This window comes from Neoarius graeffei, chromosome 6 (genome assembly GCF_027579695.1).
Source record: "Neoarius graeffei isolate fNeoGra1 chromosome 6, fNeoGra1.pri, whole genome shotgun sequence".
Classification (NCBI taxonomy): Eukaryota; Metazoa; Chordata; class Actinopteri; order Siluriformes; family Ariidae; genus Neoarius; species Neoarius graeffei.
In genome coordinates, this window is record NC_083574.1 from 18,466,199 (window position 1) to 18,527,146 (window position 60,948).

The following is a 60,948-nucleotide window of genomic DNA, read 5'->3' on the forward strand; positions in this document are numbered from 1 at the left end:
CATAAAGCAAAGTCTTAACAAGCCTAGCTCAGGGGTCGATCACTAACAGTTAGCAAGAACGGTGATCAATGGATTGATAAAATGACAAAATGACTGCTGATACCGCTAAAATAAACACTCAGCTAAAGCGTACCGGCTGTGTTTTAATAACTACCACACACACGCACCACTTTCCCCCCTGTCCTCACCCAGCCCTGTGGTGCGACATAAATGACATCATCAGTGATTTCCAACACATGAATGAACTGAATAGTGAAGATTTATAAAACATCACGAGTTAGCGGGTGGACACTGACAACGATACACCAGTAACCTCCATCATTTCTATAAAAGACAAAGAAATCTTCGCCTCCATTCGTGACCCTTTAACTCAGTCAATGAGCTGTGATAGTGACTTGGAAGGAGAAATTCATGATAAGGAGAATGTACATAAAGTTTTGCATATAATGTAAATGTTTGGTGTGACAAGTGGTTCCAGGTCAGTGTTACGAACTCTTCAGTATAATGAATTATTTGGATGTCCCTCAAGGAGTTCGTTATAGTGGGGTTGAAGTGTATATCTATTGCATTTGTCTACAAAAGAATAAAAAAGTCAGATGTTAAAATGATACATGGATATTATCTTACAACAAGACAATAACTGAAAATATGGGAACTTCAATATTAGGTTTGTTTTGCTCACACACAGGGAAGGGCAGAACACACAAACTCCACACTGAAAGGCACCAATCAGCCACAAGGTTCGAACCCAGAACCTTCTTGCTGTGAGGCAACAGTGCGAACCACCGAACCACCATCCATCCATCATATGTAGCCACTTATCCTATACAGGGACACAGGCAAGCTGGAGCCTATCCCAGCTGACTATGGGCGAGAGACGGGGTACACCCTGGACAAGTCACCAGGTCATTGCAGGGCTGACACAGAGACAGACAACCATTCACACTCACACCTACAGTCAATTTAGAGCCACCAATTAGCCTAACCTGCATGTCTTTGGACTGTGGGGGAAACTGGAGCACCTGGAGGAAACCCACACAGACACAGGGAGAACATGCAAGCTCCACACAGAAAGGCACCAGTCAGCCACAAGGTTCGAACCCAGGACCTTCTAGCTGTGAGGCAATAGTGCTAACCACTACACCACCATGCCACCCTTATTTATAACATCTTATTTTAAATCAATCATCATTCCTATTTATTATTCTTGTTGTTCTTCTTCTCCTGAACACCATTATTGATATTCCTTGCAGATCCTCAAATAATTACAGTGCCATTCTTGAATTTCCCACCATCCTGCTTGTTCACACTAGTCACATATTCATTCACTTAAAAAGGCAGTATGCTATTTCACACTGGGATAATCAGGAGGACTTGGCCATCTGGAAACATGTGAACACTTTGAACATTGTGCTCGGTGGCTGACTCTAGCCCAAATGTTCATTAACCACTCTCCCATTTTTCTTTTTCACAAACAAGCATAAAGAGCTCGCCTTCACATGCTGCAGTCATAAAAAAAAAATGAACTCTGTGGTTTGTCTAATGTTGCCTGCTGTAGTTTGCAGTAATGAAGCACTCTGTAATGTTCCCACAATGCACCTGCTCAAATATTTATGGACTGCCTTGAATTTCCCAGATCTTTTTTTAATATAAAAAAGAAGCAAAAAATTTCATCATATCAAAAAGACCTGAAAGCGAAAAGGCAGAGTCATTGCAGTGAGAAAAAACACTTTGGATTGAGGTTTTCTGTATCAAAGTGTTTATTTATGTCCGTGCTATACATTTTAGATGATATTGGTTGAGCAGATGGATGATAATGTTTCAAATCAAACACATGGAATGATGAAAAGCTCAAGAAAAGCCAAGACTAAGGTAACACGTCAGCAGCTAAAATCACTTTTATCAGTCACTTTAGCACTTTATTGCTTTGTTACTCTCTAGCCAAACTGAACACAAGCTTTGTAATATAACTGTTAGAAAAATAATTATCTGCTCTAGCTTCTATTTTTTAGATACATTTTGACCTAAGGAGATTGTAGTCAAGACAAGACTTTAAACCTGTCCTGCTACATTAAATTCTTTATGTTTTCAAGTGTCTCACTATCCAGAGTCATTTGTCACAAGCAGGTATGTCCAACTGATCCAAACACCCTCTCATGCTTCCTGAACACGTGCACCGTATGGCTTATCAGCGTCTCCCATGCTAGCAGCCATGCCGTATGTTTTTCTATAACTATAAGGAGGTTCTCATTTGCAGAATGGTGCCTATGATGGATTAGAGAGCCTTTGTGTTATTAGAGCATGAGTCCAGGCTCAGCTGTCTCCCATAAATCTATCTGTGCCTGATTTCACAAACACATTTGCAGCGAAGCAATGCGAAATTAGCCGCTAGCGGAAAGGACATTTGCAAGCTTATATCATTAAATCTCATCACTGCTGCTTTTACTTAGCACGTATAGCAAAGTACAAGTTGAGCCACGGTATTATTTGTTGCCATTAAGAGGTGGCAGAAGGATTTTTTGCTAGATATCACAACTATTTGCATAATAAGCTACCTTTTTTCACAGTAGGATAAACACCCATCAGGTAACATGATGTCAAAGTATAATCACAACACGTGTCATTGGCTCACTTTTTATAGTTTGTGCTTGGATGATAATTATTTATGCATTTATATTAAATTGTACTTGTATATACAGTACTGTGCAAAAGTCTTAGGCACCCAATTTTTTTTTCAGACAAACTTTGTCTATTTCTATTTTATGGCTTCTACATTATCGAGTCAGTACAAAAACATTTTCGAGTTCCAAAAGTTCGTTTTCCAGCACAAAATTAAATGTTATAGAAAAAAAAGTTTGTATCTGAGCAGCATATTACATAAGAAACCACTTTTCAGATTAAAAAAAGAAAACATAATGAAGGCTACTGGGTTTTGGTGCAAAATTAAGAAACAAGTGTGACAGTCAAAGTGTCCAAAAGAACTGTGGCTGGTTCTGCAAGATGCTCAGTAAAACCTACAGCTCATTTCCATATAAAACTGCACTCATTATACCTGAGACTACTATATATTTTTTTAAAGCAAAGGGTCGTCTCCCACCAAATATCGACTTTGTTTCATTTATTATGGCTTACTGCTGTTTATAGTATTTTTTTTATGTTGAAATATTTCATTTCATTATTTTTTAAGCCATTTTTGGTCGACAGCATTTCTCTACACATGCCTAAGACTTTTGCACAGTGTTTTGGTATGTAATGATAGACGAAAGGTAAGTCGTAAGGAAAATTGAATGCAAAGTTAGCCCTTTTGGGAAGGAAAAATATTTATATTATTGATGATTGTGAATGATCATGATCACAAATTACATCTCAACATCATCATATGCAACTTGGTTATTAGCTCATCCGGCTGATGGGCGATGAGCTTATGCCATCGTGTTGTCTGTCATCTGTGGTCTGTCCGGTATGGTCCACATTTCATGAAAATCGCTTCTTCTCTCTCAATTCTTCACCAATTTTTATTCTTTTTGGCAGGAAGGTAGATCTGCCTGGGTTGCATATAACTTCTTCCCAAATTTGCATAATTGCAATTAATAATGAAGATATGGAGTAATTAAGCCCTAATGAGCAGTTTCTACACAAATCGCTTCTTCTCCCTCAATTCTTCACCGATTTTGATTCTTTCTGGCATGAAGGTAGGGGCAACTAGAGTGCATACAACTTCTACCCAGATTTGCTTAATTACAGTTATTAATTAAGTTATGGACTAATTAAGCTTTAATGAGCAGTTCAACAAAAATCACTTCTTCTTGGTCAATTCCTCACCGTTTTGGATTTGTTTTGGAGGCACAGGGCCTCCACTAACAAATATAAATTAACTAGACAGGGCCAGAGTGAGCTACGCCATCACTGACAGTCTCGTTTCATTTTTAATCCCTGTGAATGCATATTTTTCATATTCTGCTTGGATAAGTTCAATAAACATGAACCAAGGGCTATCTGTATTCAGGTGTCACTTTCCAACCACATAAATTATTTGGTGGTTCTGAAGTTGTGATGTGATAGGCAAAAAAAGAAAAGAAAAAGAAACAAAAAAGAAAGTCAAGTCTCAAATATCCTATTTAAGGCACATAATGAATAGAAAGCCATCTGGGATTTGCCCTTGATCGCAGATACTTGGATCACAAAGAATAAAAAACTGTCAATCGGAAAACACTGTCGATAAGGAAATAAAAATGAATCTGAAACATTAAATTGCTGTTTAAAAACCATGACATTGCCTCTGACCAAAGAAAAAAGGGCTTATGAAAAGGGGTGGGTGAAAAAAATGGACCAGCAGGGCTAAGCCTCCCACTCTTTCAAAGATGAAATGACATCAGTACAACATTTCTTTCTTGGCATTCAAATCAGATTATTTGCTCTGAAGAAAAGGCAGTTTATTTTTGGCTGTTTGTGGAACCGAGTGAGACAGCACCACCAATGCTTAGATGAAAAACACACAATGGAATGAAGAAGTGAAGCTATCTATCATCATCTATTTCTCGTCATCCCTGTTCCCAAAATGCTTTTGGAAGAGAACCCAAAAGTAGATGGATTACTATGTGTGTCATTATATGCATCTTGACTACACTGACAATCTAGCAATCGTGTTGGAGCTTGTCAACGATGCTCAATTTCTTCTTCATGCTTTTGAAACATCAGCCTCCCTAGTTGGGCTTTACTGTAATGAGGTCAAGACAGAGTACATCTCTACATCCTCGGATCCCTCATCACTATGAATCTTTAAGTCCTTAAAGGAGTCCATTAAGAAAGAGCCCAGATACTTGAAGTCATCAACTTCAAAAAGAAATGTTCCCTGTCTGGGAAGAACATCAACCAAGTTGATGACTTCAAGTATCTGGGCTCTTTCTTAATGGACTCCTTTAAGGACTTAAAGATTCATAAGGCACTGGCTTGGAAAGCCTGTAATGACCTCAATAAAATATGGCGCTCTAACCTGGCCAAACACCTGAAGGTAAAACTATTCAGGGGTGGGTTTCCCAAAAGCATCACAGCACAAAGATTATCATTAAATAGTAGAGCGAGCATCACAATGAACACTCTCTCTCTCCTAGTTAAGATGCTCTTAGCATTAAGAGGCTTTTGGGAAACCCACCCCAGATCAGTAGTGGAACCCATCCTCCTATATGGTGTCAAGACATGGACCATGACGCTCAAACAATAGCACAGACTAGATGGAACTGATACCAACCTCCTATGTCGGATTCAAAACATCCATTGGTCTACCCATGCCACCTCAGAGGAGATATACAGAAACTTGCTGCTAGTCATAATCAGACTCAAATCAAGAAGTGTCCTCTTTGCAGGGCACTTTTTTAGAGCCAAGGGGGAGGTGATATCCCGCCTTCTCCTCTGGATCCCAGAGCACCTCCCAGTGAGGTGTTAACCTACCCCTGTCTAATAACAAGGGACACTGGAATCAGGGTACAGGACCTGAAATTTGCAGTGGCTGACAGGAATGTGTAGAAGAACATTGGGCGATTTATCTCAGCCAAGGCCTAAGGATGATGATGATGATATGAGTGAGGACCCACTCACGAGTCCTGGAAGTTTAAGATATCAGTTTTGTGCTTCAAAGCAACCTGAACACATTTTTTTAATGCAATGCTTACTAACGATTTGGTATATGCACTCACCATCCACTTTATTTGGAACACCTGTACACCTGTACATTCATGAAGTCTTCAGCTGTCAAGTTAGTTGGTCCAAGTGGCTGGTGAGTGTAAATTAAACATCCTGTAAATAAGATCAGTTCTGTTGAATGGGGCAGGATGAATCTTGCAGGGCTTATAATTTTGTGCTGTTACCAAATCTAATATCCAAAAGCAAGATATATCCATTATCTATACCGCTTATCCATCAGGGTTATGGGGGATGCTGGAGCCAAATCCATCTCACTTCAGAGGTAGACGCTGGGCAGGTCGCCAATCTATCACAGGCTAACACAGAGACAAACATTCACACTGACATTCACACTGACATTCCCACCTATGGGCAATTTAGATTAGTTGGCCTGATCAGCATGTCTTTGTACTATGGGAGGAAACCCACACAAGTACAAGGAAAATATACAAACTCTACAGAGAAAGCCCCAGAACCTTCTTGCTGGGAGGCATCGGTGCTATCCAGTGCACCACCATGCCACCCCAGCATGATACAATATATTTCTTTGAATGCTGATGCTGCTTTATAGCAAATGGATCTTCTTCATTTCTGAACTATTAGCCCATCTCAACTAATCAACTAACTAGTCTTAGACCATAGAATTGAATTAGTTTAACAAATTCAAAGGGTTCCTTCATATATTATACAGCTGTATAATTTCATTTCGTTTCATATAAATTAAACTGCTGATGAAATTTAATCATTCTATGATCTCCGGACTGAGAAATAACTTGCTGATGATTTTAATTTGCATTATAAGCCACTTTAATTTACCATCTCTGTTGCTTTGAGAATGTTCAGAATCTGCAGAGGCAGGGTGGCTGTGCTCTACTGAACCCACCTAACCTAATGAATAGTGGAATATTTCAGTGCTTAGGAAGATTTGCGCTTCAATGGTCTTTAAATGATCAATTTTTAAACATCAGTTAGAATTCAATGAACAATTACCTTCATCGGTCCAGTGCCTAAGTGCTGCATTTTCATTTGGTAGAAAAGCAACTGCCTCTGTGTGCTCTATACCTTCTTTAATAACCTAATTATGCAATAATGAGTCAAGTCCACTGACTCTTTTAAACCTCTAATCTCTCTCTCTCTCTCTCTCTCTCTCTCCTCTCTCTCTCTCCCCCATCAGGCTTTTAAGTATTGTATTGATCACCATGAATTTTCCTCACTCTATCTTTGATTAGTCTTACACAACAATTTGTTTTTTCCACCAGCTCTATCGATTTTAAAATGCTGTTGCTTAAGCAATCGATTGTCTCCTTCAGGTCTTGTCAAGATATAATTAGACTAATTCAATACCACATCAAAGGAAATAGGTCATTCACAGATCTTGGAGGACAGAAATGTCCACTGTCCAAACCAAGAGAGGGTGGCCTGTAACCATTTCATTAATATAATTATTATAAGTGCATTATTGGAAACAAAGATTAGAGCCTGGAGCCTGATCTACACATTTAAGTGCATTAGTTTGATATGGTTTTAGTAAGTAAAGTAAGAAAAGTTTGGGCCAGGGTTAACAAAGGAAGAATCATTTTTCTTCTTTTTCTCAATCTTTGTGCAGGAAGCAAGGTCACTGTGGTGCACATGCACAACTGATCTGTAGTGTCTGAAATATGCCTTTTTTTCATCACTTGCTACTGCCACTGTCAACTCTGTATTCCCTTTTAACCTCGCCCTGTCTATAGAATACATCATACAACAGAAATATTTCTGTGTGTATATATTAGTGTCTTGCAAAATTATTCATCCCTCTTGGTGTTTGTCTTGTTTTGTTGCATTACAAGCTAGAATTAAAGTGGATTTTTTGGGGGGTTAGCACCATTTGATTTACACAACATGCCTGCCACTTTAAAGGTGCAAATTGATGTTTTATTGTGACACAAACAATAATTAAGAAGAAAAAACAGAAATCTGGAGTGTGCATAGGTATTTAACCCCCAAAGTCAATACTTTGTAGAGCCTTTTGCTGCAATAACAGCTGCAAGTCTCTTGGGGTATGTCTCTATTAGCTTAGCACATCTAGCCACTGGGATTTTTGCCCATTCCTCAAGGCAAAACTGTTCCAACTCCTTCAGGTTAGATGGATTGTGTTGGTGTACAGCAATTTTCAAGTTATGCCACAGATTCTCAATTGGATTGAGGTCTGGGCTTTGATTAGACTATTCCAAGACATTTAAATGTTTCCCTTTAAACCACTCCAGTGTAGCTTTAGCAGTGTGTTTAGGGTCATTGTCCTGCTGGAACATTAACCTTCATCCCAGTCTCAAACCTCTGGCTGTCTCAAACAGGTTTTCTTCCAGAATTGCCCTGTATTTAGTGCCATCCATCTTTCCTTCAGTCTTGACTAGCTTTCCTGTACCTGCAGATGAAAAACATCCCCACAGCATGATGCTGGCACCACCATGCTTCACTGTAGGAATGGTGTTCTCAGGGTGTTGGGATTGCGCCACACATGGCTTTTCCCATGATGGCCAAAAAGATAAATTTTAGTCTCATTTGACCAGAGAATCTTCTTACATGTGTTTGGGGAGTCTGCCACATGCTGTTGGGCAAACTCCAAACATGTTTTCTTCAGCAATGGCTTGTTTTCTGGCCACTCTTCCATAAAGCCGCACTCTGTGGAGTGTATGGCTTAAGGTGGTCCTATGGACAAATATCCTACAAAGTATTGGCTTTGGGGGGGGTGAATACCTATGCAATAAAACAGGACAAACACCAAGGGGGCTGAATACTTTTACAATACACTGTATTTAGGCCCTGCCTAAAAGCAGTGCTCCTGATGAGTGTATGAGCAATATATTTGCAAGGGCCCAAAATCAACCTGAATACAATAATAATAATAATATTGCATATGAACCATCGAACTGTGTAGTGTAGTGTATTTCACATCAACAAATTGCTGCATTGTCTTGTGACAGTGATACCAATAATGAGATACACATCACAGTTATGAATACATATATTTTCCTTTCTTTGACGCTGCATGCCATGCGCCAGAAAGAACAACATGGGTCATTCCATGCCAAATCAACAAATATCTGACAAATTTATGCTCAACCATCTCAGATTTCAATGACATTTGGAGGGCTCAGAGATACTATTAAAAGAAGTTAATCCCCAAAATTTGAGCTTCCTATCTCCAATGGTTTCAGAGATACAGGCATTTGAATTTTTCGATTTTTTTGCATTTTGCTCAAAACATACATATTTCAAAGTGTAATATAATCTTTATTATGCAAGATAGAAACCTAAAATTTTGCACAGAGAGACTCAATGTCTTGTACTACAAGCTTCAACTTAGAATTTCAATGGTCATTGTATATTAGATGGTGATTTTAACAAGGAAATTAAAAAGACAAATTTGCATTTTTTGCATTTTTAATTCATTCTGGAAGCTTGCCTGTGGCAGTAATGCTTAAACTAAGAATATTATTCAAATCTACACAGAAATATCTACCAATTTCAGTTTTACCAAGTCTCCACTATTCCTAGTTTGTCTGTAATAGGGTTTTGAAATTCGCCGATTTCTAAAACATGCCATTTTCAGTAGCAAGAAATCCAATGTGGGATAGCAGTTAGGAACTTGTAAATTTTTTTCAGTAATCCCCAAGACCCATATTTTATATTTCCAAATTTTTGTTCTGTGTCTCTCAAGTATTTTTAAACTACAGGGGTTTAAAAAATCCATTTTCACCAAATTCGAATTTTTGATATATTTTCATATAACTGATATTTGAGGGTTAATAAATGCTTCAATAAGGCTCGAGTAGGTTAGGAGACATGTTTCTTCCTCAATTTTAAATAAAATTTCAATTAATGCTCAGTATTAATTATTTGTAAATTGATTTTAATCTAAGACTGTATAACATTAGTAATCAATGACCAGCTATTGTGTACCAGTCAACAGCCAGCCTTATCAATATCAACACAGCACAATAGGTGACCTTTGATACCAGAACAAGTGGCTCATATCTTATAGTTTTAGAGTCTGTAAACTGCATACTTGTTCAGATAACATTATATTGCTTGGATTATATTAAGTACATTGTAATACAGAGCACTGAGAAAATTTACCAATGTTATTAACTGAATGTGTTTCTTTGCAAGGATTGGATATTTTGAATAGTTGACTAGGGAATTTAATTGTAGTTGCTTTCAATTTGAGATCAGTATAAATGAGTTTGTTCTTAGACATCTAGAAATGGCTGAACTTCCTCCCTGTTCTATAGGAATTGGACTAAAGAAAGATTCTGACTGCCATAAACTAACATACAACAGAAATTGTAAGTTAAATACACTCTCTCAGTATAGTTTGGAGCAAATTTCATTAATTAATAAAATTTCATTTTAGAACGTAAAGTTTCTTCTACTCGTTGCAGCTTTGCTTTGCCATATGCAGCTTTCTGTTTGTGGCTATACTTGGCAATTTTCAGTGGAGAGCAACCAGTTGACACAAGGCTTTTGTCAAGTGATTCAGCTACCTCACCAGTGTATGTTGGATCCACATCTACACACATGCTCTCTTGTTCTGATTCTGTAGAACCTGCTGAATCTGCTTGGCTTAAATGTTCTTTCACTCTCTGTGAACATTTAGAACACAATTTTTGTCCAGGTTTAATATTTTTATTTATCAGTTTTGAAAGTGAATCTGCTGTTTCAGGAAGAATTGAACATAATTCTGTTTTAACTTTTTTCTTATGCCTTTCATATGGATCACAACAACTTTTCTGTAGCTCTTCATATTTCATCAGAAACAGTTTCTCATGATGCAGACATACTGTGTCTGTGCTTGAAATGTTCTCAAGTTCAGTTCTCTGTTTAATTAATGAAATTTGCTCCAAACTATACTGAGAGAGTATATTTAACTTACAATTTCTGTTGTATGTTTAATATGTATGTTTTGAGCAAAAAACAAAAAAAATCGAAAAATTCAAATGCCTGTATCTCTGAAACTATTGGTGATAGGAAGCTCAAGTTTTGGGGATTAACTTATTTTAATAGTATCTCTGAGCCCTCCAAATTTCATTGAAATCTGAGATGGTCGAGCATAACCTCTTGTTGATTTGGCATGGAATGACCCACATGACATTTATTATGGTGTGACTCTGCTGGGTGCCTGGTGGACAGCAGTGAACCAGCGCTTTCACTTTATATCATTACTATATAGTTATGATCGAATATTATGGCACATAAGAACTAATCAATATCGATCTGTGGTAGGTTTCGATTATCTACAACTAAGGAAAGATGCTCATAATTGCTATTGAACCATACAATAATTATGTTTACATGAGTGTGCAGAGTAAAAAAATCATTCAGGTAAAAAAAAGCATACAATGAAAAGATATATTGCCCACTATGAAAAAAACCCAATATTTTTTAATCAATATTTTTGATAAAATGTGGTAACAAATAATCCCACTTTATTTTTTTCAAAAGCAAATTAAAAATAAGCATTGGATAAAATCCCATCTCTCTTATGTAAATTAAGATACAAATTTCGTTGTCTGGTGGTCAAGTGTTTCTGAAATACGTTGCCTTGCACTTACGATCGGGTTACCTGTGGTGGTACACGGATGTCATTCATACATACGGATGTCGTATGGTTGCAAAAGCCTTCAAAAAACAGGTTGATGCATTACCATATTCTCTGAAGCATGAAGCTCCATTCTGAGTGTAGGGAGCTTCACTATAACTGACAAAACTCAAAATCATCAAAGCACTTCTCACTTGCAGTCTAATTTGCGGTGGTGAACCGTGACTATTAGAGCTGGGATTTCAGCTCAGCCAAAACTTAGCTAGACACCAAAAAAGCAACAGGGCAAAGGATTTTGCAAGGGATTAGTGGCAGGCTGCCAGGCGGCTCTGTTGTGTGTAATTGTCGATGTTGATTTTAAAAGTAACTAAGTAAATTATATCAGGAAATTAATAGTTAAGTCTGAGTGAAAAATACTGTGGCGAGCATGCGTGGAAGAAGAGTCTGGAGACAGTAATCTTAATTTCTCAGTCATTAGCCTGTGCTATTTGCTCTCAGTAGCACTGGCTTGACCGCTTTATTAGCATTCACTAACACTACTGATGAACGACTTGCGGTTAAGCTAGCATTGGCCTTCGAGAAGGCCGAGGGCGATAAATTTTTGGTCCCTCCCACTATAAATCAAAATCTGATTGGTTAATTCATCTGTCACTTCCTACATAAACATACACTGCCATGGCCTTCTATCCCGGCAATGAAGTCCTAACCAGTGAGTGAGATAGTTCTAAGCTCTTCTCTGCCTAGAGACAACAAGCAAAAAAATCTCATTGGATAACTCGATTTAAATGTTTTCAGGACAGTAACCCTTTCATTTCTGAAGCAAATTTGATAGAAAATGAGGCCAAATTAGAAGAGAATAATTATAATGAAATTATGAAAGAATGAAAGAAATTAAATATAATATTTGAAATGCTTATATGTTTAGGCCTTCACTGAAGGCCTAGAAGCTGTCATGGTCCTACCTGTGGGCTTCTCTCTTCAGGTAACATCTCCACTCAGCATTACCGGCCACGCCCGCACTCACTTCCTCTTATTAACTTTCAGTGACTGTCATTGGCTGTTGCCGATCACCTGCTTCCCCCTGGGTGTATTTAAGCTGCAGTTCTCCCTAGCCTCAGTGTCAGATTGTCTGCAACTCTCAGCCTGATAACCTGCTCTGTGTTCCTACTACTCTGACTCCTGAAATTGTTCTGTTCCGTTTGACTCTGTCTGCTCTCCAGCCCCGGTACCCTGACCTGCCTTCTGTTCTGTTTGATTCTGTCTGCTCTCCAGCCCTGGTAACCTGATCTGTCTTCTGTCCCCTATCTTGCTACCTGATTTGTGACTCTGTGTTCCAGTTTGCTCTCTAACTCCTGCTTGCTGAGGGACTGCACGCTTGGAGACTGCCTGAAACCCAAGTTCTGTCAGCCTACAGCCACAGCTCTCTGACTATGCCAGATCCTGTCAGATTTCAGAAGCTAAGCAGGGTCGGGCCTAGTCAGTACTTGGATGGGAGACCTCAGACGTCACCACCAGCTCTCCCTGCCTCTGGACTTCACCCACGCACATGCTCCCTTTTCCCCTATTATTAATAAACTGTGGTTTGAGCGCATTTGATCTCCTCTCCTGTCTGTTCCGTGACAGAAGCCCCTGACAGTTCCCTTCTGCTAATTTGTATGCAGTTTGTAGGCTGCTGTAATGGACCAGAGTCAGCACCTTGGCTAATTATGAATTCCTAAGGTTCAAGCTGAGAACTGTCCTACACACTGAGACCAAGATCGCTAATTGATAGAACCTTCCTGGACTCCTGAAACTATGGCTTCTTTTACTCAATTATGAATTCCTTCATGAGCTGAGTCAGGTGTGTTATTTGAGGAAAGAATATGTGTAAGATTTGAGCTTTCTGAGATGGATGCCTGAGTACATCATATGGACAATAAGTGATAGTATTGCACCTCACAGCTCCAGAGTCTTGGGTTCCATCCTGCACACTGTCTGGGTGGAGGTATGCTAAAATGCCCACAGGTGTGAATGAGTGTGTGAATACTCAATCTGTGTATGAATGGTGCCTTAGTGTTCCATTTGGTGTCTTCCATCTTGTGCCCACTGTTCTTTGGATCCACCACAACCCTGCCCAGGATAAAGCAGTTACTGAAGATGAATTAATTAATAAATGATCTAGTGGATATGGTGCAGATTTGGACATGCAGTGGGACCATTTTGCAGACATTGATACTATAGTTGCTACTACTGACAAAATTTTACAGAAGCTCTGAGATTAAGGATTCCTCCCTAAGCTAAGGTAATTATGCTAATTACAGCAAAAGTATTCATCTCCCTTGGTGTTCGTCCTGTTTTGTTGCATTACAAGCTGGAATTAAAATGGATTTTTGGGGGGTTCGCACCATTTGATTTACACAACATGCCTACAACTTTAAAGGTGAAAATTGTTGTTTTATCGTGACACAAACAATAATTAATATGAAATAAAACAGAAATCTAGAGTGTGCATAGGTATTCACCCCCTTTCATATGAAACCCCTAAAAGAGCTGGTCCAACCAATTCACTTCATAAGTCACACTGATTAAGATACACCTGTGTACAATCAAAGTGTCACATGATCTGTCTCATGATGTCTGTATAAATCAACCTGTTCTGGAAAGACCCTGACTCTGCAACACTACTAAGCAAGCAACATGGAAACCAAGGAGCACTCCAAACAGGTCAGAGACGAAGTTGTGGAGAAGTATCGATCAGGGTTGGGTTATAAAAAAAAAAAAAATCCAAAACTTTGAATATCCCATGGAGCACCATTAAATCCATTATAGCAAAATGGAAAGAATATAGCCCCACTACAAACCTGACAAGAGAAGGCTGCCCACCAAAACTCACAGACCAGGCAGGGACACCAAAGATAACACTGAAGGAGCTGCAAAGATCCACAGCAGAGATGGGAGTATCTGTTCAGAGGACCACTTTAAGCTGTACACTCCACAGAACAGGACTTTATGGAAAAGTGGCCAGAGAAAAAGTAATTGCTTAAGAAAACACATTTGGAGTTTGCCCAACAGCATGTGGTAGACTCCCCAAACACATGTATGTAAGAGTGGTCAAATGAGACTAAAATCGATCTTTTTGGCTATCATGGGAAATGCCATGTGTGGCGTAAACCCACCACCCTGAGAACACCATTCTTACAGTGAAGCATGGTGATCGCAGTATCATTTTTCATCTGCAGGGACAAGAAAGCTGGTCAGGACTGAAGGAAAGATGGATGGCACTAAATACAGGGCAATTCTGGAGGAAAACCTGTTTGAGTCGGCCAGAGGTTTGAGACTGGGACAAAGGTTCACGTTCCAGCAGGACAATGACCCTAAAAATACTGCTGAATCTACACTGAAGTGGTTTAAAGGGAAACATTTAAATGTCTTGGAATGGCCTAATCCAATTCTAATCTGTGGCATAACTTGTACACCAATGCAACCCATCTAACTTGAAGGAGTTGGAGCAGTTTTGCCTTGAGGAATGGGCAAAAATCCCAGTGACTAGATGTGCTAAGCTAATAGAGACATACCCCAAGAGATTTGCAGCTGTAATTGCAGCAAATGGTGGCTCTACAAAGTATTGCTGGGTTTCAGTCATGTGACTTTTCTTAGCAGTTTTACCAGAAGTGAAATAGCTGGTGGTCTAAATGGCTGCTGTAGTGCAAACAACTCGCGATAACTTATCAGAGTATGCTTGTAATCTAGAAGCCATTGCTTGCTTTAGATATATTCAGGAGATTCCTATGTGCAATGGAATCGACCCCTACAGTCTGGGAAAGAAGGATTTGTCATACGATCTCGAAAACTACCCTTCAGTCGAGGTCCCTGACATCTCGAACTATCTGGTATTACAGACATCCTTCTACACCGCAAAACAGATGAAAGCATGGAAGTGTATGGAGGCTTACAACTTTTTTGTACATGGCTGGGTAAAGGACCTTGGTATCAAGTCACTGCCAAATGAATCCTATATTGTTTTTGCCCATGTAAGTATGTTTTTTTTAAGCTTTTTGTTCGTATCTTTACAACGAAGCGCTGCAAGTTGAAGTGTAAACAAACAACAGTTCGCTTGATTCTCGCTTGTGTTGGCTCTTATCTCTCAGCTAAATCATTTACAAATATCATCAGAAACCCCTTTAAAGACCTGGATCTTAGTTAAACAAAATGAAGAAGTGATCACAGCGTATTGTGACTGTATGGCTGGGTAAGAATTTTGTCGCGACCTTCATGCATATGGACTTTGTGAGGAATAAACAAAGAAACATCTGGGGATTTTAGCAGTCCATGACTAAAAAAAGTACCGTAAAATAACAACACATAGCAAGAAAATACTTGGAAAACACTAATGATGTAGCTGAGAGGGATATACAAACCTTTCATGAAGTGATCGTTGCAATCTCGAGCATGCTTCGACTCGGCTCCCTTCAATTTCAGTGAGAGGTTCAAAAGCCACTTTTCTCAACGTCTTTTTTTGAAATCCTGCGTTTGTTCACCCTTTTTTATTAGTTCACAGGGAATCCTGATGAAACTTTTCAGTTTCACGGTTTGATCGATTCGAACAACCTAAAACAACGCAAGCATAAGGCATTTTTCATGTGAGCAATGCATCTTCTTCGTACAAACGCTTTGTCAACTGAGCTTTGGTAGACTACGAGCTAAAGTTTTGAATAATTAATGAGGCGGATGTGACATCACGTGAAACCCAGCGATTGACTTTGGAGGGATGAATACCTATGCACACTCCAGATTTCTGTTTTTTCATCTTACTTACTGAAACCATTTTCACCTTTAAAGTTGTACGCATGTTGTGTAAATCAAATGGTTCTAACCCTCCAAAAAATCCATTTTAATTCCAGGTTACAAATTAGTTATGAATTGCTTTAATTCCTTCATGAGCTTTGTCAGCTTTGTAAGATTATTGAAACAAAAATACACAGTATATAAGAGTGAGAACCAGTGCTCCACTTTTTGCACCCACTATAGACAATATCATCCAGGATTACACACTTTCTCATAGTATCTGCTCTCAGAAAGTTCTAGAAAAAAAAAGCATCTCTAAACTCGTCAAACTCACTTGAACAAGAAAGCTGAAGTGTGAGTTAGTAATGACACTGTTCGACACTGCTCATTATGTCATGTCAATTATATCACTGTTGTCCTCAGAATACAGTAACCTCCTACAGAGTAACTCAGCCTAACACAGTGTGTCTATAAATATGCATGCGTAGGAGCATAAAGACATGATGATCCATAAACAAGCTGCTCTAATCCTGCCTTTGATAAAAAGACAGATTTTCCCGGCCATGTTGAAGACAAATCCGGTTACTCGTCCATTCTATTGAACAGAACTAAATGCTAAACCTCATCATTCATGATGTTAAGTGAGCCCAATATTCATTTGTCATGTTTCAGTGTCATGTCTTTATGGTTAATGTGGATCTTGTGCTCTTCACAGCACATTAATCTTTTGCTGAAATGGTTATTTATGTGTGAAATTGTAGTGGATGAAGCATAAATATTTAGTCAGAGATAAATAAATCTATATACCTATCTATCACATTTAGACCTTTTATCTTGTCTCTCTTTTCTGTATTTTAATTATTACTATATATGCTTTCAGTAGTTATTCCCACCAACAGCTGGCCATGATATTAGCTGGGATAGTTTGATAGTGACACTATTTGGGGGTGAATACTGCATTATATCATGAGGTCTCAATGGCATAATAAGAATGATGTGTCAAGCTATTGCATACACATATACTCACTGGCCACTTTATTAGGAACACCTATACACCTGCTGTTTTATGCAGTTACATTATCAGTGAATCCCTTGACAGCAGCACAATGCATAAAATCATGCAGATACAAATCAAGAGCTTCAATTAATGTTCACTTCAAACATCAGAATGGGAAAAATTGTGATCTCTGTGACTGTGGCATGGGTGTTGGTTTGAGCCAGATGGACTGGTTTGAGTATTTCAGAAACTGCTGATCTCCTGGGGTTTTCACACACAACAGTCTCTAGAGTTTACACAGAATGGTGCGAAAAACAAAAAAACATTGAGTGAGCGACAGTTCTGTGGGTGGAAACAAACGTCTTGTTGATAAGAGAGGTCAGAGGAAAATGGCCAGATTGGTTCAAGCTGCCAGTAAGGATATAGCAACTCATAGCGATTCTTTACAACCGTGGTGAGCAGAAAAGCATCTCAACATGCAACAGAAGAAGACCACATCGGGTTCCACTCCTGCAGCCAAGAACAGGAATCTTAGAATCAAGAACAAGTTCCCAGTAAAGTGGCCAATGAGTGTATGTAAAATTAGATAGGCAGTTGCATTTGTAATTCTTAATTTTCACAATTCTCTTTTGTAGGCATGTAACAATTCACCCAATTCACGATTCGACTGATTTGATTCACAATACTGGGTTCACAATTTGATTTTCCCATGATTATTTTTTTAAAACTTAAAGGGCTGATGACACGTTTTTGACATCTTTGGCGATGTTTTATAACATAAAAAGTAATTCCCGATGATCCATATATTAATTCACGAAGGCGCCTATTTTACAAGTTATGATAAAAAACGCGGCTATTTGGGCAAATTTGACGGGGCTGCAGCACCCAGGAGACGAAAGAGGAGGAGGGGCTATATGACGTCAGTGAAAGAACCTTCCTCCTAACTTACCAGTTTGTTGTTGATGCGAGAGGTGTTCAGTTTGTCATTATTAGTATTATTATTATTATACATTATTATAATATATATATATATATATATATATATCGTTATTATGCCTTTGCGTTGTGTTGCCGGCTTTTGCTACAAAACCCACAAGGATGGGGTAAGTTTATTCAAGTTTCCCAGAGATCCCGAGCTGCATGCGAAGTGGGTGAAGCAAGTCAGGTGCACTCGTGACAAGTGGGAGCCCTCACCAACATCCGTCCTGTGCTCTGAACACTTCGATTTCGATTGTTTTGACACCCTTCCCAGCTTAAAAGAATCTCTTGGGTGTTCAGTTCAGCACAAACGTGTGTTGCTACCATCAGCAGTGCCTACAGTATTCCGGAGGGGGTCTACTAGTAGCTATGCCAGATCCAGCAGTCGCCTGGGACAAGGCGACTCCTCCAAAGACAGTCCTCCTGTCAGAACATGTGTTGAGAAACGACATAAGATAAAGGTACGTAGAGCTATAGAGTGCTCCGACATGATGCTAAAATTAGTAACCATGCGGTCTGCACGGCCATCTTGGAAGTGACTCGCTCCAGAGTGCTCATAGAGTACACATCATAGAGTACACATTCCTGATAATCATAAATGTAATCATAAAGTCAGCGTGATATCAGTCATGTATTTGCTTTGGAAAGCTTGCACTGTCTTCGATGGTGTTGGATGGTTTGTTTACGTCTTCTTAGTACTAATACAAAAAAAACTGATCTATGGGTATGGGCATCATATCGCCTAGTCTTCCTCCTCACTTGCTGGTTTGTTGATGTGACAGATTTGTAGTAGCAGTTGTAGTATTTTGCCTTTGCATTGTGGTCTCTTATTGCCAAGTTGAAAGAATTTGTTTCTCAAAGCAAACACTGAGGGAAAGCTAACTTAGCCAGACAAGTAGGCTACAGATTGTCATTTGCTCACGCTGATGTAGGTTATCAAATATTTTGCTTCATTCAAGGATAAAACTAAGAAGCCATAAACTAGAAGACGTGCCTGCCAATATTATCCTAAATGTATCACGGATCAGGCATAGTCGTAAGCTTATTATGTTAGCCGTTTGCATGCTCCATTAGGAACTATGTATTCAGTGTAGCATACGGCTTACATGATATAAGCAGTGTTTACACATGCAAGACAACAATACACAATATTAAAATATTGATTCCGTAACATTTTGAACAAATACGGGTTGACCTACCAATCCTTATTATCCAACCTTGTGGTGTTCAATGCTGGGCTGTCTGCCTGTCCGCCTCGGGGTCGGAGTCGCTCTCAGATTGCACAGTAACAGGTTCAAACCTGTACGGTTGGATGCACCCGTGTTCGTCATCACTTGATTCTTCCGATCTATCCCACTCACAACACAATTCTAGACTCCCAGAAGAGGAAGAGCTAGAGAGTTCATCGGCGTTTTCATGTGCCATTTCCACTGAGTAGACAGCCAGTGAACCGCAACGTGTTCTTCCGCTGACGTCACAACATGGCCGCGAGCCACGGACCCAGTTTTCTTGTGCTGTGCAATTAAAAGTTGGATATTCGCGTAACAACAGCTTCTTTTCACGTAATTATAACAGAAATCTAACATGTTTGCCATGTTGTATAGTTTATTTAAGAAATTGCATAGAGTCATGTTCGTGTCATCAGCCCTTTAAATGAAGACCATTATTACAAAAAAAAATGCAACATTCATTTTCCTATTCATTGTCAACTTAACTATTTCTTTATTAAATAAAAAAACTTTCATTTTCTGAATTACCAACAATATTATTTTCAAAATATACCAACATTTTCCTATTTATCCACATTTGTAATGGTTGGAGTAAAATATCTATTAACTAAAATATCCCTTTTATTAAAAACTAGCAGGTTACCCGGCGTTGCCCAGGTTTTGCAAAATTCTGGGTTGCCCCCAGACTTCCGTGTCAAATTTGTTGAAGAGCCGTTGAGAAATGGTGGTGATAACCCAAGACAAACAAAAATCCAAACATCCACCACCCAGGGGCCCACTGGGGACCCCTGGGGCCCAAATATGGAATTTCTGAGTTCTGCCAAATTGTGGCTATCTCCTGTACCTACATGCCAAATTTAGTAAAGATCTGTAGAGAGTTTGTGTTGATAAATGTAATGTGAAAGGCATTGAGGGAGGGGGTGGGAAGATGTTGTGCCCCCCAGGGACCTCTCTGGGGCCTGTACATGAATTTTGTTTATATCTGCAAAATTCCATGTCAGCCCCCAACCTACTTGCCAAATTTGGTTAAAATCTGTCAAGAGATGGTGATATTAGCTCAAGACAAACAAAGAAACTGCCGCTTATTACAGTGGTGCTTGAAAGTTTGTGAACCCTTTAGAATTTTCTATATTTCTGCATAAAAGTGACCTAAAACATCATCAGATTTTCACACAAGTCCTAAAAGTAGATAAAGAAAACCCAGTTAAACAAATGAGACAAAAATATTATACTTGGTCATTTATTTATTGAGGAAAATGATCCAATTTTGCATGTCTATGAGTGGCAAAAGTATGTGAACCTTTGCTTTCAGTATCTGGTGTGACCCCCTTGTGCAGCAATAACTGCAACTAAACATTTCCGGTAACTGTTGATCAGTCCTGCACACCGGCTTGGAGGAATTTTAGCCCATTCCTCTGTATAGAACAGCTTCAACTCTGGGATGTTGGTGGGTTTCCTCACAGGAACTGCTCGCTTCAGGTCCTTCCACAACATTTCGATTGGATTAAGGTCAGGATTTTGACTTGGCCATTCCAAAACATTAACTTTATTCTTCTTTAACCATTCTTTGGTAGAATAACTTGTGTGCTTAGGGTCATTGCCTTGCTGCATGACCCACCTTCTCTTGAGATTCAGTTCATGGACAGATGTCCTGACATTTTCCTTTTGAATTCACTGGTATAATTCAGAGTTCATCGTTCCATCAATGATGGCAAGCCGTCCTGGCCCAGATGCAGCAAAACAGGCCCAAACCATGATACTACCACAGCCACCATGTTTCACAGATGGGATAAGGTTCTTATGCTGGAATGCAGTGTTTTCCTTTCTCCAAACATAACACTTCTCATTGAAACCAAAAATTTCTATTTTGGTCTCATCCATCCACAAAACATTTTTCCAAAAGCCTTCTGACTTGTCCACATGATCTTTAGCAAACTGCAGATGAGCAGCAATGTTCTTTTTGGAGAGCAGTGACTTTCTCCTTGCAAGCCTGCCATGCACACCATTTTTGTTCAGTGTTCTCCTGATGGTGGACTCATGAACATTAACATTAGCCAATGTGAGAGAGGCCTTCAGTTGCTTAGAAGTTACCCTGGGGTCCTTTGTGACCTCGCCGACTATTACATGTCTTGCTCTTGGAGTGATCTTTGTTGGTCGACCACTCCTGGGGAGGGAAACAATGGTCTTGAATTTCCTCCATTTGTACACAATCTGTCTGACTGTGGATTGGTGGAGTCCAAACTCTTTAGAGATGGTTTTGTAACCTTTTCCAGCCTGATGAGCATCAACAGTGCTTTTTCTGAGGTCCTCAGAAATCTCCTTTCTTTGTGCCATGATACACTTCCACAAACATGTGTTGTGAAGATCAGACTTTGATAGATCCCTGTTCTTTAAATAAAACAGGGTGCCCACTCACACCTGATTGTCATCCCATTGATTGAAAACACCTGACTCTAATTTCACCTTCAAATTAACTGCTAATCCTAGAGGCTCACATACTTTTGCCACTCACAGATATGTAATATTGGATCATTTTCCTCAATGAAAAAATTACTAAGTATAATATTTTTGTCTCATTTGTTTAACTGGGTTCTCTTTATCTACTTTTAGGACTTGTGTGAAAATCTGATGTTGTTTTAGATCATATTTATGCAGAAATATAGAACATTCTAAAGGGTTCACAAACTTTCAAGCACCACTGTATATCGATGAAAAAGCTAATAACAAATAGGCCTTTTCTTACTAAAATTTCATGAACATTTGTCCTACCTGCATTTTCTTCTCTTTTCTTTAGTTTTCAGCAGTCTGTAAAAAAAGAGAGAGCTCATATTTCTTGTTAAATCTATTTGTAAAGTCAGTCACACAACAGCTCTTTAACATTTTTGATCTGTTTATGTGTATTTTCATGGCATTAGAGCTGTGTTACTTCTGCCTAGGTTGAAGCCACATGCATTTCCACTATTATTGTGCCATCTGCTGCCTAAACAACTCAATTATAACTAGAAAAAGGAGATATGCAGGCTGATTATAATCACGATTAATTTTTTATTTCATCCATTCAAATTGTCATAAATTTGTATCATGATTTGTCATCACACAATATATTGTTACATGCCTACTATATAGTATTAATGCTGTTTCCTCTGAACACCAAACATGGCAAGCAGAAAATCATTTTAAACCTAAGAAACAGTAAATGTATGGTTATCTCACCTGTCCATTTGTGTAACGCATACTTTATTTGGACACTCCGCATTTCGTCTTTCCCTTTCAAATGTGTCGAAAGGTTGTGGTCATGGTGGTGGTGTTCTGATCTGTGCAATCACCTTATATGACTGTCACTGATGGGCTGCATTATTCTATATTCTGGGCTAGAAAGAAATCAGCCTGGAGCTTCTTCCTACCATTCTGTGTATTTTTTCTGAAGACTGTTGGTGCTGCTGTTGTGCATGATTTCGCAAAATTAAAAATAATCCATGAATTAACAACAAATAATCTTATGTGGATGCCAAAAAGGTAATTTTATATTGATGTCTTTTCATGTTTGAAAAATGGCAGGGCTCAGCCTGCTACCATTTTTATACCAGCTACTCTTGATTATAAAATCATACTGATAAATAGCACTTGTGTGTATGTGTGTGTGTGTGTGTGTGTGTGTAGCTGTGAATTGTACTAGCTTCTCATCCAGGGTGGATCCCTGTGTGTGTGTGTGTGTGTGTGTGTGTGTGTGTGTGTGTGTGTGTGTGTGTGTGAATTGTACTTTCTTCTCATCCAGGGTGGATCCCTGTCTTGCTCTCACTGTTTCCAGGAGAGTCTCTGGATCCACTGTGACCCTGACCAGGACAGAGGTTACAGAAGATAGATGAATAAAATTATCACAGTTATTTTCTTTTTCTTCCTTGAACTGCATGCAACGGATGTGTAGTGTCAGAAAAGAGCCTTGAGTAGATAAGGCGGTAGGGTGTTTTATAGATTTAAATCAACATATCCTAAATACCATTGTGCTCACCTTCAGTAATGAAGACCCACTGTCATTCAGAGATTCAGCTTCTCCTTACTCCTAAAACACATGATCCAACTTTAAAGAAGCCCTCAATAAGAATGGAAACTTGAACCTGGGTGGTGAGTCTCCAGAACTTGACTCATAATCCTGTTCTATGATATTGTAAACTAGTACACAGTAAAAGAAATGCATTGCAAAGGTGAAAGAAATATATTGCTATAGTGCCTCAGGTATGATATACAGTGACCACTAGAAGGCACTCATATCCCATGGATGTAGGTATGTGGTTTCTGTCTGGAGGAAACACAAGACGCAAGATACCCTCTTGTGGTGAATCTAAATATTACAACTAATATATCTTTTTTCTTTCTTTCTTTCTTTCTTTCTTTCTTTCTTTCTTTCTTTCTTTCTTTCTTTTTAAATAAGAGACAATGAACCACCTGTACTGGATGAACCAAATAATCAGTGGCTATTAAGTAGCTGGGTGGCATGGTGGTGTAGTGGTTAGCACTGTCGCCTCACAGCAAGAAGGTCCTGGGTTCCAGCCCAGCAGCCGACGAGGGCCTTTCTGTGCGGAGTTTGCATGTTCTCCCCGTGTCCGTGTGGGTTTCCTCCAGGTGCTCCGGTTTCCCCCACAGTCCAAAGGCATGCAGGTTAGGTTAACTGGTGGCTCTAAACTGACCGTAGGTGTGAGTGTGAATGGTGGCTTGTGTCTATATGTGTCAGCCCTGTGATGACCTGGCAACTTGTCCAGGGTGTACCCTGCCTTTCGCCCATAGTCAGCTGGAATAGGCTCCAGCTTGCCTGCAACCCTGTAGAAGGATAAAGCGGCTAGAAATAATGAGATGAGATGTGTCAGCCCTGTGATGACCTGGCGACTTGTCCAGGGTGTACCCCGCCTCTCACCCATAGTCAGCTGGGATAGGCTCCAGCTTGCCTGCGACCCTGTAGAACAGGATAAGCGGCTACAGATAATGGATAGATGGATATTAAGTAGCTAATAAATACAATGAATGTAAGCAGTACCCATGAGATAATCGTTAATACATATCCAAAAATAATATCAAGTGAAAATATCTCGAATATAGTCAGATTTAACTAATATCCATTATGATTTCTTGAAAATACAAATATATGATTATTAAGCCTATGTCGAAATATTTTACTCATTTTAAGCTTGACATTTATTTGTTCATTTTCAGCACATATTTGTTCTTATATCAAGTATTTTTTTAAAAAGCAAAATTATCAAGACAATTTCCAGGCTATCAGCCAAGTATAGAAATGGGATTAAGCTTATACTTGTTTTATATCAAATTTATAATAAGTTTTGGTTTGTTTGTTTGTTTGTTTGTTTGTTTGTTTGTTTGTTTGTTTCAAATTTAAGGTGAATATAATATAGCTCATGTTTCTATATACTATTTTTTTTCATTGTGGTCTTAATAATGATTATACTATAACACTAGTGAACACTTGAATCTGATTGGGAAAAAGAAGAAGAAGAAGAAGAACTTTATTCATCATGAAACTCGCCATCTCATTCAACCCGTCTGAAGCAGTGAACACACACATGCACACACACGTGAGCAATGAGCACACACACATACCCAGAGCAGTGGGCAGCCATGCTACAGCACCCAGAAAGCAGTTGGGGGTTAGGTGCCTCGCTCAAGGGCACCTCAGCCTAAGGCCGCCCCACGTTAACCTAACCACGTCTTTGAACTGTGGGGGAAACTGGAGCACCCGGAGCAGCTCTGAAAGTAGTACCGGCTGCAAGGCAAACCACACACTGAAGAAAAAAGAAATCGTATCATCTGAAAATATGTTGTATATTCAAATCTATAAGATTACAATAAAAAATTATTATCAAACCTATTTTGGCACATTTTTACTCATTTTAAGCTTGAAATATTCTTGTTTTACTGGCAGATATTTTTCTAATAAACATGATAATAAACATTATTTTAATGTGTTATTTTATAAAAATGTATCATCATTTTTATCAGAAAGATTTATTGCAAGAGGCGGCACGGTGGTGTAGTGGTTAGCGCTGTCGCCTCACAGCAAGAAGGTCCGGGTTCGAGCCCCATGGCCGGCGAGGGCCTTTCTGTGTGGAGTTTGCATGTTCTCCCTGTGTCCGCGTGGGTTTCCTCCGGGTGCTCCGGTTTCCCCCACAGTCCAAAGACATGCAGGTTAGGTTAACTGGTGACTCTAAATTGACCGTAGGTGTGAGTGTGAATGGTTGTCTGTGTCTATTGCCGCTTTTCCACTACAAACGCGGCCGTGCCGTGCTGAGTCAAGCTGAGCGGGGCTATTGGAGTTGCATTTCGACTACCACCGCGCTGAACCGTGCTGGCTGGAAGTGGGTGGACACATTGGGTGGAGTTAGCGAAAGTGGGTGGACGTCACGTGATGTCGTTAAGCGGCGCAAACAGTGACATCAGTGAGCTTTTAAGCGGTAGTCTCACGACCCGGATAGTAAACAATAAACATGGAGGACATGGAGTCGTTAGTGTTGCTGGTCTTGGTGCTGTGGCTTGTTGTTACCGACAACGCCAACAGATACTGGCAAGAGCGTATAGATGAGGCGAGGCGCATAAGGCTTCAGAAATTCTCGTAATTCGTAATTATTATTCTTCCGGGTTTACGGTGTTTACAGATCCCAGCGTGCTCGCGGGGCGTGTGTGGGCATGTGAGGACACTCCTCCTCACCAATCAGTGCACAGGGGAGTGTCTGCTCATGCCCCCAGCCTCACTCAGCTCGGTTTGGCTCACTTCAGCCCTACTCCAAAACCGTGTGAGTTTTGGGTGCTAAGCAGGGCTGAAGCGAGCTGAGTCGTGCTGTTTTGAGATAGTCGAAACGCGAGCCGTGTCGGGCTGAAGTGAGCTGAAGCGAGCTGAAGTGAGCTGAAAAAGGGTAGTGGAAAAGGGCCATAAGTGTCAGCCCTGTGATGACCTGGCGACTTGTCCAGGGTGTACCCCGCCTCTCGCCCATAGTCAGCTGGGATAGGCTCCAGCTTGCCTGCGACCCTGTAGAAGGATAAAGCGGCTCGAGATAATGAGATGAATGAGGTTTATTGACATTGTCTCTAGTGTCAGCATTTGTTAAGAGCTCAAATAGCATGAGAAGTTGTGTTTGTTTGTTTCTTATTAATTTCAGAAAAGTGAATAGGCCAGTGAAGGACTGACTGTTTACAACTGCTATAACATAAGTGATAACTTGTTTCATTGCACATTCCATAATATTAAATGCAACTATAAGTGATTAAAAATACAATGTCACTCTAATAAATAAAAAAAATTGTAATCTTTGCTAAAGTATTGTGGTATAAGATGCATAAAACACCTCGAGATATGGTTTTATTGGAAAATAATTAACTTTTTGGTCGTAGCGGTGACTCTGCTTTGTATATCAATCCACAACACACCACCGCAACATTGATTATTTTTCAGATACTAGCAAACGCATCATGTTTTATTCCTTATTTGATGGAATTATTACAACAGAACACAGTTTAGTATGGAACCAGAAATACAGTCTGAGTGACTGAGGCCTTGACCTTTCAAATTTATCACTTGGCTTCATCACTTCTGAACGGATCTCTAAATGTGAAATGTTCATGAGTATTTTGTTAGGAAAATTTCATATCCAGGCAGCAAGGTGGTGTAGCGGTTAGCACTGTCACCTCACAGCAAGAAGGTTCTGGGTTCGAGCCCAGTGGCTGACAGGGGCCTTTCTGTGTGGAGTTTGTATGTTCTCCCTATGTCTGCATGGGTTTCCTCCAGATGCTCCAGTTTTCCACACAGTCCAAAGACATGCAGGTTAGGGTAATTGATGACTCTAAATTGACTGTAGGTGTGAATGTGAGTGTGAATGGTTCTTTGTCTCTGTGTGTCAGCCCTGTGATGACCTGGCGACTTGTCCAGGGTGTACCCCGCCTCTCACCCATAGTCAGCTGGGATAGAACAGGATAAGCGGCTACAGATAATGGATGGAAAATATAAAAATAATAAAAATTAATCTGTTATCAAATTCTATTCAGAATGTTTTAATTGAAGATCTCTCTCTCTCTGAACTATTTTTGTTATTTTTTATACTTTCTTCTTTTAATATTTTATTTATGAACTGGAATGTCTGGTTGTTTGTATATTCTTTGTTTATTCTGTTGTATTTAAAAAATAAACTTGGAAAAAAAACGTTCATGAGTATGTATGTAACGTGACACACAGCCACACTTCTGGATTTGGCCTACACTCCGCCTATCGCAGTGTCACGTGAGACTCACGTGCCTCTGTCAAAACTTCCTGGTTTTGAGGCTTGTGTTGTCATGCAGGTTTGGCTTCATTTCGTGGTGCTTTTAAGCATTTTCGGCGAATTATCAATAGGTAAGATATGTTTTACACTGGATCTGTGGTAGAACTAATAACTAAACATGAAATAACCTCTTCCTTATGGAGTTTTATTGAAAAATCCTTCGGGTTTTTATTTTAAACCCTGTGTGTAGTCGTGTGGATGGCACCTGGAGTCCTGTTTTATTTTATTGAACGTCAGCAGTTTACTTTGGTGGCAAACTTCTCGTTTTCTTGCTTTTATTAAGCTGAGAACCGTTATAATTAATTGCCAGGCCTCTTTTAACTGCATTTGTAACATTTATATAGGGTTTTAGTTGTTTTGTTATGGATTGCACAAGTCGAGTAAACAAATGAATCTGGTCAGTTTTATGACCTTGATTTAGGAATTAAAACAGGAAAATTAACAGTGCTTGGCTCTGGAAATACAGGGCCAGAAACAGGTGTCACTGGCATTCATTCATTCATTCATTCATTCATTCATCCATCCAGTGGCGGCTCCTGAATTTTTTTTCAGGGGGGGCAATTTTCCCCCGTTATGTCTACACGGACTGTAAATTTCCACAGGACTGAAGTAAATTGACCTAGGTAGCAAATCAATTGACCGAACTTGTTTTTGCCTGGTAAATTCAGATATCAATATAGACAATATCTCTTCTCTCCACTAGGTGGCAACACTAAACAAGTTAAAGGTGGCAAACTAAGGTAGCCTAGTAAACTAGACCCACCCGCCAAGCGGCCAAAAATATTTTTGCCTACGAGTGGCAAATATTCACATTTATGGCCCTTTTCCACTATCCTTTTTCAGCTCGCTTCAGCTCACTTCAGCCCGACACGGCTCGCGTTTCGACTACCAAAAAACAGCACGACTCAGCTCGCTTCAGCCCTGCTTAGCCCCTAAAACTCGCACCGTTTTGGAGTGGGGCTGAAGCGAGCCAAACCGTGCCGAGTGAGGCTGGGGGCGTGAGCAGACACTCCCCTGCGCGCTGATTGGTGAGGAGGAGTGTCCTCACATGCCCACACACGCCCCGCGAGCACGCTGGGATCTGTAAACACCGCAAACCCGGAAGAAGAATAATTACGAATTACGAGAATTTTTGAAGCCTTATGCGCCTCGCCTCATCTATACGCTCTTGCCAGTATCTGTTGGCATTGTCGGTGACAACAAGCCACAGCACCAAGACCAGCAACACTAACGACTCCATGTCCTCTGTGTTTATTGTTTACTATTTGGGTCGTGAGACTACCGCTTAAAAGATCACTGATGTCACTGTTTGCGCTGCTTAACGACATCACGTGACGTCCACCCACTTTCGCTAACTCCACCCAGTGTGTCCACCCACTTCCAGCCAGCACGGTTCAGCGCGGTTGTAGTCGAAATGCAACTCCAACAGCCCCGCTCAGCTCGACTCAGCCCAACTCAACACGGCACGGCTCAGCCCGACTCAGCCGCATTTGTAGTGGAAAAGCGGCATTAGTCTGGCTTGCCAGGCTAAAACTAAGGAAGATTCATTGTGAAGCCTTCAAAGCAAAACATTTGGCATCACAATCAATTAATATTACATTACTCATTTATTTTCTCATATTCCAGTATTCTATAATAAGTAGACACAAATTCTTAATTATAAACATATTCTAATTTCTTCAATTCTAAAGAATGCAATTAAAGTGGCAGGATATAAATCCAAAACAAGTGTTTAAGTTTTGAAAAAGATGAAGAAAAGCATAACATGCCTTAAAAGGAAATTTTAAAGTATTACAAGCATGTCAATGAACACAAAAGGCTTTAGTTATTTAGCTATATACACACACAAGGTTACACAAGGTTTTGTAGTCAGTGCAACTTGGCTTAACAAGTTGGAAAAAAGGTAAGGTGCTGCTGTCTCCAATGAACACATATACTGTACAATATATAAAAACTGAAAATATGCTTAATTTACACCAAGTCAGAGAGAACTTGAGGCTACTGAAATATTCCAAGCATGGCAATGTTAAACTGCCATTGATAAAACAAAAACATGGCAATGATAAACTGCCATTGGTAAAACAAAAACATGGCAATGTTAAACTTCCATTGGTAACACACACACACAACCTTTTGCCTAGTAAATTCAAGTATCAGATATCACTGTACCGTCTGCTGTGCTACTTCCAGGGTGGAAGAGAACGCAAGGGTAGCAAAAAAGAGCATTGACTACATCACAGCCAGCTAGCCAAGTTTTCCGGTGGTACCAGTTCTTGTTAAAACCTCTTGAGTAGGTCTTCTCCCCCTTCGTAGACACTTGCTTGATGTTTAAATTCGGTCTAGGAGGTCCTAGCTGTTTGATTGCCGTTTTCTCCTCACTGGTATGACGACTAAAGGGAACTTCTTTCAGAGACGCTATCGTATTGTTGCACTCAACACTCGCCATCTTCATAGAATGTTCACACATTTCCCGCGCAAGTTGCGTTTTCCAGCCCAAAATTATGTTCAAAACCCGCCAAAATGCACTTAAAACCAATCTGGCAACACTTGCGCGGCGCAACAGGCATATGACGTAAGCACGCTGCTTGTGCGAGCACATGAAACCTAATAGAAAATGCATTGGGAGCATGATTTTTGAAAAAAACGTACGTACCATTACTGTCAATGGGAGATTTTGGGGCAAATCTGAACCTGACAGAAATCGCCCCAAAAGGGCGTGGCTACACCAGGCGCGACCTTAGCCTGATTGGACAATGACATTACTGTTGGTAGTAGGAGTAGATTAAAAAAAAAATCTCCCTCCCTGTTTGGGAGTGCGTCGCCCAAATCGCCCCTATTAACGAGCCGCCAGTGCATCCATCGCTGGATAAGGTAGAGCGGGCAAACTTGGGACATATCCCGTAAATTATTTTCAACCAATCAGGTTTTAGATGACCTCAGAAGTTACATGTTGCCCCTTAGGGTAACTTACTTCCTTTGGATCCATGAAGCTGGACACTACAGTAAGGTTTATACAGTTCAATATTTTCGTCAACCAAAACGTGTATTTTCTACTTCGCCTTAACCTTCATTCTATTCTCACTTTTCACAAATCCCAGCATGCATTGCACGCTGGGAACGTCCGGCGTCATTGGTGACATGGGTACAGACTGGCTTTGTCCAGCATGCAAAGTACATATCAAATGAAAGAAAGCCAGTCAGTATAATGATCTTAACGCATATGAGCCATGGCCTCATTTTTGTTTATAAATGCCTTGAGACCTCAAGAATGGCACAGGAATAGTTTTAAGCGTTAACAATAAATCTAATATAGTAATTTTTACGACTAAAGTGATTCATATTGGTAGCGATCTGAATGAATGACCTTGACGTCCGTAACGTCACAGCAGGAAGTCTATCGGTCTCATCACCATTTCCGCTATACTAAAACACAGAGCTGACTGCAACTCCGATCTAGTCTGGCTAACGCGACAAAGCTCTACGAGCTATTGGTCTGGCCAAGATGTTAAGCCCAACCATTTCCCAAAGTGTGTGCTTGACCCGCCTCCCTGAAATGCCTCAGTTTGCTACTGGTCGAAGCCAGAAAAGGCTGTGACGAAGCTTAAACCAATCACATCACTCTTTCCTCTGACGTATGCGACGCGACGGGGCTAACTGGTAGATTAAACTCTTACCGAAGCCGGTCGGGAGCAAGGCGAAAGCATCCTTCCTTTCAATAAATACCTCCAGGGCTGCTCTTTGCTCCATTTTCAATGAGAACTTCCCCTTGAATGCTTTCAATACAGCATCTACCGCTGTGTTAAAGGCTTGCCGCTGCTCCATGTTCGTGATGTGAATGAAGCGCTTCCGGCATAGATTCTGTAAACAATCTATGGCTTCTGGTCGCAGTTCTACTACGTCAGTGCCTTGAACACGCCTCTACCCAGGGCCGTTGGAGATGCTCAAAGTTGATTGGTTCCCGATTTTTCGGGAGCTTGGAAGAGCTGTAGATAGCTTGCCTGGCCAGACTAAGCTCGCAACAGGCTCTCGTGTTGCGTCACGCTTAGGATGGGCGGGCCCAGGCTAACTCCGATCCTCCATTTTGAGCTAATTTATCGCCATGCCACGTAGATGTGTTGCTGGCCGGTGTAGCAACATGATAGAAGGTGGATTTACGTTGCATTCATGGCCCAAGAATGGTCAAACTGCAAAGATTTGGACGCGTTTTGCGAGAAGTTCACGGGCAAATTGGGTGCCTATGAAGTGGCCTCTCCTCTGCTCTGTACATTTTACTGAAGACTTGTACGAGACCTCTGATCTGTTGAGGAGCGTTGGCTATAAGCCCGTATTAAAAGAGGGTGCAATATCAACAGTTAAATAAAACTACAAGAAAAGGAAAGTATTTATTTTTTTTAAAAGGAAAGTGAGTTTAGTTGCACCAGTTTTCCCGAAGTGAGCCGAGGGTTGTTGGGAAAACCCAGGACGGAACGGAATGGAATGGGACGTGACATATTGCTCGGGCGGTGACCTCCCCACAGTTGTTGCTAAAACCAGTGACATCCCGTTCCATCCCGGGTTTTAGTAATTGCCTGAGCCGAGCAGTAATGGCGGAGTACTCAGTAACGGAGAGAATGGAGAAAGAGTGGAGCAGCCGTCTTATTTCTAAACTGGATATTGCTGCCATCTTGCCCTTACGTGGAAGAAGCAAATGAATGGAGAACTGAACAAACAACTGAAAGTCAGATTGTTTTGAAACAGTCAGCCACAAGATCGGCCCTCAAGTAAGCTCTAACTCCTATCCTGTTTTAATGAGAGTCAACTCACAATCAATCAAGTCAAGTTTATTTGTATAGCGCTTTTAACAATAAACCTTGTCGCAAAGCACCTTTACAGAATTTGAGTGACTTAAAATATGAGCTAATTTTATCCCTCATCTATCCCCAATGAGCATGCCTGTGGCGACGGTGGCAAGGAAAAACTCCCTCAGACGACATGAGGAAGAAACCTCGAGAGGAACCAGACTCAAAAGGGAACCCATCCCCATCCGGGCAACAACAGACATGACCATAACATTAACACTCCTAACATAAAGTCAGCTTCGTTGATGCTATAAACCCCCCACCGACAGAAACCCGGGCGCAAAACCGTTCACGACAACCATAGTCCTAAAGTCAGCAAGTCAACTGCACTCCCCAGCCATGAAAGCACCACTGCAAGAGTCCAGAGCATCCTCCAGGCGCGACCCCCAACTGTACACATGGGGCCGCCCTCCACAGGAGCGATGCAATGAGACTCCAACCAGACACAGGGCACCAGGATGGATCAGGCAGGTCCAAGGAGCAGAAGAGGTCAGCATCTCGATCCCAGGACCGACATGTAACTCAGAGGGACAGATTTGGGGGGGGAGAAAACACAGGTTGTTAGGTATGCCCAATGTCACCTGAATAAGTAGGAACAGTATACATATTGCACTGAGTACAAGCAGGGACTCCGGCAGCTAACTATGACAGCATAACTAAAAGGGGAGAGCCAGAAGGTAACAGACATGAAGGAGCCATCAGTCTTAGTTGAGCAAGTCGGTAACGGTATTTCTTACTTTCACCATAAATTTTTATTTATATGACTTTGGTCTATAGCTGTCAAAGGCCTCGGCCTTAAAAACAGTTAGGCCGTCATTAAAAAATGTTCTGTTTCCGGTCCACCGGCCGGGTGAGTGCCGTTTGTGCGGTTGAAATTTTTTTTTTTAACGCCGGTTTTTTGACATTTTTTGGGGGTTCGTAAATCTAAAATCAAACTTGACATTTACGCATTCCCAGGGCTTTCCACTACGGCTCATACTAGCCAGCCATGACAAATAAGTAGCCGGGAGGGGGGAGTAAACACAAAATAAACTCCTGTGCATGCAGTTCCCAGGATTAAATGTATTTTCCACAGGCCATTTATTTATTCACTTTACTCAAATGCAAAGTAAAATGGCAGTAAATCTTCTTTCTTTTCTTGCGTATTGCATCATGAGGCGTTCCTGGCTTGTAAATCTCTTATTTTCGGTGCATGACACATTCACGCAGCTGAGCATGCTATGAATTAACAACGACAACGGTCTGCAGTGGTGGCTACACAATTAAACACTCAGCGAACATTTCTCCATTTGTGTATGAAAATACACTCCAATGACTCAGTTTGGTTTCATTTACAACCACCGGTGTCTTTTGATGCCAGCATGTAATTGAACAAGAGAAGACTGGTTTACCGGAGACAAAATAAGTGTTATCTCTGCTTCTGTTCCCTCCGATGTCGCCTCCGACAGCCCCGACACACTACTGCCTCCGCCGAGTGCACGCGTACACCGCATGTCAGGGCCGCGGATGAGTTACTCTCCCTTAATCAACGAGTCGGCGGGGAATTTGTGGTTATTATCGGTACAAACGGCGCGAATCACAACTTAAATGAGTGCGGTTCAGTTTGACAGTATTGTCAGTCCGTTAGATAAACATTTAATTTTATTAAAATCGAAAATTAATATTTAGAGCCTGTGGGCTACAAAAATAATAGTCATTAAAGTAGCCGGCTGGACTTAATTGTGTGGCCGGCAGCCAGCGCTTGTGGAAAGCCCTACATTCCGCGCAGAATATAGAATTGAATCAGCTCTGCGCATGCGCCGTGCGGCACAAAAAAATGGCAGCCACCATGAAGGAAGGAGATCCGGAGTTTTCAAACATTTGCTTAAGTGTGAAATCGCAAAATGGTATTCTAGCGAACAACAAAATAGTAAAGATTCAGAAAAACAAATCATTCAGTGATCATTTTAATAGTGTAATTTCATCCGAACTAGGCCTAACGGTTGATTTAGAACTACAAAAAGTCCGTGTGTCGGACATTTTAAGTACCTTTGTAAAAGTTTTGCAAATGTTGCAGTCAGCATTTAAAATGCTAACTTAAAGTTTTTGTACAAGTTTCAGTTGATTTAAACTGTCATTTTATTAAATGTGTCTGGTTTTGTAATAAAAAAGTACTGAAAGAAAAAGCAAACACGGCATTGCGATTTCTTATCCATCCATATATTAAAAAAAAAAAATCCCTCCCTCCCGACTGAAAATTTTTTTGCTCACCCGGTGGACAGGAAACGGATTTTTTTTTAAGGATGGCCTTACCACTGTGACGTCACGCACTCAGGGATGGCTGGCTCAGTGTGGCAGCTCAAATGCCAACTTTGCGGTCGATTTTAACTCTCAAAAAAAAATTTATTATTTTTTTAATTCCCATTTATGCAGCATAAAGGATGGAGATGCTATCCACTCAAATTTATTTAAAAATAAAGGTTCTGCGTATATCCTTTAAAATTCTGTACTGTACCTGTGTGACTGTTAATCTGAAGACTTAAAGATTCTTCGTACTACTGCAGTTTTATTGTCATTCCTGAATGTGGAATTGTTTATTTTGATGCAAATATATGTAATCTGTAAAATTATACTCTGTATTGATGAATGCTGTGCTGTGGAGATGTCAAAATGATAGAGTTCCAATGAAGTTCTCTACAAATATTATTACAGGTTTACATAGTCTCACAGATTTTTTTTCCAAGATTAATTTTGCTTGAAATGATTACACATTTACAATTTGTCATCACTGTAAATGTACACTGTTAATGTTGTTGGCCAGGGTTATAGTGCTGAGTAGTTGGAACATGGATTTCATGTAATTTGCAGAGAGTGAAAGTGAAAGGGCTGTATGGGCGATAATATAAGGATGACTGATTAAAAGCTTCTGTGCTGACGAAAAATACCAAGGAACCAGTAACTAGACAAATACAACCCCAATTCCAAAAAAGTTGGGACAAAGTATAAATTGTAAATAAAAACGGAATGCAATGATGTGGAAGTTTCAAAATTCCATATTTTATTCAGAATAGAACATAGATGACATATCAAATGTTTAAACTGAGAAAATGTATCATTTAAAGAGAAAAATTAGGTGATTTTAAATTTCATGACAACAACACATCTCAAAAAAGTTGGCACAAGGCCATGTTTACCACTGTGAGACATCCCCTTTTCTCTTTACAACAGTCTGTAAACGTCTGGGGACTGAGGAGACAAGTTGCTCAAGTTTAGGGATAGGAATGTTAACCCAGTCTTGTCTAATGGAGGATTCTAGTTGCTCAACTGTCTTAGGTCTTTTTTGTCGTATCTTCCGTTTTATGATGCGCCAAATGTTTTCTATGGGTAAAAGATCTGGACTGCAGGCTGGCCAGTTCAGTACCCGGACCCTTCTTCTACGCAGCCATGATGCTGTAATTGATGCAGTATGTGGTTTGGCATTGTCATGTTGGAAAATGCAAGGTCTTCCCTGAAAGAGACGTCGTCTGGATGGGAGCATATGTTGCTCTAGAACCTGGATATACCTTTCAGCATTGATGGTGTCTTTCCAGATGTGTAAGCTGCCCATGCCACACGCACTAATGCAACCCCATACCATCAGAGATGCAGGCTTCTGAACTGACCACTGATAACAACTTGGGTCGTCCTTCTCCTCTTTAGTCCGAATGTCACGGCGTCCCTGATTTCCATAAAGAACTTCAAATTTTGAATCGTCTGACCACAGAGCAGTTTTCCACTTTGCAACAGTCCATTTTAAATGAGCCTTGGCCCAGAGAAGACGTTTGCGCTTCTGGATCATGTTTAGGTACGGCTTCTTCTTTGAACTATAGAGTTTTGGCTGGCAACGGCGGCTGGCACGGTGAATTGTGTTCACAGATAATGTTCTCTGGAAATATTCCTGAGCCCATTTTGTGATTTCCAATACAGAAGCATGCCTGTATGTGATGCAGTGCCGTCTAAGGGCCCGAAGATCACGGGCACCCAGTATGGTTTTCCGGCCTTGACCTTTACGCACAGAGATTCTTCCAGATTCTCTGAATCTTTTGATGATATTATGCACTGTAGATGATGATATGTTCAAACTCTTTGCAATTTTACACTGTCAAACTCCTTTCTGATATTGCTCCACTATTTGTCGGCGCAGAATTGGGGGGATTGGTGATCCTCTTCCCATCTTTACTTCTGAGAGCCGCTGCCACTCCAAGATGCTCTTTTTATACCCAGTCATGTTAATGACCTATTGCTAATTGACCAAATGAGTTGCAATTTGGTCCTCCAGCTGTTCCTTTTTTGTACCTTTAACTTTTCCAGCCTCTTATTGCCTCTGTCCCAACTTTTTTGAGATGTGTTGCTGTCATGAAATTTCAAATGAGCCAATATTTGGCATGAAATTTGAAAATGTCTCACTTTCGACATTTGATATGTTGTCTATGTTCTATTGTGAATACAATATCAGTTTTTGAGATTTGTAAATTATTGCATTCCGTTTTTATTTACAATTTGTACTTTGTCCCAACTTTTTTGGAATCAGGGTTGTAAAAGAAATCTAATAACATTAGATTTCAGCTTACTTCTGATATTTGGACATTGAAACTGATTATATAGCCCAATATTGGTTTTTGTACCATTATCAGCAGCCTGGGCCTGGCCAACAGAAATTCCCAATCGCACAGTGGATTGTGGGATATGTGAAAGGGAAGAATGGTGTAGTGTACGCTGGTGAATTGGGGATTTGTTAGGAATTAAAGTATGTAGCCGGGAGTTACCATATATAGTATCATTTGTTAAACTTAAATTCTGGGGAAAAAACATTTAAGGATTTTTTTTTTTCCCCAAAAAAAATGGTCAGGTGTGGCAGCACGGTGGTGTAGTGGCTAGCGCTGTCGCCTCACAGCAAGAAGGTCCGGGTTCGAGCCCCGTGGCCGGCGAGGGCCTTTCTGTGCAGGGTTTGCATGTTCTCCCCGTGTCCGCATGGGTTTCCTCCGGGTGCTCCGGTTTCCCCCACAGTCCAAAGACATGCAGGTTAGGTTAACTGGTGACTCTAAATTGACCGTAGGTGTGAATGGTTGTCTGTGTCAGTCCTGTGATGACCTGGCAACTTGTCCAGGGTGTACCCCGCCTTTCACCCGTAGTCAGCTGGGATAGGCTCCAGCTTGCCTGCGACCCTGAGAACAGGATAAAGTGGCTAGAGATAATGAGATGGTCAGATGGGAGAGCTGGGACAGTTCATCATGTTAGTTTTTTTTCTTGTGGTTTACAAATAAAATTGTTTAAAGATTTTTGTTCAATGTGGGTGTGTACCTGCATGAGGATTAAACTCATTTCATTCCTTCTTGAGAATGGACCTGTTTTGGCAAGTCAGGTTTTGGGTAAACTGACATTTTTCTATCACTGTACCAGCATTGTGTGTTCATACAGTTCACATGTTACAAGTTTTTATAATAAATAAAAATTAAACATGTAGGCTTAGGAATTTTTTGTTCCATTTCTCTCCACTATGTCCCAAGTCTCCCAACATAATGTCCCGTGTCTCGTTTCTCCTTGCAAAAAATAACAGCAGAAAAAGTGAAGCCCGAAGGCCAGTATATGTGACAAGCTGAGAAACTAGTGTTGTGGTGAGAGGGTGTAGTAAATCCTCTCTAATGTAATATGAATGTGACGCTACCTGCAAAGAATTTCACACAATCTACAAAAGCTGAAAACTTGTCCCAAGTGTTCCAGCTCTCCCTTACTGGTCAGGGTTGTGGTGGAACCAGAGCCTATCCCAGGAATACTGGATGGGAGACTGGATTATACTCTGAATGGGAGTCCACACATTCACTTTTGCACATTCGTTCACACCTAGGAGCATTTTAGTGTAGTCAGTCCACATCCTTGCATGCTTTTATGAGGTTGGATGGAAAACTGGAGAACCCATAGAAAACCTGTATGCAAAGGAACTAATCGAACTGGCCCTGTAGATGTAAAGCAGCGGTGCTACCTGCTGACTCGCGCGCGCACACACACTCACTCCACTCACTCGTTGGAAGTTATATCTGCACATCTGTGTTTTCAGGTGATGAATTTCGCTTTGCATCATATTATGGAGAGCACATGGTCCTGCAGAAAGCTCCAGAGAAAGCTGTGTTGTGGGGGTATGGCACAACTGGAGCTGATGTTCAGATCTCTTTAGCAGGACCACAAAATGAACAAGTAAAATCTGTTCCTGTCCTTGATGGTGAGTAGCAGTAACTGGTTAACATGAATTTTAAACCAGAAAAATGTCCTGCTTGAAGAAATCAGTTCCTCTTGAGTAACAATATTAAACATATATTGGGCCTACTGTACTATTGCACACTGTTTACCATATTAAAATCCGTTGTGTTATTGTATGGACCTGAAATGTATGGTAATGTGCAGTATAATTACTTTTTCATGATGAAACATTGCCATTTATATCTCCACCCTTATTTTTCAGCTTAATAAACTTATAAAAACTAAAGAGAATAAAATGGTTAACAAGAATGAGATGGGTTACTTCTGCAGGCATTTGGAAGGCGATTCTTGATCCGGTTCAGGCTGGCGGTCCCTATAATCTGACTGCTGTTCAGGGAGGAAGCAAGATTTTGTTCACAGACGTGCTCTTTGGAGATGTTTGGTTATGTGGCGGCCAAAGCAACATGGCCTTCACACTCGGTCAGGTGACTGCTCCTTTGCCTTTTTCTCTCAACAGAAATATAACTCAAGGGGATGGCTGTCTCAGAATACTGTGAAAAACTGCTAACGGACATTTCTCTCATATCATTGAGAAATGTGTCACTGGACTTCTTACAGGTATATAATGCCTCAGAGGAGCTGGCCATGGCCACTAAATTCCCGAATGTGAGGGTCTTCCAGGCTGCACTGGAGAAGAGCAATGTTGAGTTGAAGGACCTTGCAGGTGTGGAGGTTCCATGGTCCCGTCCCACACCAGGTATGAACACGAATGTCCAACAGACAATGAAGTTCCTGTGATAACGTTATATACTTGACATAAGATCTAGAGCAGGGGTTCGCAACCTTTTCTACTGTAAGGCCCACCTATTCATACTTGTAACGATTCAGGGCCCATTAAAAAGATCCCCAGTTACAGTATTTTGGCTTATTGATTCTATTAGAATCAAATCTATTGTAAAGTGTATTAATGGGATACAACATCACTCCCTGTTACAGATGGGAGTCCGGGAATTAAATAAATGCAATAAAAACAAATTTTTTTTAATTGTAGGTATTGTATTTAAAACTGTATGGATGTGCCAGAAGCCAAACCATGCATGCAGGGCATTCTTAGTCAAAAGGGATTAATGATCCAAAAATGGAGTCTGGTCCATTAACACAAGAACTTATTGCCATGTTTGTGTACAGTAAACAAGCATGTTATTAAAACCAAGAAGTACACTCAAAAGAAGTGGATATAGAAATCACTCAGTGGGATAGATCCTTACATGTTAACAAAGAAGGATTTTTCCTCACGAGTTGGAAAATTATCCGTTCATTGAGTTCCCCGATGTTTCAAACTACCTGATGCTGCAGACATTGTTCCACACGGACAAACAGATGAAAACCTGGAAAAGCATGGAGGCGTACAACTTTTTATATGTGGCTGGGTTAAAGATCTGGGATAAACATGGCTAGAAACAAATGTGACCGTGACAATGGTAATACTTCGTAAAGCCTCTGTGAAAAGTGTCCGTATCTGCATGTGCTGGTTGCACTCAAATCAGCATCAGGTGTTTCCCATAATGGCTAGGTTCCAAGAGCGTGCACAACGCACTTCATGAGTGCGCACGGCTGCTCGAGCTGCGCCAGACTCAAGTGCGCAAAAGTGTAACAGTCAAGTGTTCGTCTGCTATGTGACCACAACTTTTAGCTCACTGTATATCACCATGCATCGCCACCAAAATGCCTCATTTTCATCAATAACCCATCGCAAAGCATCGCAAGCTGTAGTGTGACCGTAGCTTAATGAGGCGGATGTGACGTCGGATGCAACCCAGGAATTGTACCCTACTATGAGTAAAAATTAACTTCAACTTGGGAAAAAAAATCGCAGCCCACTAGAGGGTGCTTCGCAGGGCCCAGTGGTTGAGAAACACTGATCTAGAGGTTCCAAAGGATCTCTATTCCCTGCCAAGAAACTATGAATGATCTGAAACACAAATGGAATCAGGAAGTAGTCGCTTATCATATCTCAGGTTAGCTGTCATATTTTCTAGTCTGGAAAAGATTATTTGATTTTGATTTTTTAAATTTATTTGCTCCTTATACAGCTTAACAAATCAGCTTGTGTTTTGACACCATACATTTCTGAAAGTTGCTGTTGGCTGACTTAAATGTACAGTATTAGGAACTTTTGCACAGTGCTGTTGAATTCTTAAAGCTGATTGGTCAGAAGGTGTTGATTAATTTTCTATACTAGCAGCTCTGACAATAGTTCTGGCTCCAAAGCAAATCACAAGTTTATATTAAATATATATATATATATATATATATATATATATATATATATATATATATATAAAACCCCATATCAGGAGAAGTTGGGACAGTATGTTAAAATTGAAAAGAATGATTTGTAAATAATCTTTGACCTGTATTGCACTCAAAACGATATAACAGGACATGATTTATATGATGTTTTATCTCATGAACTTTATTGTTTTCTCAAAATAAACACATTTCAATTTTGATTCTTGCAACACGTTTAAAAAAAAAATTGGGACTATAAAGCATTTACCACTTTGTAATACTGCCATTCCTTCTCACAACATTTAGAAAATGTTTAGGGACTGAAGACACCAAGTGATGAAGTGTTTCAGGTGTTATTTTGTCCCATTCTTCCTGCAAACAGATCTTAAGGTGTGCAACAGTACGGGATCATCGTTGTCATATTTTTCATTTCAAAATTCACTACACATTCTCTATTGGGGACAGAAGGGACAGGCATCCTCTTCTTCCACAGCCATGCCTTTGTAATGTGTGCAGAATGTGGTTTTGTATTGTCTTGTTGAAATCTCCCTGGAAAAGATGTCATGTTGAAGGCAGCACATGTTTCTCCAAGATCTCAATATACTTTTCTACATTAAGGCTGCCATCACAGAAGTGCAAGTTACCTTTGCCAAGGGCGCTGACACAGACCCTGACTTTTGGACTTTTTGCTGGAAACAGTCTGGATGGTCCTTTGGGTCTTTGGTCCAGAGCACATAGTGTCCATTTCTTCCCAAAACAACCTGGAATGCTGATTCGTCTGACCACAATACACATTTGCACTGTGAGATGGTCCATCCCAGATGCCTCTGAGCCCAGAGAAGTCAATGGGGCTTCTGGACACAGTTAACATAAGTCTTCCTGTTTGTACAGTAAAGTTTTAACTAGCATTTGTGGCTGTAGCTCCATATTGTAGTGCTTGACAAAGGCTTGCTAAAGTAATCCTGAGTCTGTGGTTATATCAGCTATAGATGAATGACGGTTCTTGATGCAGTGCCGTCTGAGGGATCCAAGATCGTGGGTGTTCAGCATAGGCTTGCGCCCTTGCCCTTTATGCACTTAAATTCGTCCAGATTCCTTGAATAGTTTAATGATGGTATGTACTGAAGAGGGTGAAATGTTCAAATCCCTTCATATCTTTCTTTGAGGAACATTTTTGTTTTTTAAATATTTCAATAATTTTCTCATGTATTTGTTAAGAAACTGGAGATCCTCAGCCCATCTTTGCTCTTCAAAGACTAGGCCTTTCCTGAATACTGATTTTGTACCAAATCATGATTACAATCACCTGTTGACATCACCTGTTTCAAATCGCATCATTTATTTAATTGTTTTTCCACATTACTAGCCCCAAATTTCTCGTCATAACTTTTTTCGGAATGTGTTGCAGGCATGTAACGCAGGAAATGGATGAATATTAACAAATGAAATGAAGTTAACCAGACAAAACATGAAATATCTTGGGTTTGTACTGTTTGCAATGAAATACAAGTCAAAGTAAATTTAGAAATCACAGGGGATTTCTTTTTTTTTTTTTTTTTTTTTTTTTAACTTTCCATACTGTCCCAACTTTTTTTGATTTACAGTTGTATTTTTGTGCTTGGTCTAATACCTTATCATTTCTATAGTAACAGCTTACACAGGGACTTGTACGGAGGACATTCCAAGCAGATAATTATTTTTCCAAAAAAAAGGGCATAATTGTTGATATGGTAATGTTTTCTGTGAAAAGATCTTTATTTAGCATTTTAGGAGTCCACAGTGTCCGAGGTAAAGCTGTAACTTTAAGGTTTTGGTTTTTTTTTTTAAATGATAGATAATCGGTTTTTGCTTTGTGTGTGTGTGTGTGCGTGCGCGCGCCCGCGCGATTTGTAGAGATCCTTGGAGGAAAGGATTTCAGCCACTTCTCAGCCGTGTGCTGGTTGTTTGGCCGATACCTTTACCAGAGGCTGAACTATCCTATCGGGTTGGTGGAGTCGTGTTGGGGTGGGACCCCTGTAGAGGCTTGGTCCTCCCTCAGAGCACTACACAGTTGTGGCCTCAAGGAATCTGAGAGCAGGTACAATCCCCAGTATACATGTATCCCAAGAATGCCATGAGTCAAAGTTTATCGTTATACACTGATGTCGGTTTATAAATGGAATAGGTGTTTTTCGGTAGTCTTGTCATATTCTCTAGACTATTGGGTAAGACAAATCCCCAAAATTCTGTTTGATTACAAAAGAGCTTAAATGCAATTGATTTTTGTTTTACAGTGGATTTATTAAATTACTTTTAAGGCAAGCTACTACAGGTAGAACTGAGTTTGATTTTTTTTTTCAGCTTTATTGATAAGACATAAATTACATCTATCAACTGTAGCAATAATAAAAAAAAAACTCAACAGAAAAACTAAAATGACACTCGGAGAGTGTAAAAGTCTCCCGTGGATTCTTCTGTGATGTGCAAATCTGTAACCGTAGCCACTTTTTATATATGTCTGGATACATTTCCAGAGCTATTAGAATTATGTGCCTACATGTGTATCCCAGAGGATTACTGGTACCTGTGAATGTGGACTGTAATATGGAGGCATTGTATTTCTACATTGGCTATTTTTACTGTTGAACTTTACTGCCATTTATTGGATTTTAAGCTGTATGGCATTGTTTAATGCAGACTTCCGCTAAGGTCAAATGCTGTATCTGGCAATATAAAAAAACAAATTAAAAAAAAAAAAGTGAAACTAAATTCATGGATCTGCCCTGTGACTCAGATCTGCTCCAAAACATAATGGGCTCTTCCTTGGCCCAAGTTTCGTGGAAATTGGTTCAGTAGGTTTTGCAGAATATCATTTACAGGCAAACAAATAGTCCAACAAACCATACTAAAAACCTCCTTGGCAGAGGTAAAAATATTTATTTCACTATGCACTCATGACCACTACATTTATTTAAAACTTAGCAACTTTGATAAAGGCTTTAAACTCCAACTCCTCAGCACAGTCATGCCATAGATAGATAGATAGATAGATAGATAGATAGATAGATAGATAGATAGATAGATAGATAGATGGGCATTGGTCTCAAATAGAACCTCCAACATTTTGAGGGTCATCCGGTCAAGGTCACCGAAAAGGTCAAAATCGTTGTTTTTTTTTTTTTTGGTTGGTTGCTTTTTTTCGCGATATCTTCCTTCATATTCATCATTGTGGCAGCGGGGGCGTGGCCGAGCGTCGTCTGTGAATGGAGGGTGGAGTCGGGGAAGGTGAGTGGTCGTATCGCTACACCTGTTGTCAATTAACGTGCGTTTGTGCCTCTTACAGTGACAGCGCCCTATAAAAGGAGTGAGAGGAATAGAGGAGGAGAGATTGGGGACCAAGAAGGTCCGGGTTCAAGCCCCGTGGCCGGTGATGGCCTTTCTGTGCGGAGTTTGCATGTTCTCCCCGTGTCCGCGTGCTCCGGTTTTCCCCACAGTCCAAAGACATGCAGGTTAGGTTAACTGGTGACTCTAAATTGACTGTAGGTGTGAGTGTGAATAGTTGTCTGTGTCAGCCCTGTGATGACCTGGCAACTTGTCCAGGGTGTACCCCGCCTTTCGCCCGTAGTCAGCTGGGATAGGCTCCAGCTTGCCTGCGACCCTGTAGAACAGGATAAAGCGGCTAGAGATAATGAGATGAGATGAGATTGGGGACCAGAACACGATAGTAGTTGGAGTGTGTGTATGAGTGTGTCCCCAACGAACAGAGTTGTGCTGAAAAGCAAAATAAAGAAAACTCAAAAGCAAATAACAGCCTGCCATACTTCTGTGCTCCACCCACATCCAGGCCGTTTCTACAGTGGTGCCGAAACCCGGGAGTGCTGAAGGGAACAGCCCCATGGAGTCCTCGCTGTTTAAAGATCTTATCCAGGCCCTCACCACAGCACAGCAGAACCAGCATTAAGTGCTGATCGCCCTCCGGAAGGAGCAGGAACAACGGTTCGAAGCCTTGATGCTGGCCCAACAAGAAGACCGCCAGGCGTTCCGGCACCTGCTCGCATCGGCGGGGTCCACGACCGCCACCGGAGCGGACCCTCCCCACCTCACCCTAACAAAGATGGGCCTGCATGACAATCCAGAAGCCTTCCTCGTGCTCTTTGAGCAAGCAGCGGAGGCGTGGGGTTGACCAGTCGAACAGCGCGCCTCCTCCCCCTGCTGACGGGCGAGGCGCAGCTTGCTGCACTGCAGCTCCCCTCTGACAGCCGACTCATGTATGCAGACCTCCAAAGAGCCGTCCTCCAGCATGTCAGCCACTCCCCAGAGCAACAGCGGCAGCGCTTCCGCTCGCTGTGCTTGGAGGAGGTCGGTCGACCATTCGCGTTCAGGCAACAACTCCGGGACACCTGCTGGCAGTGGCTGAGGGGAGATGACCGTGACACCGAGGGAATTATTGACCTGGTGATACTGGAACAGTTCATCATGCGACTTCCAGAAGGAACGGCGGAGTGGGTCCAGTGTCATCGCCCAGCGTCGCTGGATCAAGCTATTGAGCTGGCAGAGGACCACATGGCGGCAGTTCCGACGGCAGGAAGATGTGCTTCTCTTTCCTCTCTCTTTCCCTCTCCCTCTGCTTCCCGTCTTTGCCTCATTCCCCCGCCGTGGAGGCAGCGGCTGGCTCCCCCTCCCCAGCCGGCCCAGCGCACCCATGGTGTCCTCCCATTTTCCCCTTCCTTGTCTGTGTCCCCCCCCCCCCCCCCCCCCCCCCAGGTGAGTGATGTGAGTGATGCCCGTAACACCGGTGCAGAGGGAGAGCCTGGGCGCTGGCGCTGCGGAGAGCTGGGACATCTCCAAAATCAGTGCTCCGTGATGGAGGTGGGCGCGGTGGTCCAGGTCCCCGACACGCCAGAAACCACCCTCGATCGGGCCGGAGCGTATCGTATACCAGTAAATGTCCAAGGGGATACGTACCAGGCTTTGGTGAATTCCGGCTGTAACCACACCTCAATCCACCAATGCAAGGTGAGGCATTGGGGAGAGCACGAGTGGTGAAGGTGTTGTGTGCGCACGGGGATGTTCACAACTACCCTTTAGTGTCCATCCACATTCTATTTTGGGGAGAAAAGCATAGTGTGAACGCGACGGTTAACCCTCGTCTCACCCACTCACTGTTTTTGGGGACTGATTGGCCAGGATTTAAGGAGTTAATGACACACATAGTAAGGAGTGGGTCCTGCAGTAATCTGTCTGGGGAAGACCCCGGACTAGCATTGGCAAGAGAAGCTGTCACAGAGCCGTCTACGTCAGCACCACGTTAGGGCGATATGCGGCGTGAGGAGCACCCTGCCCCTCCTCCTTCTTTCGGGGATTCCCTTGGGGATTCCCGTTAGAGCAGTCGCGAGACGGGACTCTGTGGCATGCATTTGACCAAGTGAGAGTAATCGATGGTCAAATTCTCCAGCCAAATGCGACGCCGGCCTTCCTCTACTTTTCTATTATTAAGGATAGGTTATACCGAGTGACGCAGGACACTCAAACTGGCGAAAAGATAACACAGTTATTAATCCCAAAGAGCCGTCGGGAACTCGTATTCCAGGCAGCTCACTTTAATCCCATGGCCGGACACTTAGGGCAGGACAAAACACTAGCCCGAATAATGGCCCGGTTCTATTGGCCAGGGATTCGCGGGGATGTCCGTCGGTGGTGTGCGGCATGAAAGAATTGGGATGGATCTCGTCGGGCCATTAGATCGGTCAGCATGGGGATATCGCTTTATTTTAGTTCTGGTGGACTATGCAACGCGATATCCAGAAGCAGTGCCTCTCCCCAGTATCTCAGCATGCAGTATTGCGGAAGCGCTCTTCCACTTTATCTCCCAGGTTTCGGCACCACTGTAGAAATGGCCCGGATGTGGGTGGAGCACAGAAGTATGGCAGGCTGTTGTTTGCTTGTGAGTTTTCTTTATTTTGCTTTTCAGCACAACTCTGTTCGTTGGGGACACACTCGTGTGTGTGTGTGTGTGTGTGTGTGTGTGTGTGTGTATGTGTGTGTGTGTATATATATATATATATATATATATATATATATATATATATATATATATATACACACACACACACACACACACACACACACACACACACACACACACTCACTCACTCACTCGGACTACTATTGTGTTCTGGTCCCCGATCTCTCCTCCTCTATTACTCTCACTCCTTTTATAGGGCGCCGTCACTGTAAGAGACACGTTAATTGACAGCAGGTGTAGCGATACGACCACTCACCTTCCCCGACTCCGCCCTCCATTCACAGAGTGACACGGCCACGCCCCCGCTGCCACAATCATATTTACGTCAAACCAATTCAAAAATGTTCATCCTTCAATTCTGCTTCCACTGATATGCTACATGAAGGGGTATCTCTCATAGTTTTCTTAGTGGTTGGGGGTCAAATGTCAGGGGGTCAAAGTCATTGCTAAAATTTACATATTTTCCATTATAACTCAATAACGGTTAGAGATGTTTATCATTATCAACATATAGGAAGTCACACATGGGCTTTCATTTGGTACCATGACCTTTGACCTTTTTGTTTGTTTTGTTTGTCTGTCTGTCTGTCTGTCTGTCAACAATCTAGTGTCTCGACAGTTGCACCGATTGACTTCAAATTTTCAGGGTAGGTGGGCAATGGTCTGTGGATTTACCTGATTTAAATTTTGGGGGTAATCGGGTGAAGGTCAAGGTCACCAGAAAGGTCAACCTTTCGGTGAAAATAACATATTTTCCATTATAACTCCAGGGGTGATAGCGTTCCCGCGCCGCGCCGGATTTCCGGCGTACCGTGGCTGGGGAAAAAAAAAAAAAATCTAGTTCGCCCATTGTCCTGTGTCATTCTGAGATGCGCAGATAGACAGTAAAGGGAATTCCGAATTCCCTTTACTGTCTATCTGCGCATCTCAGAATGACAATGGGCGAACTAGATTTTTTTTTTTTTTTTTTTTTTTCCCCAGCCACGGTACGCCGGAAATCAGGCGCGGCTCCGGAACGCTATCACCCCTGTAACTCAAACGGTTGCTGATAGACAAATGTTTACTTTTATGAGCATATAGGAACTCCCATATGGTCTTTCATTTGGCACCATGATCTTTGACCTTGAATGACTTTTAAATGTCAAATTCAAGGTCATGGATTTTCATTGGATTATAACCTGACAGCTGATGATTGAGAAATATTACCATTTTCAACATGTACGATAAGTGCTGCCGGGCGAGGTTTGTTTTGCCTGGCCACACTTATTAAAAGATGCATTCAAATTTCCTTTAAAACCCTTTTTTCAAAATATTTTTAGCCATAAATCTTTGTTTCTAAATGTCCCACATTCATGAAATTTTTCATGACCATGGTGTGCGCCGTGTTGGCTGTGTGGCTAGATGAACTGCTGGAAGGCTATATTGCGTGCATGGCCGTGTGTGCCGTTCTCACATTGTGTGTGGGTGGCTTTTTTTGGGGGGGGGGCATCAGGGTGTAAAGGTTAGAGAAGCAGCATTGGGACCAAAAGTTCACCAGTTCAATTCCCTGGACCAGCAGAAAAAATGTGTGCGAGTGGGGGGAGTGAATGAACAGTGCTTTCCCCTCCCTCTACATCCATGGCTGAATTGCCCTTGAGCAAGGCGCCTAACCACCAACTGCTCCCCAGGTGCTCTAGCGTAGCTGCCCACTGCTCTGGGCAGTGCTCCCTGCTCGCTTGTGTTTGCGTATGTGTTCACTGCCTCAGACGGGTTCAAAGCAGAGCCTAATTTCCCCTTCAAATAAACAAAAATAACTTGTTTATTTGGATGAAGTCTCATTTATACAAATAAGTGTACATTTCTGAAAAAGATCAAATTAAAAAGGGGAAAAAAAAACACACAACACCAAAAAGAACATGCGCAATCAACTAAAATTAACCTATTCACCTATAGTGTCTTGTCTTAATGTACCAGCCAATGCTTATTAAAAATTGTCTGACAGTTTACCTAAGTTTCTTCCTGTGCATGGTGATTATTTTTGTTTAGTGTACATTTAAAGAACTAATAAAGATCATTTTAAATTTTATAAGCTGGACCATGGCTAAATTTAGTTATTTCCAGGTGACTTGTAAAATTGGGTTTATGGAGATGCACATGTTTCATGGAACAACAACAATGATTAATGCATAATAGATTTAAGTTTAATAGAGTGGGTAAGATGGTAATGTTTCGGTATTTAATGTCTAATTCTGTCCACTGTGAACTTCACTGTCTGTGTAAAGTGATGACTGCTATAAAGAGTGGAACGGGACGGTGTTATGGAATGCCATGATCCACCCTCTGCTCAACATGACCATCAAAGGAGCCATATGGTACCAAGGTATTGATTCTCACGTCGAGAACCAAATAATATAATAAAGTATGGCGTAGCTCAGCTTTGCCCTGCTGTTTCTCAGGTGAAGCTAACACACAGTACAACCAGGACAAGTACTCGTGTACTTTCCCAGCTATGATCGATGACTGGAGGATGGCATTCCACACAGGCTCAGAGGGCCAGACTGCACAAGACTTTCCGTTTGGATTTGTACAGGTACCATGCAGAATCATAGCTTTAGTCATTAGCCTCAAACCACTGCACTGTTGAAAGCTGCATTCTGATTGGTCAGAAATTGAAATGAATAATTTCCTATACCACAGCTGCAAGGCAAAGCACAAATTTATGTTAATGCGCATGTAATGATGCTTTATCATTTCTGTAGTAACACAGGTGGAAATGTATGATGTCACAAATGGACTGGAACAAAAACATGCATTTGTTGATATGGAGAAGCTTTTCTCAGAGTTGAGTCACAGATCATGATGAATCACGCCAGTGGCAGAAAATTTCGAAATGGAGCTCATCAGTGTGTGTGTAACGTTACTGTGCATGAAATCACTAAAACATTAGTTTCCAAGTCAAACTGTATGGGCAAGGATGTTTTGGTTCTGATGTGATGATGCTTTTAATCCTCCAGGTGTACATTATAATAAATGTACATCCATCTATTTTGGCACATCACTACAGTGATGTGGCCACTCTGACTACTTCAGCCATCAAAGTGGCTAGGGAACATTACAGTAGTGGTTTCCTGTTGCCTTCTACTGGATTATTATAGAGGTTTTCTCCTCTCAACCATTCACATTCACACCTACGGTCAATTTAGAGCCACCAATTAGCCTAACCTGCATGTTTTTGGACCATGGGGGAAATCTGAGCACCCGGAGGAAACCCATGCAGACACGGGGAGAACATGCAAACTACACACAGAAAGGCCCCCATCGGCTGCTGGGCTCGAACCCAGAACCTTCTTGTTGTGAGGCGATGGTGCTAACCACTACACCACCGTGCCGCCATAATGAATGTACAAGCCCCAGAAAATTGTGATTTTGTTTTGTTTGTTTGGTTTTAATTTGCCCTTAGGATGGTAGAAGGCGTTCATATCATGTCATAACCAGGGTAATTACATGGTTTCAACTTGTTATAAATTCTGACGTCTTCCTCAAAGTTATAATGATCAGTTAGAAGCTCAGGATTTGATCTGACCACGTGTGACATTTCACAATAAATAAACTTGCTGGAAAAATTGCAGCGGCTTCGACAGTTAAAATAACTAAGTGTAATGTTGTGTGAATATAAATACGATGAATAAAATGTATATAGTTTTTCTTAGACTTCTGCTGTTCAACTTGACTTGGCTTGGCTTTCCCCAGCTGTGCACCAATAGAAAGGTCACACAAGACGGATATCCAGAGATTCGCTGGCATCAGACAGCAGACTATGGCTTTGCTCCAAATGAGCGCATGAAGAAAACTTTCATGGCTGTTGCTGTGGACTTACCCGACGAGTCTTCACCCTGGAAAAGGTAGTGTGTGTGTGTAATGAGGGTCAAAACACAGGTGGAAATGTTTTAAATATATAAACACTTAGTTTCAGAGGAGTTTTCATGCTATCAATTAATTACAATTTATATGAAATAAGCTATTCATAGATGCATATACACATACTGTACATGTAAGTGTATCTACTGTAGAGTTTGTTTTTATATCTAATTTTTATACGTTTTATTTATATAAAAATGTATTTCCATATGACATTTTGTATCCTATACATTACCAGTCAAACTACAGTACAGTTACTACAGTTGTGGAATAAGGCTAGGTATTATATTTGTATTATTTACTATTTATTACTGTTTATTCTCAAAAGCATTAAGAAGACAAGAAATTGCACTAATTAACTTTTGTTGAGACGCACCTATTAATTAAAAAGCATTCCAGGTGACTACCTCATGAAGCTGGTTAACACTAGCAGTCCCAGCATTTTTCTGTCTACCTAGAAGACCCACATAGGGGCCATTTGGCCCGACCGCTTTTCCCCAATACACTAATCACTCATTTTGTTATGGTAATGAGGCTGTTAGTGGCAGTGTGTGGGGTGAGGAGGTCACATTTCACACACTTCAGTGGTGAAGTCATGTTGGCTACTTCTGTGTGAATGTGAGAATGAGGAATAAAAACACATTCTATTCTAAAATGTGAACATGTGAATGTCCCATGTGACCATAACGACTCATGTGACTGCAACCAGACAATTGTTTGATGGATAAATACCTCAGTGCACATGGACTATCGCTTCAGTTCCCTCAAGAATTTTGTGGTGAAATAAGCTCCTCTCCAAGGAACGAAGATGCAGAGATTCAACATTCAACAGCTTCTGTGTGAATGTGAGAATGAGGAATAAAAACACATTCTATTCTAAAATGTGAACATGTGAATGTCCCATGTGACCATAACGACTCATGTGACTGCAACCAGACAATTGTTTGATGGATAAATACCTCAGTGCACATGGACTATTGCTTCAGTTCCCTCAAGAATTTTGTGGTGAAAGAAGCTCCTCTCCAAGGAACGAAGATGCAGAGATTCAACATTCAACAGGCATTGTAAGATTTCATTTCTAAGCTGTAAGGTAACTAACAGCCACATTTCCATAACAAAATGAATGTCTACAGGGAGGACTTGGGGCCAATTGGCCCTCTTGTGGGTTTTCTAGGTAAAAAGGCCAAATGGCCCCTGTCTGGGATAATGCCAGTAGTGTGCAAAGAGTCATCAAGGTAAATGGTAGCTACTTGAAGAATCTAAAAAATGAAATATTTTGCTTAACGCTTTTTTTTGTTTGTTTGTTTGTTTTGTTTGTTTGTTTGTTTGTCATCTAATTCCATATATGTTCCATATGTTATTTCATGGGGTGGCACGGTGGTGTAGTGGTTAGCGCTGTCGCCTCACAGCAAGAAGGTCCAGGTTCGAGCCCCGTGGCCGGCGAGGGCTTTTCTGTGCGGAGTTTGCATGTTCTCCCCGTGTCCACGTGGGTTTCCTCCGGGTGCTCCGGTTTCCCCCACAGTCCAAAGACATGCAGGTTAGGTTAACTGGTGACTCTAAATTGACCGTAAGTGTGAATGTGAGTGTGAATGGTTGTCTGTGTCAGCCCTGTGATGACCTGGCGACTTGTCCAGGGTGTACCCCGCCTTTCACCCGTAGTCAGCTGGGATAGACTCCAGCTTGCCTGCGACCCTGTAGAACAGGATAAAGGGGCTAGAGATGATGAGATGAGATGGTATTTCATAGTTTTGACATCTTCGGTATTCTACAATGTAGAAAATACAGAAAGAAAGAAAAAAAACTAGGAATGAGTAAGGGTGTACAAACTTTTGACTTACTGTGTAGTATGTGAAAGGAGCTAAAAAGGAAAAGAACAGCAAAATATTTAAGAGCTGTGTGTCTGTCTGTGTGTGTGTATAGCATTCACCCACGGGATAAACAGGACGTAGCGTACAGGCTGGTGCTTGGTGCACGAGCTGTAGCCTATGAGGAAGCTGGAGTGTCCTTCCAGGGTCCTTTTCCCAGCCAGGTCCGGATTGAGAACACCACCATAATCATCATTTACAATCAAGCAATCAGATCCACACTTTCCAGTGACACTTTTGAGGTATTATGTCATTGAGCAATGTTTTTATTTGCAATTAAAATGTCAGGGCTTTCTCTGTGATGATGATGAGGTTTAAAGTGGCAGATATGAAGTTCTTTTCCAACATGTGGTTGCTTGTGTTGTCTCCACTACAGATATGCTGCTCTAAGGAGAAGAAACCATGTAACTCGGGTTCCCAATGGATTCCTGTTCCAATGAAGGAACAAGGAAGTGATTATGTCCTGTTATCAATAGCGAAGTGTGCCATTGACGATGTAGCTGCTTTGCATTACGCATGGAGTGACTGGCCGTGTGCTTTTAAAGCATGTCCCATCTACAGCGCAGACGGAGTTTTACCTGCACCACTGTTCATCATTAACCGGTGGCCAAGATACAGCTGATGATTAAATGTGATTTTAATTTAATTTGTTAGCTTTTGCCATATATTACACACATGTTATGGCTGGGAAACCACAACAGCCTGCCAAATACAGTAGCCCCCATTGTACCTAATCTGCACGTCTTTGGACTGTGGGGGAACCCGGAGCACCCGGAGGAAACCCACATAGACACAGGGAGAACATGCAAACTCCACACTGAAAGGCTCCTGTCGGCCATGAGGTTCGAACCCGGAACCTTCTTTCTGTGAGGCGACAGCGTTAAAGGAACAGTCCACCGTATTTCCATAATGAAATATGCTCTTATCTGAATTGAGACGAGCTGCTCCTTACCTATCCGAGCTTTGCGCGACCTCCCAGTCAGTCAGACGCAGTCAGACACGCTGTCACTCCTGTTAGCAATGTAGCTAGGCTCAGTATGGCCAACGGTATTTTTTGGGGCTGTAGTTAGATGTGACCAAACTCTTCCGCGTTTTTCCTGTTTACATAGGTTTATATGACCAGTGATATGAAACAAGTTCAGTTACACAAATTGAAACGTAGCAATTTTCTATGCTATGGAAAGTCCGCACTATAATGACAGGCGTACTAACAACACCTGCGCGCTTCGGCAGCGCATTGATATCTGAGCTCCGTATCAATGCGCGCTTCGGCAGCGCATTGATACGGAGCTCAGATATCGAAGCGCGCAGAAGGTGCCCATAATAAGCCCATAATCATGGGCTTATTCTTTTGTTATCTGCTCTCAAAATTAACCCTAGGCCACGTTAAATTAATGTTCAACTAAACAATGAAATAAGCTTAGCCTAATGGGGTATTCTTGGTTGATGGTGAATTGTTTGCAGTATTTGCTCCTCCCCAGACACAATGGACATAAGGACATTATTTACAAAGCAGCAGAAAGTCAGTCAGAATTTCCCCACAGGACAGGGTTTTTTTCTTTGTCCCAATGGAAATGTTAGTGCAGTTAGCTGGCTAGTCAATGTTAGGAGATGTATCAGATAGCTTAATGTTAGCTATCATTTAATTCAAACCCAGTAGGCCTGCCTTACTGTAATGCCAAGAATGAGGTCAAGTCTGCTCTGATGATATTTATTGATTCCCTGTTGTGAATTGAAGAACTTGTTTTGTCTGGTCTTTTGCCAGTTTTCTGGAAAGTAACATGGGAAATCAGTGTATGGGGAAGGAATAGTAGAAAGGAAAGCAATGGTGAGAGATGGATGTTATTCCAGGTGGATTGTGAAGGAAAGGGGGATAAAAGTTATGAAGTGGTAGAAATTGTGGTGGCACCAATGTAAGAAGGAGTTCTATCTATAAATCTATTTGTTATACTGATCTGTAAATATTACTGTAGTAGTACCACCATTGCATGTAGGTTGACAAAACTGCACTTGCTCATTGTGTGAAGTTCTCTTTTATGTGTCGTTGCTTGACACAGTGTGATTTTGTGTTATGAAGTTTGCATGATGCCATGTCATGCCTGTTCATTGTGTGAAATTATGAATATTCTTATTTTTAAACATACAGTTGAGTGTCACTATTGCTTGGCACAGTGGCACGTTGTGTTACATCTAAAACTAAATAAAAAAGGAAACACAAAAAAAGTAAAACACACCCATAAAGTCATTGTTGGTGATAAACTGCGTCACATTCATCTCATTATCTTAGGCAGAGCAGTGGGTTTAAAAACAGGCTGACGAATATATGGACTAGTTGAATGAGGACTTATTGTTGAGTCTCTAAAATAGTCATTGAATTAAGTGACTTTTGTCGGTAAAATTAGGTGTTTAACAACCTGTTAAAAATACACCAGGATGCAGGAAATGGCCTCTAATTAATTAATAAATGTTCTGGGGGAGGACCCCCCACACCCCCCGCCAGTGTGTCCCCCCCACATTAAAAATGCTTCTGACGCCCCTGAACTACATAAATAACTTGTCCAGTTTTGTGTAGCTTCCCATAGTCCAAGTGACTGCTCCACTCCGTGATGCGAGTGGTAAGATGGCGGCCAGATGGCTTCGCTCTGAGCCTATGATTTTTCTTTTTACAAAAACTTAATTTAGAACATATAGATACAAACAAGGCACGTCAAAGTCACATACAGTTCCGTCTTTTGGTTGAGCAAAATAATAATAATAATAAACAAAATATAAAGGGCTTTCTCATATTAACTTAAAGGTATGAAAACAATTTAAGGGCTTTTTTTAATCATTAATCAGCTTTAACGACTTCCTTAGGACCTCAATAAACAAACCAAATTTGACCATGTTTACAGTCAGAGGTGATAAATCAATGTTTTTGGACTGCAGCCAGCTTTGCATATCCTTCCAAAAAGGTTGTACTAAGTCGCAAGTGAAAAATACATGTTCCAGATTCTCAATTTCTTTCTCACAAAATACGCAATTATTTACATCAAAATTAAATCTTAGGAATTAGTTTGTCAGATAGATTTTGTTTAAGATTTTAAAATTTACTTCTTTAACTTTAGGGGGAAGAGGAAATGACAAATTTTTTTTCTAATTTTCTTTAGAATAGAATGCCCTTTATTGTCATTTTACAATCAATTGTATAACGAGATTGGAGCGCTTCTCCCTTTCCAGTGCAAAAAAGTAAGTATTAAAAAACTTGAATCCTAACAAATAAACATTACAAAAATTTAAATAAGTATAAAAATAAGTATAAAAGTGTTTTATATCCAAGTATGAATATGAATGAGCTATGTACAGAATAAATAAATAATTTGTATTGCACAGAATGTGAGAGTGACAGTGACAGATGTTTTGCATAATGTAAACATTATATTTGTGGCTGGTGTTGTTTCCTCTCAGAGTTCAGTATGGTGATGGCTCTTGGGAAGAAGCTGTTTTTCATTCTGGTAGTCCTTGTTTTGATACATCTGTAGCGCCTCCCAGAAGGAAGCAGCTCAAACAGCTGGGAGGCAGGATGTGACTTGTCCTTGATGATGCTCCGAGCTCTGCTGATGCACCGGGTGGTGTATGTGTCCATCAGGGAGGGGAGAGGGCAGCCGACAATCCTCTGCGCTGCTGTGACTGTCCTCTGAAGCCTCCCTCTGTCTGCAGCAGTGCAGCTCCCGTACCAGGTGGACAAGCAGTACGTCAGCAGGCTTTCAATGGAGGAGCGGTAGAAGGCCAGCAGCAGCTTCTGGTCTAGGTTGTTCTTCCTGAGGACTCTCAGGAAGTGTAGATGCTGCTGAGCCTTCTTTATAATGGCTGAGATGTTGATTGTCCAGGAGAGGTCATCAGAGATCTGGACTCCCAGGAATCTGAAATCATGGACCCTCTCCACACACTCGCCATTGATGTGGGGGGGTCACTTTTCTTCCTCCTGAAGTCCACAATGATCTCCTTTGTCTTTGTGGTGTTTAGAGCCAGGTTGTTTACTGAGCACCAGGTCATGAGCCTCTGAACCTCCTCCCTGTAGACTGTCTCATCTCCATCTGAGATCAGCCCGACCACTGTGGTATCATCAGCAAATTTGACGATCATGTTGTCGCTGTGGATCGGACTGCAGTCGTAGGTGTAGAGACAGTACAGGAGGGGGCTCAGCACGCAGCCCTGTGGTGAACCGGTGCTCAGTGTATGTGTGGAGGAAAGGTGGGGGCCAAGTCTTACAGTCTGGGGCCTGTTGGCCAAAAAGTCCTTAATCCAGGTGCATGTGAGAGAGGGGAGGCCTAGAATGTCCAGCTTTGTGATCAGAGTGTCCGGGATGATCATATTAAATGCCGAGCTGTAGTCTATGAAGAGCATTCTTGCATAGCTCTGCTGCTGTTCCAGGTGGCTCAACGCAGCATGCAGAGCTATGGTGATGGCGTCCTCCGTAGATTTGTTCGCCCGGTATGCGAACTGCTGGGGGTCGAGTGGGGGGGGGACGGGACGGGACAGTCTTTGATGTGCTGGAGAAACCAGTCTCTCAAAGCACTTCATAATTACCGGGGTGAGGGCAACAGGGCGGTAGTCATTGAGGCTGGTTGTGGGTAACTCTTTTGGGATGGGAATTATTGTGGCTGACTTCAGGCAGGTAGGGATGACTGCTTGGGCCAGTGAGAGGTTGAAGATCCTGCAGAGGATGTGGGACAGCTGGTGGGCACATGCTCTGAGCACCTTGCCAGGTACTCCGTCTGGACTGGCAGCCTTCCTGGGGTTCACTGCCTGGAGCTCACGCCTCACCTCCTGCTCTTCTACAATGAATGGAGGGGTGCTGGGATCTGATGGGGCAGGGCTAGAGCAAGTGAGTGTCGCTGCAGAGATTCGAAGCGAGCAAAGAAGCAATTGAGCTCCTCTGCCAGCGACTTACTCGGGACTCCTGATGTCACATCACTGCCTCTAAAGTTGGTGATGTTCTGTATGCCCTGCCACACCTCTCGTGGTCTGTTGCTGGCGAGATGGGACTCTATCTTCCTCTTATAGTCCGCTTTGGCTTTTTTAATTCCTTTCTTCAGGTCAGCTCGAGCCATGCTGTAAAGGGCTCTGTCGCGGGCCTTGAGGAGTGAGCGAACCTGGCTGGTCATCCAGGGTTTCTGATTTGGAAAGGCCCGGATGATTTTGTCCACAGATACAGTTCCCATACAGAACTTGATGTAGTCCAAAACTGTCTCTGTGAATGTTTCCAGGTCCTGATGTTCAAATAGATCCCAGTCTGTGTGTTGAAGGCAGTCCTGGAGTTCGCTGAGTGCATTCTCAGGTCAAGTTCTTACAGTCTTTGTGGTGGGCCTGGATCTGCGTCTGAGGGGGGTGTATGCAGGGATGAGCAGCAGGGAAAGATGGTCTGACTCTCCAAGGTGGGGGAGGGGCATGGCTCTGTAACCATGCTTGATGTTGGAGTACATGTGATCAAGAGTCCTTTCCCCTCTTGTTGGGCACTTCACGTGCTGGTGAAACTTCGGGAGTACAGTCTTATTAAAGTCTCCAGCTATAATGTGAACGCCATCAGAGTGGGCCCGCTGCTGTTCATTGATGGCATTCAGCAGGAGAGAGAGCGCCGCGCTAGTGTTAGCGTCTGGCGGGATGTAAACAGCAGTGACAATCACTACGGTTATCTCTCTCGGGAGAAAATAAGGCCGACATCTTACAGACATGTACTCAATGTCAGGGGAGCAGTGCTTCGCTATAATACTGCTGTTGTTGCACCAGTCCTCATGCATGTAAATACAGAGCCCCCCACCACTACTTTTGCCAGAGTCCTCAGTCCTATCCCAGTGGTGCAGGGAGCGGCCAGCTAGCTGCATGTTAGCATCGGGGATCTTCGGGTTCAGCCAGGTCTCTGTAATAATGAGGGCACAGCAGTCTCGAACGTAGCAATTTCCCGCAAGTTGTAGTTCCAGATCATCCGTCTTGTGGGTGAGAGATCTGGTGTTGGTGAGATACAGTTTCAGCAGCGGTAGCTTGTGCGGTTGGTTCCTTAGCCTTAGCAGGAGACCGGACCTGCGACCTTGCTTCTGCTTCCTCTCCCTCCTTCGCCTGCGCCGCTTTCCAGACCTGACAACAAACCACGGAGAATCCGGAGGTCTTGCTAGCTCGTCTGGGATGTTGTGGCTGAATTGAAATTCACTCAAAACGGCAATCTTATGTTGGTAGCCAATATCTACGAGGTCCTGGCGGCTGTAGTGATGTACCGCCGAAGCAAAAATACACAAAGTCCACAAACAAACATACAAAAACCATAACGCACACTGAAGGGGAGAGCCGTGAGCCGCTGCGTCTGAACGCGCCGCCATCAAGTGATTTATGACTATCCCGGATTACGGACCGGGCCAGTGGGGCCGGCGCCCAGGGGCCCAAGGGGGCCCATAGTGATGCCGATGCCAATTGTGACATCAGAGGGCCTCTATTCTCTAGGATATTATGACTACTTACACTGTTATAGGGCATATCTGAAGAAAACAGAGGGAAGGGGTGGGTTGGTGGGCGGCGAGGGACGGCAATCAGAGGGCTCCTGGCCCTGCTGTAGTGCCTCTCGTGAAAACTCCTGAGGCCATAACGTCTGCCAACTAGGGGTTCAAGGAAGTAGGGGGAATGCTTTCAGAGGATCCTATGATTATGAAAGCCCCTGCTAAGGGTCGTGACTTCTGGCTATCTGGGGGCCCTAGAGAGAGCCCTAACGGGAAAGCGTACTGTTAAGAGTAGCACCAAATTCTGGGCCCTATGGACCTAGCTCAAATGGAACACACCCCCCCCCCCAAAAAAAAAAAAAACTGAATCCCTATGTATCCCCCCCGATACGTAGGGCCCTGGTGACTGAGTCCCACTTTCCCCCCTACTTCGACGCCCCTGAAGAGAGCCCTCTGATTACAAATGTCCTTACAAAGGGCCTCTGATTTGCCAAGGGTTTTGGTGTTGGGGTTCGTTTTTGTTCCTTACTTCGTGTCATGTCATAGACAGATAACATGCCTTGTGTGCCTCACGCCGGGAACACATACACGCGAATTTGGCAAAGCGAAGCGAAATTTGCCATTCATTCCTATGAGGGAAACGAAGTGGGGCGAAGGCAAGCGAACAGAGTGAAGTGAAAATACTTGGCCACGTTTAATATTATGCAAATATTATGCCTGCAGCGGCCAATCAAATCAACAACATAAATGTTTTAATCGATTTGATTCGCCGCTACAACCCCAAAGCCGTTGTAAGGACTAGTGTATTTTCAGTGAGAAATTTCGGAAGCCTAAGTGAAAATCTAATATTGATTTTCCAATGGACTGACCAGAAGGGGCGGAGACTTGGGCTCTCTCTATAGACCCTTTTCAGTCACGTGACCTTCGTAAACGCGACCGCCATTTTGGACATGTAGTGGACTTCAGCTCGAATCAGTTTGAATGCGAGGAAGGCGACAAACGAAAAACATAAAAGAAAAAGGAGCGAGATGCAGAAAACACCTTCACTATCCAGCGACGTAGGGCATTTACAGGGCGAGCAGAGGGAGAGATATTTGCAAAAATTGAGGTTAGCAGGCTTAGAGAACGACGTTTACCTGCTTCCACCAGGATTGTTCACTGACGTACGGAAGTACACGAAGCCCTCGTCTTTACCTGACTTCGACCCACATGATCTGTATACCTATGTCATTAAAAACCCATCGCCATACACATACACGCCAACGTCCGAGGTTCCGGAGCGCGCTCCGGCTTGCTCCAGGAGTGCTCCGGCCGAGGTTACGGAGCGCGCTCCGGCTTGCTCCAGGAGTGCTCCGGCCGAGGTTACGGAGCGCGCTCCGGCTTGCTCCAGGAGTGCTCCGGCCGAGGTTACGGAGCGCGCTCCGGCTTGCTCCAGGAGTGCTCCGGCCGAGGTTACGGAGCGCGCTCCGGCTTGCTCCGGAGCAAGCCGGAGCGCGCTGCTTAATTTGAGGGCAACCTCGGCCGGAGTGTGCTCCGGAACCTAGGCCGGAGCACTCCGGGAGCAAGCCGGCGCGTGCTGCTTAATTTGAGGGGAACCTCGGCCGGAGCACTCCGGGAGCAAGCCGGCGCGCGCTGCTTAATTTGAGGGGAACCTCAGCCGGAGCACTCCGGGAGCAAGCCGGCGCGCGCTGCTTAATTTGAGGGAGAGCAAGCCGGAGCGCGCTCCGGAACCTCAGACGTTGGCTCCGGCAGCTATTTATACTGGATCCGGTGTAAATAGCTGCCGGATCATAATTACAGTAAACTAGTAAATACAGTAAAGGAAA

General features: G+C 41.9%; 2 protein-coding genes across 3 annotated transcripts; both read left to right on the plus strand.

Moving 5' to 3' along the window:
* The first annotated feature begins 27,523 nt into the window (after positions 1-27,523).
* Positions 27,524-54,884, plus strand: siae (sialic acid acetylesterase). Of its 2 annotated transcripts, XM_060923373.1 has the most exons (11): positions 27,524-27,617; positions 38,458-38,619; positions 38,928-39,082; positions 39,216-39,354; positions 42,783-42,966; positions 47,502-47,540; positions 49,155-49,252; positions 49,329-49,462; positions 50,623-50,774; positions 52,711-52,897; positions 53,032-54,884. In XM_060923373.1, exons 1-11 carry the CDS (start codon positions 27,560-27,562, stop codon positions 53,275-53,277), a joined length of 1,554 nt encoding a protein of 517 aa, XP_060779356.1. In that variant the 5' UTR covers positions 27,524-27,559; the 3' UTR covers positions 53,278-54,884. The 2 variants fall into 2 exon arrangements, with proteins under 2 accessions (XP_060779356.1, XP_060779355.1); XM_060923372.1 differs by lacking the exon at positions 47,502-47,540 and having other exon boundaries at positions 27,539-27,617.
* On the plus strand, positions 44,850-46,901 carry LOC132887766 (SCAN domain-containing protein 3-like). The gene is made up of 2 exons (XM_060923375.1): positions 44,850-45,884; positions 46,742-46,901. The coding sequence occupies exons 1-2, from the start codon at positions 45,135-45,137 to the stop codon at positions 46,757-46,759; spliced, it is 768 nt and encodes a 255-aa protein (XP_060779358.1). The 5' UTR covers positions 44,850-45,134; the 3' UTR covers positions 46,760-46,901.
* Positions 54,885-60,948: the final 6,064 nt, after the last annotated feature.

Excerpts from the sequence above, each read along its gene's own strand:
- LOC132887766 (XM_060923375.1), top strand. The coding sequence starts at position 45,135 with ATGTATGCAGACCTCCAAAGAGCCGTCCTCCAGCATGTCAGCCACTCC.
- siae (XM_060923373.1), top strand. The coding sequence starts at position 27,560 with ATGCAGGTTTGGCTTCATTTCGTGGTGCTTTTAAGCATTTTCGGCGAA. Across the intron at positions 49,253-49,328 it reads AGGAGCCATATGGTACCAAG|GTGAAGCTAACACACAGTAC; the intron begins GTATTGATTCTC and ends GCTGTTTCTCAG. Across the intron at positions 50,775-52,710 it reads GAGTCTTCACCCTGGAAAAG|CATTCACCCACGGGATAAAC; the intron begins GTAGTGTGTGTG and ends GTGTGTGTATAG.